This window comes from Vigna angularis, chromosome 2, assembly GCF_016808095.1.
Source record: "Vigna angularis cultivar LongXiaoDou No.4 chromosome 2, ASM1680809v1, whole genome shotgun sequence".
Lineage (NCBI taxonomy): Eukaryota > Viridiplantae > Streptophyta > Magnoliopsida > Fabales > Fabaceae > Vigna > Vigna angularis.
In genome coordinates this window covers 45,360,036-45,420,983 of record NC_068971.1, presented here as the reverse complement: position 1 = coordinate 45,420,983, position 60,948 = coordinate 45,360,036, and the positions used below count along the sequence as shown (strand labels likewise).

Here is a 60,948-nt window from a genome sequence, read left to right as displayed (position 1 = left end):
GCAATAAAAACTTTTTAATAATAAAAAAATATATAACTATTTATTTTAATAATTTTTTTAATAAAAAATATTTATAGTTTAATAAATTTTTGTTAGAATAAAAAAAATATAAGTAGCACGTGTGTTTTCTTATCATCTAATAAAATCAATTTCATTCTCTTGTGTTGGGTCTGAAAATTACTTTATATTGAAAAAGAACAGTAATACAGCAAGTTAATTAATAAAAAGAGTGAAGCCTTTTCAAAATGAGCACCAATAGAAGGAGGAGTGACCTAGTATAATAACCATCATCTTTATTTAAATTATTATTAAAATAATTATGTTGTCATTCTTATATATATCACGTATTGAATTTCAATTCTTAAAATATATATTTTTCTCACTTAGAAAATATTAATTTTGTTAAAATATAATAAAAACTATAAATAAAATTAATTTCCCTTTTATCAAATATCCATATAGAATATTATATTTATAATAAAAAAACATGAAATAAATTCAAAATACAAATACAAAATAATAACAATTTAACTAAATATAAAAAATAAAAATAAGATAAAGGTAGTATATTTAATAGGTTATATATTTATATATACTATATATATTATAAAAAAATTTAAATTTTTATTTGTAATTCTCTTAAATTTAATTCTATAGACTGTGAAATTCACAAATATTTGAGATAATACTTGACCTAGTTTTTAAGAATTTATGATGTACCTAAAACTGTGAACGTGTTGGTAAAAATTGAGAATATGATTTGTAATTTTAAGATTCTGGAATCTGGAATGAGAAGTAACAAATAATAGTAGTAATTGAAAAGAGACGAGTGGGAGCAGCATGATTAACACCATGATTCAGTTTTTCCTTGGGAAAAGGGAAAACCTGCTTCTTTACAGCTTTTTCATTTCTCATTTGACTGCAAATTCATATCTTTCAAATTACGGCTCTTCAAGCAGTGTGAAATCAAATCACGAACCAGTTCATGCTAATTAACAATTACCAATTAATAAAGTTAAAATTAAAGACGCATTGCTTAAACCCAACGAGAAGGCAATGAGAGAAAGTTGACATCTTTTTGCTCAACTAAACAATTGGTAATGGGGCATGAAACACTTTCACGATACCAATAATTAACATCAAAATTAAGCGTCGTACTTTTTTATAAAGTTGTTATTGATTAAACAGACCACATCGGATACTATGAATTATGTTTTATTTTAATTTTGAAGTGATAGAATTATTGTATGATGCAAGGTGTGTCTGAGATGGAAATGAAAATGTAGGAGAAGACAAATCTGAGAACTGAGATATTATTTAAATGAAGAGTGAGGGGAAAGCTTGTTAGGTTATTAAATTCCCACCATACCCTTCATACATTGAACAGTACATTCTCGCATGTGTCTTTTCAACAATTTCGGTTTCATAAATGAAGAATTTATGTAGCAGTATTTATTCACACTTTCGAATTTTGATTTTATTGTAGCATGGGGTGGGTCCTCTCTGCACAAAGCAATCAGTGCCATTGCTGAAAACGGAACAGAAGCATATTACTACGTTCTGTTCTGCATCTCTCTATAACCTTTCCACCACAACCATTTCATCCGCGCTTAGGGTTTTTCCTTTTCTTCTTCTTCTTCGTCTTCTTCTTTTTCTCACTTTCTTTCTACCGCTTAAAGCTGCTGCTGCCTTAATGTGTCATTCCATCTTCGCCTTTGCTTCTTCTCGCTGCTACTGCTTCTTTCCGATCGCATTTGCTTCATTTTAAATTCTGACTCGTCCAACCAATATGTATGTGTATCTCTCTCTATCTGAGATGAATATTGTCTGCCTACACCGTACATCTGCAGATTTCGACCTTTTTCTTTTTGCGGTTCGAGTTGTTTTACTTTTCAGCTGCTTTGGATTTTAATATGTGGAAAAGGATTTCTAGTTTTAATTCATGTACTTGTGTGTGTGTGTGAGTTTGTTTTGGTATTTTTTTTATATTTTTTTGGTGAGTTTTGGTGTTGGGACCATCTTTTTGGGGGATGGAGATAGATCCTAAGTTCATAGGACCACCCCTTCCTTTCGTATTAGGGTAATGTGATTGTGAAAAGCACCAAAAAACTGGCTCACGGCTTCGGCTGGCTCTGCATTTCTCCTGATCTGGTGATTGTTTAGTTTTATGAACACTTTTAGAAAGATAAGAGAATAAGACAATGCTTCTCTGTTGTGGTTCTTTTGGAGGGGGGTTGTCTTGATGGTTTAAATAATAACGAAGGGCTTCGATTTGAGTGTTTTTACTCGAGTCTGGGGTCCAATGAGAAGCAGTAAGAGATGTTAGGAGTAATAGCCTGGGCATTTTATGAATAGCAACGAAAAGTGTTTTGTTTATCTTTACTTGAGTATATAGTTATTTGGTTCTGATTGTTTGCTTCTTAGGGCTTGTTTGGTGGTGGGGGACGGGTGGGAGTCGGAGGAAGGGGAAGGGAGAATAATGGGATTATGCAAAGTTAAATAATATTTTTCCATACACATCTTGCATTGTCTTTCAATTCCGTTTCCTTCCCTTTTCTTATTAAATTATTTTTTTCGTACTATTTTCTTTTTTTTTTGCTGATGCCTTCAAATGTTGGCCCTTACAGCAGGGTTTCAAATGTCAAGTAGCTGGTAAACAGAGTGAATGTACCATTCAGACTTCAATTTTTCTGTCTAAAGAATGGTTTGGATGCTGGGTTCTCTTTCCTTGGATTGTGAGCTTATGGTGTGTGATATACTGACGTGAACTAGTTAGTAGTGAGACTGAGCATTGCGAATCAACGTTTATGTGATGCCTTATTAGGAAAGGGTACGCTAGCTGAGCAATTAGTCTAGTAATGGGTTCATTCTCTGGCACTTCTGAAATAGTTGAGGCAAGGGAGGAGCTGAATACAAGGAAAGCTCCTGGGATTTATCAGTACAATTCTGAGTGTAGCACGTCTGAGAAAAGTCACAAACTTTCGGTGCTGAAACTGGGATGCAAGGATGATCTAGACGATGATATTAATAAGCTGTTTGAATCAATTGCTCTTAAGTCTTCGTCAAGGGATTTGGGTCTTTTACAAGACGGTGCAAGTCCTAGACTGAAAAATGCGTTAAAAAAGCCAATTACAATGGGTGTTCCTCGGTCCCCAAGAGTTGGGGCTTCTGAGCCTGTTAATTTAAAGCAAGCATTAAGAGACCTTTGCATATCTAAGGCATCGGAAATGGCCGCTATGAAGCGATTATCAAAGTCAACAGCTTCTCCAAGACTATCTGAAGTTGGGAAGATACATACATTGTACAATTCAGTTGTAGCTGAAACCAATCGGCCTGGTCCTTCCTCTGTTGAAAACAAGGAGCGTCAAATTGAAGTAGCTCTTGTACCAGAAAAAAGTAAGTCCCTTTCATTGGTGAAAACCTCTCAATCTTATCAAGCTGCCCAAATCGCATCGTCGAGTCGAAACATTCATTCGTCTCGGCAAATTGCTGTTGCCACCACTCAGTATGATTCTGGGACTTCATTGATACAAAGTGATTTGGCATGCCCATCAAGTAAAGTAGGAATTCAGTCACAAAGAGTGGTACCTGTCGAAACAGAAGAACAAGCATCTGCCTCTTTATCTTCTCTTCCTAATACAATTGGAAGCAAGCTAGAGGTGCCCAAAAATGCTTCTTCCCCTAAAAAGTTGGGTAATAAAGCATTTGTGTCAAATAACGGGAAGAAAGGTAGGCTGCAAACTGAATCTTCATCTACTTCTGCAAATGGCAACAGAGTTAACAAACTGCCACGCCATGCCCCCCGCACTGTTAAATCGGTCATCAAGAACAAGAATCTGACTAAGAAGAAACCAAAGGAGGATTCGGGTTCTGCTTTATGTGGTCCTATGCCCAATGCAGTTAAGAAGCCAGTTCCTGGTACGCCTCGGCTAATTTGTGAGAGATGTAGATGTGCTTTAGAAAATACAAGTGAAGAAAAAAACCAAGATGCTGTGCCATTGGACTCTATCGGTCCTGGAAATGGAGTAAACACGAGTAATGTACACTCCGGCTTAAATAAACCTGGTTTGGTGTTAACTGGCGTTAATAAAAGCAAAACAGTTGCAAAAGTCAAGAACTCTAAGTTGAAAGAGCAACTTGAATTTTCACAAAGCTCTAAAAGTAGTCAAGGTGAGTACAGTAGTAGTACAAGTACCAGTGATGAGAGCAATGTAAGTGGCTCAAGTCGTAGCACTAGGCCTCACATGTCAAAAGATGTCAGATGGGAAGCCATACGACATGCTCAAATGCAGCATGGAGTTTTGAGCTTGAGAAACTTCAATCTCTTGAAGAAGCTTGGTTGTGGAGACATTGGGACTGTATATCTTGCGGAACTAATTGGCACAAGCTGCTTGTTTGCTATTAAGGTCATGGACAATGAATTTTTGGAAAGGAGAAAGAAAATGCCTAGGGCTCAAACTGAAAGAGAAATACTAAGGATCCTGGATCATCCTTTTCTTCCCACAATGTATGCACAATTTACATTAGATAATCTATCGTGTCTCATCATGGAGTATTGTCCAGGAGGAGATCTTCATGTTCTACGGCAGAAGCAGCTTGGTAGATGTTTTTCAGAGCCAGCAGCAAGGTAAGATAATAAGAACAAGTGTCCAGTAATATATTAGGATTTTATTTTCTGTTTGGTCAGAAGTTATATGCAACGACTCACACACTAAATTTTAGGCGTTCAATAAATGATATGATGTCTGAACTGCTCAAGTATTTCCTGGCATAAACGAATATATCTAATTTGCTCATTATTCTTGCAGCGCTTGTGATTATTCTCGTGTTATGTAATGCATATATGTCCTTGTCTGATGTATTAATAAGTTTTGGACACGTTTCTTCTGTATGGTATATCACTTTACTACGGCACTATACTGAATATGATTCTATGCGTTTTATGTTACTGCTTTAATTAAGAATGCTTGTGCACTGTTGCAGCTTGTTTAAGTAGTATAATCTATTTCCCTCCGGAACCATAACAGTTATGAAAATGAACTCAGTAGTTTCATTGATTGTGCTTGATGATTACTTGGGAATTATTCATTCTTTGTCGATCGAAACTCTGTTCCTCATAAATTTGGTAGATTTGGAACTCTTAGATAATAAAAGCATTTGGATCCTTACCTGTCCATAATAAATAGGAGAGGTTCTGTTAAATAGATTTTAATAATTTATTGTGTTTTTTATTTGACCTGAATGGTTAAAATAAAAACCAACCAACGTTGTCCCACTATTAAAATCGTATCCATGAGTTGGGGTTTACTGACCAGCAAGGCTTTTATTATTATGTTCTCTATTTGCTATCGTGCAACTTGGTTGTGCATTGTGTCACGTATTTCCTTTGCCTATGCTTCAGTCAATTATGTGGTCGCCCTGTTATACCCACTTACTGAATCTCCATCCTCCAATAGTCTGACCTCCATTTTTTATTGCACTTTCTTTAGCGTTGACAAAGGCGATATTGTTTGAATTACTGATTATTATGGTAATAGTTTCTTTCCACAGCATAAAGTGGTAACATCAATTGAATATTTCTGAAACTTGCGTACATGTATCGTGCAGGTTCTATGTTGCCGAAGTCCTTCTTGCTTTGGAGTACTTACACATGCTTGGAGTTGTTTACCGTGATTTGAAACCGGAAAACATTCTTGTTCGGGAAGATGGCCACATTATGCTCACAGATTTTGATCTGTCCCTGAGGTGTGCTGTTAACCCAACACTTCTGAAATCGTCTTCTGATGTCGACCCTGCAAAAATTTCTGGTCTAAGTGTGCAATCAAGTTGTATTGAACCATTCTGCATCGAACCATCTTGTCAAGTTCCATGCTTCAGCCCAAGATTCCTACCTGCGGCTGCAAAAACAAGGAAATTAAAAGCTGATCCTTCTGCCCAGGTCAGATCATTGCCACAGCTGGTGGCCGAGCCCACTGATGCAAGATCAAACTCCTTTGTTGGTACACATGAATACTTGGCTCCCGAGATCATCAAAGAAGAGGGACATGGAGCTGCCGTTGACTGGTGGACATTTGGTGTTTTTCTCTATGAACTTTTGTATGGTAGAACACCCTTTAAAGGTTCTAACAATGAAGAAACATTGGCCAACGTAGTGATGCAGAGTCTTAGATTCCCTGACCACCCATTTGTTAGTTTCCAAGCAAAGGATCTGATTAGAGGGTTGTTGGTTAAGGAGCCTGAAAGCCGTTTGGGTTCAGAGAAAGGGGCTGCTGAGATTAAACAACATCCTTTCTTTGAAGGCCTTAACTGGGCCTTAATTCGTTGCGCTGTCCCTCCAGAACTTCCAGACTATTATGATTATGGAGTTTCAGACATGATTAACTCACAGGTTAAGGGTGCTAAGTACTTAGAGTGTAAAGTAGGAGAGCGTGTAGAATTCGAGTTGTTTTAAAGACATTGCTTTCTATCGAAAACGCATTCGATGTCATGTATTCTCATTTATGGCTCCCTGTCGGTGTCGATATGTAATTTATTTGTAAGCCTTAAGCTTAATAGTGTCGTTGCGAATAAGTTTTGTATCGTGATTTCTTGCATTAGGAAGATAGGGATTAGAAACTAGGAAGAGGTTCATGTCATATGGCAATTTAACAATCACATTCTCAACGATCAAATATTCCAACAAATAAAAAGTCTTATTCCTATGTTGACTTGTTAATAAAAGATCCTGCCACTTTAACATTAGACTCCAATATTGAGACCAAATACCAATTTTAATTCAAAATTGAGATATTAAGTTTATGATTTTTTTTATATAGTATTTAAAATTTTGTCATTTCTATGTAGTACTTAAATTCATATATGGCACTGTAGGATGAGGATGTTGTGCTCTCCAGAGAAAGTACATATAACATCCCAGATTATATAAAAACATATAATATAATAAGTTCATATTTAAATAAAAGAAAAAACAGTTAGAGTAGATTGTAAATACAATTTGTTAAGCTTATAGTAATCCCAAATTGAGTCATAATTTAAAACTTAAACATATAGAGTATTTCAAAATAATAAAGACAACCAAGTGTCTTAACTAAACTAAGCAGCAGCACCGTCGTCTTCCAAAGCCTGCTCTAGAGGCACTTCATCCGCCTCTGCTCACATCCAAGTGGATGATCATTGCAAAAGGAAAAGTATACCCAAGCAAAACACAACACAAAAGCAAGGGTGAACTAGATATAAAAATCATGTTATAGTAGCACATGCAACATGCAAGTAAAGACAGATACACTACACAAACATGACTTATTACACTTAAACTTGACTCGTCCGGACTTAGAATGATTGCCGAGCTATGACGGGTCGTGCGCTCGTGGTGGCCTCTACTGCTTTGCAAAGCCACACTCACGAGGTTAGTCCGTTATCACTTACCTTGGGCCATACTGAAAGCACCCAAGACTAGGACCTCCTGCTACTACTCACAACATGGTTCAATCCTCTCTACTTGAGAATGATCGACCATTGTAGTTCCAGGATACCCCAAGACTGAGCTACCATGCAAATCATTCTAAACACTAAGGGCACCACCATGAATCTTCTCCTTGAAGACCATGGAATTACGTCCAATACTATAGAGCACCACCATGTAGCCTCTTTAGAGATCCATGGAATTACGTCCATCAACCATACTTGTTACATTCAACCACCAAACATGTTTCATACCATCACATATATCAGTTCAATAACATTACTACCATCATGCTATGCATTTCAATCATTCCGCACACTTGGTTCACCCAAAGCAAGAGCAAAAGAGAAGACTGGACTCAAAGGGTTCGCACAGCGCACCCTATTCGCAAGGCGAGACAAGATAGTCTCGCACAATGCACCCCTTAATTCGCCATGCGAATTATCTCGCAGCATGCATCAGACTTTCAACCTCTCGCATAGCGCACCCAAGTCGCTATGTGAGAGCCCAGGCAGAGACCAACCCCCCTAAAACTCTCGCTATGCGCCCCACTCGCCTTTTGAATTAAATGGGCAGTGGTTCCAGACCACCACCAGTCGCACAACGACAGGATTCGCCAGGTGAATCCACAAACAGAGAGCAACACCCTCTGGTCATTCGCACAGCGCACTAGCTCGCAACACGAATGACTCAGACAGTGAGCACCCTCTACAGGGTCTCGCTATGCGAGACAGCCCGCATAGCGACTCTGCATCATCTGCAAAATGCAAATTCTGCAGAATCACACACTCACACCAGCCCTTACCATTTCTAAGCCTCTTGGCCAACTTCTAAAGCCTCCAATGGTTGATATAAACCTGATTAAACTTATCTAATTGATTTTTACTCATTCCTACAGTGATTATTAAGTGATTAAGACCCAAATTCCTTCTTAAAACACTAGTTTCCTCAACTTAGGGGCTCAATTCTAATTCTACCATTTTTAGCCTGTTCTAAATCAATTTTATGATCCTAACAAGTCACAATTGACTTGCCTAAGCTGTCCCAACAGTCCAAATATGCCCAGAACCCCTACTTCCCAAAAGCACTACCTCACTTCCTCTCAAGTGACCCAAAACCCTTACAGAACACCCAAATTTCCTACTCATTCACTGATACAACATGTCCCTCACCACAAGCACTTCAACATAGTTATTTCAGCAATTAAATACATCCAAACAGTACACAAACATCACACTCTAGTTTCCACTGTCCCAAGGTTCAACACATGCAACTGAATTTTTTCAAGTCCAAACACAACATCAACAACACAACAGTACAAAACGTAACATACAATTTATGCAACCAAATAAAAGAACAAATCCTAGCTCCCCTTACCTTGGAGTTGAACAGTACAGCTCACTGGAATGCTCTAACAGTGCTTCACACAGCAAGGACCCGACCAAACCCTACAAACCACCACATTGATGGTAGAAACAACTCTTAGAGCTAGAATGAACAGAGGAAATGGAAGGGAATATTTCTAGCTACATGCAACCAGCAGAGATGCATGCCCTAGGTTCCAAAATCACGGAGGAGAAAGGAAAACAACTTACCCGCTGAAGAACGAGAATCTAATCGGATGGTTGCAAAGCTCTCTGCGTCGCGGTCACTTGAGTACCACCTAATCCAACATGCAATGACTGAATGTGAGGGAATGATAAGAGAAGAAGACTGAGTTTTTAGAAAAAAAATAAAATTAGGTTAAATGCACCATAATGTATCTGAAAATAGCTTTTAAAGGAACAAAGTTCTGGTTTCATTTACTTAATACCCTCGTTAAGTTTTCTAATTAATTTCTAGGCTATTACAGTACACACACGTATACAAATCAGTTATAAAGAATAAAAAATATTTGAGTTTGATCTGACAATAAATATATATATATATATATATATATATATATATATATATATATATTAGTTTTTATTCACTAAAGCATTTTTATAATTATTTGAGTTCTCTCCTTCAAGTTATCTGAAAACGTGACGTGTATCTTCTATTTTCTTCACTTCACTTCACTTGCCGTTTCTTTCTTCTTACAATGGAGGTCTCAGACGACGAAGACGAGCTCGTTTTCCTTGTTTGTACTAACACCGATTCAATTCAAACAGCCGAAACCCTAAACGATGAGATTCTTCTGTCCACCGCCGATATCCTCTCTTGGGATCTCCCAACGATTCTCACTTTTCCGACGATTAAAGTTCAGGCACATTCCAATAGGTTTGTCACTTCCCTCCCTATATTCTTTTTCTCATTGAACTCAATTTCTCTTAACTTATGCCTCCAGTGTCCATTAATTTCCAATTGTTTTCATTCTACGTGCCGATTAACAGGCTCATTGAACAATCTATGTATTTCAGCGGCCTCCTCAGCGGGAACTTCAGGTGCAAAATATGTTAACCTTAAACTTTGTTTCCTATCTTCCTCTTCATTGTTTTTACTTTAAATTGATCTCGAGAATCTGCATGCACACACCGTGCTTATTGTTACTTCTGCAGTGAATCATGCTTGGGTTCTATCTCTATCAATTGGAATGTGAGCGATTTTTTGCAAATTCTTAAGCATATGTGTGACTGCGTTTTGGATATTACATTGGATAATTTCTTCCCTCTTTATGAGGTATGCTGTTGGTCAGGCAATATGTGACTGTAGTGTTTGGACTCCTTATTTTATTTGAGATCTTTGCCTATTTGACAGTCTATTGGCTGACGCAGTTTTTGTATTTGTTGTATGTCTTAGGGTGCACTTTATTTTGGAGTGGAATCACTTCTCTTGAAGTGTGACATGTGGCTTTCTGAGGTGCTCTCATCCGAAGGATTTCAATATACTCAAATAAAAATGGAGGACTTGATCCAAATTTGGAAATTTGGCTCAGATCGTGGTAAAATGTTTTTTTTTTTTTATTGGCAAGCACGTCTGTATTCTTTTTTCTTTCACTTCTGCTATATCGTCACATGGTTCATTCTCAGTTTTTTTTCTTTTTTTATGGATTTGCTTTTGCAGCCAGCGACTATATCCTGCACTTATGTATGGGCTACCTAGCAAGGAATTTTGTATGTACTAAACTCTTTAGCTAGAACTTGTGTGTGCAATAAACATTGGTCTCAAGCTTTGGAATGGTTGTTGAATTTTATAATGCGTTGTTGTGTCTTTGCCTGCCCATAAAATAAATGTTGTCAGGTGTATTTACATATTTATTGGTTGAACTCTTGATACTGCTGAAATGCTTGTCCAATTCTTCATACATTTTACATCGGTATTCCTTTGGTGAGAATTTCTTTAGAGTTGATTTTTCAGGGAATGTGGATTCCAAAAACAAGATAGCACTGCACTGTGAATTGAACTGACATCTAACCCTTTTTATAATGCTTTGTTTTTTGTCCTGTGTGTTTTATTTACTCTGGCTCCTCATGATATGGTGTCATCAAGTTTCATTTGTTTATGTTCCACTGTTCAGACTTAAGAGCAATATCTTGTATTTGTGTGTGAATATTACAAACGAACTTCGATTGCTAAAGTTCTGATAATTGATACTGTTGTTATTAGGATAAGATAAACGGGGATATGAAAGGCAATAACCCACTTACCTTTATATATTTCAAGTGACCTGGTTGATATAAATTTCTTTTGCTAGTTTGTTGGGCAGATACAATTTGAAGTTCATGTAGTCCGTTGTTAATTTTCCTCCTTATCATTATTTATTATCTTTAATTTGGGTAATTACGGATACAAAGTTTCCAACTCTCCTAGTTCACATTTCTATGCATGTTCTTTTATTTTGGGCTTTTTCTAAACTTTAATGTTTTGTTCATATTTTTAATTGTAGATTTTTTTTAATATATATATATATATATATATATATATATATATATATATATATTATTTTCATTTTCTTGTCTTACAGATGTGGGCAAAGCGTAGCAAATTTTTTGTAAAACTTCCATATGACCTGCTGTTATCTTCTGTAAAGCACCCTCATCTGACTGTTGACAGGTTTGACTGATTTATATATGAAATGACTTCATTCAATACTACATAAATTTTAGATTCTAATGCTATAGTATCTTGACAGTGAACTGCATCTTTCTGATGCACTTCTTCTCTGGCTTGAAAGTAACTTGGAAAATTTGGAGAGGCCAAGTAAAACTGAAGACAATTGCATCGAAATTTTGAAACAAGTGAGGTTATATGGCTCATTATAGATGTAAAGGCCTTGAATAATTTAAATGAAAACAGTTTTGGGAGAAATTGCCAAGTGTAGATGGTCATACCGAATCCTATTTTTTTGCATTTTGTAAATCGAAGGATGTTGCTTCACTATGCTGCTGAAACCAGAATATTGTCAACAATGTGCCATTTATTGACATGGTTACTTCTTATATTATGGGGTGTAGATGGAAAAAGTACTATTATGAATAATTGTGAATTTGTGAGATGTTATGATGGTCTTATAAGAAAAATACAAGTCTCACTCCCCTCATTTCACTAATTAATCTAGTCAAATACTGGTAAAGTACAATTACTACAAGCTTAACCACCTACACAATTAACATAATAATAAGAATTGTAAAACATTAAGAATCCTAATAGAGCAACGTAGTTGATGGAGAAGTCCCTAAGGCTTTAGGAAAAAGAGAAAACTACTCCGATCATTATTCCTTTAGCAACACTTACATCCATCTCTCTTTTAGCTTTCGAACCTACAACCCCGAAAGGCAAGCAATGAGTGATGATAACAATGAACACAGACTAGGAGAAAAGATAAAAGAATTTTGTGTATTATTGCTCACTCTACCTAAACAAAGCACATGAGAAGAAACACTCACAATACAAGATACCCTGACCTCCGTCACAAGTCCCCCAAATTCCCCTTCCCCCAACATGTGCTCCCCTCCCCAAACACGTGTTCCCCTCTCCTCTATATTCTCCCTTTCTCTCTCTTCAAAATAGAAAAATAATTCTTTCTGTTATGATCCCAATTATTAGGTGTTTGTAGGTGGACCCTAAGAAATAGGTTTCCACTTTTTCCTTTCATACACATTATTGAACTTCTCACTTTACCCTTTTTCCTTTAGACTTATATTCGTATCAACTCCATCCCCCAAAATTTTCACCTTGTCCTCAAGGTGAAGTTCAGGGAAGTAATTCCCCATCTTTTGTAGAGATTCACAGGAATTCTCGCATGATAGCACCCTTCCATTTCAATAACACCTCTAGGGCCTCTCCTTCTCCTTCCCTAAGAGCTAGAATCTCTTCTGGTTGCATTTCCAGCCCCCAATTCTCAGTTATACACAGAGGAAGTGGCTGCACCGTTACTTCTGTTGACACAATTGGCTTTAATAAGGAAACATGAAAAACTGGATGGACCTTGCTACCTTCTGGCAACTAAGCTACCTCTCCCACTCTTTCACTGATTTCATAGGGGCCATAATATATCAAACTCAGTTTTTGATAAATTCTTTTGGCTAATTTTTTAAGCTTATATGGTTGGATCTTCAAGTAATCCCAATCTCCAATCTTGAATTCCACATTTCTTCTATGCTTGCTGCTTCATGCGGTTTTGAGCTTACAATAAGTGGTCTCTGAGCTCAGTCAACATCTCATTCCTTTCATGCATCATGGAGGACACTTCTTCCATGAGAGTAGCTGACACATCTTGCACCACAGGAGGGGGATCTCGACCATAAAAGGCCCTGAAAGGAGTCATTTTTGTAGCTTCATGGTAATTGGTGTTTTACCAAAACTCAGCCCAGCTCAATCATCTATGCCACTGTCGAGGTTTTGTCCCTATCATGCATCTAAGATAGGTCTCCAAGCACCTATTCACCACCTTTGACCATTCGCTTTAGAATGGTAAGTTGAGGTAAATTTCAATTTAGTCCCGACCAATTTGAACAACTCTATCCAGAAAGAATTCATGAAGACCATGTCCTTGTCTGAAACAATTGACTCTAGAAATCCATGAAGTTTTACCATTTTCTTCAAGAACAATTCAGCCACTTCTGTAGCACTATAAGGGTATTGGGTGTGTGCAGGTGGACCCCACGAAATAGGTTTCCACTTCTTCCATTCATACACATTATTGAACTTCCCACTTTGCCCTTTTTCCATTAGACTTATATTCATATCAAGTGATAACAGCCATATTTTACTATGAAGGAATACTCATAAAATATGATTGGTACACAATTGTTCAATTCAACTTTCAAAGATATATAGGCTTTGAGTAAATTACACTAGCACTCCCTGTAGTTTCTTGAGATTGCACACAGCTCCCTACTACACTGTGCATTCCTTATACAATATAGTATTTAAAATAATTAAGGGTTATCATTATAATGTTTTTCAAACAATTAAAGGGAATTGGTTTAGGGATCCAAAACTGAGGGGTTTCAAATGGTGCAATTGACTCCTTTAACCGCCTCTCACCTTGAATATCAAGCTTTGGCAGAAACTGGGGTTTCAAATGCTGCAACAGACTCCTTCCTCTGCTTCTCACCTCCAGTGCTTACTCTAAAATTATGCTCTAATGTCTCCATACTCCACTTCTAATACCACTTTCATATACATAGTCATCCCACAATATATATAAATTTATGCTGATTTTTTTATAACATGCTGATTAATTTTTACATTGATCCACATGTAATTATATTCTCATTAGTATGCTTCAAATTTAAGTACTTTATCATCTAATTTATTTTGAGAAATAATTATGAATCAATCAAGGTCTATTTTGTTTGACGTTTTTGCCCCTGAAATCTGGCTTTTCCATTGGTGACAATTTTGGCACATGCTTCCATGTCATCTATGCTTAAATGTCATATAACTTTTTGATCTTGGTTCCTACAGATTCGTGTGGGCCTTTTGCCTTTGTGGTTTGCTCTAGGTATTCCATTTTCTTGAGCTTTTTCATGAAGCACTGAACAATCTTTACTCTTCATGCAGAAATTCCTAGATGTTGTAAGGTAATTTTTGATTTGTTTAACAGGAAAAAGAAACTCTTTTTATTTTAGACAGCTGGCTGAGGAAACCCTTGATTCAATTTTCAGAATACTAAATATTGTTCCTATGGGTTCACTAGATACTTTCAAGTATAGTGACTCGTATCAACTCAGGATTAGGTTGACAGAATATTCAAAGGTACTCCAAATACTTAAAAGCCCTCAATTATTTTGGCTTTGTTAATTATGTTTCTTAGCTTAAGATTATGAGCCTTTAATGCTATGCATTTATGGGGCCAGAAAAAAAGAAAAAAGTAAAGAGAACGCCCTACCATCTTCTTGTATGAATTTTGTTTTATTGATTATTGGCTAATAATTAAGATTGCCTCTATATGATCATGTTTAAGTAGAATTAGAAAAAGAAAAGGTAATTTCCCTCCATAGCCTATACCAAAAGGATATATGCCTAAGATGTTCAATCCAAGATCATCAACATGCAAATTGAGGGGCATGTTGCATGTCGTACACCTCACTCACTAATACGGCACACACCATTGACATGTGTTGGGCAGATACACCTTCACAATGTCTAAATAAAAAAAAAAAACTAGTTATTTTTTTAGCTTATTTGTCACTTGAACCATGTCACCAACTCTAGACTAACTCTAGACTACATCTTTTACTTTAAAACAACTTAAAGATGCCTCCTATCATAGCATTTTTCTTAGGCTCATTATTGTAGGACCTAACTAGTTGTTTTAAGAAATATGTTTCATCTTCTTATCTGGAGATTTTTTTAAATATTACATGGAAAAATGACTTCTCACTCCCTCCTATCTTAGTATTCTTTTTGTGAAGGTTATTTTCATAAGAAAATTATGAATCTTAATTTTATTTTTATAAGGTGAATTATAATTTTTAATTCAATTCTCAACATGTGTATATATGTGTGTGTGGTGTCGCAATGTCCTATATTTTTAAAATTTGTTGTGTCTATGTGTTAGTGACATGTTTGGTGTCAGTGTTAAAATAGAAACTATCATTTATTTCTCTTGATGATATGCAAAAAAGTACAAATTGAACATGTTGAGGTCATTACTTGACAAGATAGGCATTTCATTGACTTAAGTTACCTTTTCCTTTTATCTAGTGTTAAGAGATTCATAAAACATTGTACTGACCAGATAGGCATTTAAGCATTATTGTTGTGTAATTTTTATGTATTTCATGATAGGGATGACGGTATTTGAACCTGCACAATTTGTACCCAAAACAAATGCGCCACCAAGCTATGCTGCAGCCCTTTTCCATTTGTTTCCAGCGTTATTGTGAAAAATATTTGTATTGTTTTCCACATTTTTCTCTTTTGACTTTGCAAATCCATGTTTTGTTAATTATGATTGGTTCCTTGTGATTTATGGTTTTAGTATTTGCAAGTGCTATCCAAATGCATCGTGTTGTCTTGTGCCTGTCTGGATGACTTCTCCATAAGAATTTTAGGAGAGAAAAATATGAAGAAAAAAGAGTTGACATCTTCATAAGTTAAAATTAACTTGTGTATAAGCTAATTTACAGAGGCTCTCTCGTGTAACTTCTCTTGATTTGTATTTTAACTTTTGCATAAGCTAATTTTAGCTTATGGACAAGTCAATTTCATTTTTTTCTTAATATTTTTCTGTTCCAGATGTTCTTATATAAAAGCTTGTCCAAACAGACCTTTAATATCTTAGCCATTTTGTCTTATAGTTGTTTCCTTGGAGTCTGTGATGTTATATTAGGAATGCTATCATACTTTTGTAACATAAGTTTTCATTGCATGCAGAAAGTGAACCTTTCTGGTTGCCCGCAAATAACATCTACAATACTTCGTCTGTCACTCATCCCTCAATCATATTTAACAGATCCCATACAAAAGAAGATTATAGAAAAGTTATTTATTAGTTGTAAACATCCTGTAAGAGATAGATGGGTGTTTCCGCAAAATCTGTCAGAAGAAACCTTGACCTTTGAAGCAGTTCAGGAGGTGGATATCTCTAAGTGTCAAAATTTGCATGTTGAACTTGCTGTTGATTGCTTCCGCAAGTCCTTTCCTTCTTTAAGAACATTGAAAGCAGGTTATCTTTTGAACATTGGGACAACCAGCTTCCTTCAGTTATTGGAGAAATGTCCGCTGGTTTGTGAAATTGACTTGACTGTTGATATTACCCCACTGATTCCAGCATCAGTTACAGTTTTATCCTCTAGTCCCGCTGAGATACAGCCAGTGCCAGAGAAGACCTCTAATGTTAAATATCAAGCAGTGCAAATCATGTCATTTAATGAATTTGGACCTCCTCTTTCTAATGTTACAAAACTCACATTGGAAGGAAGAACTGATGTCAGTGGTAGGAGGTTTTTCTGGTGAAAAGATTCATTTTGAATCTATTTTTTTTTTCTAGTTTATGTTTGTATCCATGTTAACATATAATAATTCTTTTTCCTGCCAGATTTGGGTCTCCATTACATCTCCAAATTATGTGTTTCTTTGTGTCACCTGAATATTAAAGGATGCATTTCTGTTACTGATATTGGCATATCAGATCTCATATCAACGAGTAAAAAACTTAATTCAATTGTGGTTTGTGATACTTCGTTTGGGATAAATGGTGTTCAAGCTCTTTGCTCAGCTATTTCTGATAGTGGCAACACCTCCTCTCTACATTCTACAGATAAACGTTTGAATTCTGTGGTGTCTAATTTTGAAACATTGCATATGGGTGGCTGCCAGGGTAAGTTGTATTCCTTTTTCTTAGTTTATTTGAGTAAACGTCCAGAATGAATCTTTGAATGCTTGGCTTGTATAAAATTTCAAGAAGTACCATTTGCTTAATTCTGGCAGCAGATGTTTTTTACATTCGAAAGAAGCTAGGGCATTGTGTGACTTCAATAAAGTTTTATGCGAACAGAACGATGGAGTGATAAATGATAATGGTTTAACATACCTATATTTGCATGAAAACTTTTGATACTGGCATACATTAGTTAGGTTACAAATATGTTACTATTGCTTTGGTTTGGGTCACCCTTATGACCTCTTCACATACTAGGCGTTCTGTTCATCAAATTTTTGCTTTATTTTCAAGCTTTTGTCTATTTTTTGTGGTAAAAGAAGCCCCTTTAGTGATAACCTCATGAATCGTTTATTGTTTAAATCAAATGTAACAAGGGACCAAATCATGCTTTATAATTGAAAACAGCTTGTACAGCACTTAGTGCTGTTGTTTTGAGAGGAGTGTTTTATTTTTTTATAAATTTCAGTTTTACATTAAATTTTTTTGATAAATCATCATTTTGTAGGTGTTTCTAAGTCATCTCTAATGGAGCTTATGTCTCAAACACAAGTTTTGAAGAGTTTATGCCTGAGAGGAACTGACCTGATTGATCAGGGGCTGTATAATTTTGTAGGTTCTTCCTTGGAGATGCTTGATATTTCAAATACCAAGGTTTGTTGTCAATTTTATGGACTTGCGTGTTTTTTCTTTATCTTTGCAGAGTTGGCAATAGAAGTTGTTGATGTTATTTTACTGAAACTTTAATGCTAGTTGAAGTTTAAGGTTGCGTGGTTTGAATGCTTGCTCCGTTATAAGTACAACAGCAAGTTTATTTTGGCTGTAGATGGTAGTTAAGACTTACAGGGCCAGTTTCTACCTAAAATAACTAAGCATGATTTATATGTATACGCCTCCTTTAATTGTATAAGCATTGGCTAATAAACAAGTTATATCCTTCTCATGTTGAATTCTAACTGTTGTTTTGGATGCTTTTATTACTCTCAAATTTAGAAGGAATATTATTTCTTTCTTATTCTCATTATGAGGTTATTAACCTCTATAAATATACATGGGTTAGCTGCATATTTTAGGAAATGCAGACTGTTAATTCTAAGAAACAGATCCCTATGATTACGGGATCAATCATACATAAATAAACCTAATAAATGCAGCACATAACTGTTGCATAAATACAGCCCATCAAATATAAAAACATCCTAAAATATATCACGACAATTACTACCACGTCAATCATGGTTTTTGACACTCCCCCTCAAGCTGGTGAATAGGTGTTTTCCATTCCCAGCTTGGATATAATCCCTTCAAATTTACTGCAGTTCAGGCCCTTGGTGAGGATGTCCGCAAGTTGGTTCTGAGTGGACACATATGGTGTGCAAATCATGCCACTGTCAAGTTTTTCCTTGATAAAGTGTCTATCGACTTCAATATGTTTTGTCCTATCATGTTGAACCGGATTGTGAGCTATGCTAATTGCAGATTTATTGTCATAATATAACCTCATAGGTTCGTCCCACTTTATCTTCAAGTCTTCCAATATAATCTTCAGCCATAGAAGTTCACATATTCCGTGGGCCATTGCACGAAATTCTACTTCAGCACTTGATCTAGCCACTACACTCTGTTTTTTACTCTTCCAAGTGACTAAGTTTCCACCGAGGAAGGTGCAGTATCCCGTGGTTGACCTTCTATCTACAACTGACCCTGCATAGTCCGCATCTGTATATGCTTCAAGACTTACACTCTTGTTCCGCGTGAACAAAATTCCTCTTCCGGAGGTTCCTTTTAAGTACTGAACAATCCTAAGGGCAGCTTGTAGATGAGCTTCCTTTGGTTGGTGCATAAATTGGCTGACTAAACTTACAGCAAAAGCAATGTCTGGTCTAGTATGAGATAAGTAAATAAGTCTGCCCACAAGTCTTTGATACATTTCCTTGTCCACTGCAATATCCTCCTCCATACTTCCCAATTTTATATTTGGATCAACTGGAGTACTTGCTGGTCTGCAGCCTGTCTTCCCTGTTTCTTTGAGCAGATCAGTAATATACTTTTGTTGAGATATGAAGATCCCTTTCTTGGAATGAGCCACTTCAATTCCCAAAAAATATTTAAGCTTCCCTAGCGTCTTGATCTCAAATTCAGTGGCAAGACACTCACTTAACACTTGTTGTTCCTGCTTGTCGTCCCCACTTACTATAATATCATCTACATACACTAATAAAAGTGTTACTCCCCCTGAAACTGAATGTTTGATAAATAATGTGTGATCTCCTTGGCTCTGTTTGTAGCCCAGACCTGTCATAACCTTGGTAAATCTTCCAAACCATGCTCTTGGAGATTGTTTTAGCCCATATAGAGCCTTTCTTAGTTTGCAAACAGTTCCAGCAGCAACCCGATCATTGTAACCAGGGGGCAATTCCATGTATATTTTTTCTTCAAGATCTCCATGCAAAAAAGCATTCTTCACATCAAATTGCTGCAGATCCTAATCATTATTAGCTGCCAATGACAATATTACTCTGACCATGTTCATCTTAGCAACCGGGGCAAATGTCTCCAAGTAATCAACTCCATAGGTTTGAGTGAAGCCTTTAGCTACCAACCTTGCCTTGTGACGTTCAATGGTCCCATCGGCCCTATACTTTATTGTATATACCCACTTACATCCAACTGGTTTTTTTCCAGGAGGTAGAGTGACAAGTTCCCAGGTTCTATTTTTGTTTAACGCATCCATTTCCACATCCATGGCATGTTTCCATTTCCTGTCAGACAATGCTTCAGATACAGAGGAAGGTGTGTGTGTGGAGTTGAGGTTAGTGAGAAAAGTTTTATGGGTAGGAGAGAATTTTTCAAAGGATAAAAAATTTGACAGTGGGTAAAGTGGTTGTTGGGTGCATGTTCTAGTTCCCTTTCTAAGGGCAATGGGCAGGTCCAGAGTTTGGTCCACCTGTGCTTCTAGATTTTCAGACAAAAGCTCATTAGAATCACTTAAATTTATAGGATTTGAAGGTGTTACCTCATGCAGTGACGATGGGTTGGATTCTTGGACATTGCTGGATCCTGGAATGGCCTTTTCTTTCCTTGAATATACCAGATTTTTCCCAAACTTTCCGCCTCCATCAGGTGCAGGTGCAGGCTGTTTTGCTGGTGCTGGTTCAGGTGCAGGAGTTGCAGGTGCTGGTTCAGGTGCAGGTGCAGGCTGTTTTGCTGGTTCAGGTGCAGGTGCAGGCTGTTTTGCTGGTTCAGGTGCAGGAATAGTTTCAGGGTCAATTTCTGGGCCAATTTCAGGTCCAAACGTCATATTTGGGGACATGAGAGTCTCATCTTCCTGTCTTACATTCTCCCCTGAAGATGAGGCTGTTTAAAGTAGCTTTCTTGTTCGTTGAAGGTGACATCTCTTGACACATAGAATCTTTTTGAGAGGGGTTGAAAACATTTGTACCCTTTTTGTGTGGTAGAGTACCCTAAGAAGACACACTTGACAGCCCTAGGATCCAACTTTCCCCTTTCATTACTATGAATATGCACAAAGGATACACACCCAAATATTCTAGGTTGAAGATTATTTGTAGGATCTAAGTGTGGGTAGAACGAGGATAGAACTTCCATGGGACTTTTAGAGTTTAAAACCTTAGTGGGTAACCTATTAATTAGATAGGTGGCAGTAAGAAGGGCTTCCCCCCAAAATCTCTTAGGAACATGGTTTTGAAAAAGTAGAGCTCTAGTTTGATCTAATAGGTGCCCATTTTTCCTTTCTGCAATCCCATTCTGTTGAGGTGTGTTTACACATGAGGACTCATGGATTATCCCTTCCCTTTGGCAAAAAGAGTTTAGTACAAGGTTAAAGTAGTCCTTGGCATTGTCAGACCTAATTCTTTTGATACTGACCGCAAATTGATTTTTAATCATTGAGACAAATTGGATAAACATAGAGCTAACTTCAGATTTTTGTTTCAATAAAAACACCCAAGTAACCCGGGTACGATCATCAATGAATGTTAAAAACCATTTAGCACCTGAGATATTAGGAACATGGGCAGGACCCCATACATCAGTGTGAACAAGAGAAAACGGGAGAGAACTCATCTTATTGCTAATGGGAAAAGGTACACGCTTGTGTTTTGCAAACTCACACACCTCACAATGGAGACTCTCCACATTTAAATTTTTAAACAGGGAAGGGAACAACACTTTTATAACACGAAATGATGGATGTCCTAGCCGGTAATGATGAAGTTGAGCTTTCTCTTTATTGGTCATGATGGATGTAGATATAAGACTCTTGGTAGGCAAATTAGGGTTCTCCATGTAGTATAGGCCATTCCATTCTCTAGCATGTCCAATCGTCCTCCCCGAGTTCTTGTCCTGCAAGATACAAGCGTTGCTGTAAAAGACAACATTACATGAAAGATCTTTGGTAAGTTTTTGTATGGAAATCAAGTTGGTGGATAGTTTAGGGACATGAAGGACATTTTTTAAGGTCATGGATGGGCTTAGTTGGACCTCTCCTTGTCCGGCTGCAGTTATAAGGGTTCCATCTGCGGTAGAAATTTTCTTGTTGCTAGGACATGGGAAATACGTGGAAAAGTATTTGGGTAAGGGGGTCATATGGTCAGTGGCTCCAGAGTCTAATATCTAGTAATGTGTAAATGGTGTATCTGAAACATTAAGCCCAAACAGAAATGGAAACTTACCAGAGTATGTCAATGTACACGTACCTGTACTGGTGGGCTTCTCCAATTTACTAAGAAAGGCTCTTACCCGTTCTATCTCTTCATGATTCAACTGCACAGATTCTTCACTTTGACCATTAGCAATGTATGCTTGCCCTTGCCCTCCTTTTTTGTATATGCCTCCTTTTTGCCCCCACTCTCGGCTTGGGTTTTTTGGCCCCCATTCTCGGCTTGAGATCTTTCCATCTTTCAGCCCCCATTCTCGGCTTGGGGGTTTTCCGTGTAATTTCCAACACTTTTCCCTTGTGTGGCGTGGCTTATTACAATGAGTACACCAAACCTCCTCATGTTTTTTCTCCATATTGGGAACCCAATTTTTTTTTCTGGTTGGCAATCATGATTGTTCCTCCTTCAGCTATCATTGCAGAATTTTCGGTGGTTGAGGTTTCCAGCATCAGCCCTCTCCTGCTTTCTTCACTCCGGATAATGGCCACCACTTCATTAAGCCTTGGAACCTTTTCTTTTCCCAGGATTTGGATTCGAACTTGGTCATATTCAGGGTTTAGGCCTACCAAAAAATCATAGACCCTATCTTGTTCAATATACTCCTTTAGAATTGCTGAGTCTTCTGAGCATTTTGCTTTTATAACTCGATAGTGATCCAGTTCCATCCATAGAGACTTGAGTTGATTGGCATATTCTGTGACTGATTTATTTCCCTGTTTGGCAGCCACAGTCTTAACTTTTACATCATAAATTTGAGCAGCATCCTTGGCCTTAGAGTAAGTTTGTTCAGCTGCCTCCCAAATTTCTTTTGCTGATTTCAGAAACATACATGTATCACTGATTTCTGGGACCATTGAATTCCATAGCCATGCCATGATCATGGAGTCTTCTTCATCCCATGATTTGAATTTGGGATCAATCTCATCTAGTGCATTACCAGTCAGGTGACTGATCTTCCCTTTACCTTTCAAGATGGTCTTAATGATTTGAGACCATTTGAGATAGTTCTTCCCATTTAACCTATAAGTGGAATGAATATTCTGCATTTCTCCAGTGGTTTGGGGATTGTCCCCAGTTTCCAGATTCACTACTTCAGCCATAACAAGGAGGAATGAAGGTGGAAGGAGTTACGCTGCAATGAAGGCTAGCTCCAGATCGCGCAACAATAAAGGCTGCGATTTTAGGTTACAGATCGCGCAACAATGAAGGCTGCGGCTGCAGTTTGGTGGCACGGTCAGAGACTCCCAGGGATCGGGAGCTCTGATACCATCTCAAATTTAGAAGGAATATTATTTCTTTCTTATTCTCATTATGAGGTTATTAACCTCTATAAATATACATGGGTTAGCTGCATATTTTAGGAAATGCAGACTGTTAATTCTAAGAAACAGATCCCTATGATTACGGGATCAATCATACATAAATAAACCTAATAAATGCAGCACATAACTGTTGCATAAATACAGCCCATCAAATATAAAAACATCCTAAAATATATCACGACAATTACTACCACGTCAATCATGGTTTTTGACAATTACATACACATTATAAACCTTTATGCTTGCTTCAAGTGTATAAGTTATTCAAAGTTTCTTGTCTCTTGTTCAGTTTCATCGCCTCTAGTTTAATTATCCTTGTGTTGAAATATTGTGTTCTTATTCTTAACTAATATTTTATGCATGTCATTGTAGAATAAGCTACCATATGTCATACAACATCCCCAAGAAAATTTAATTGATAGATGCTGGGACATTTTGGGTTGCTGTGACAATTTCTTATTTTGCAAAATTGCAGATCTCTATTGCTGCATTAACTTATGTTATTCAAGGAAACCCAAGTTTAAAGTGTCTGAAAGCAAGAGACTGTCGAAATTTGTTTCCTGTAGACAATTGTACTGAAATAAGAGAATCTGATTTTCCCTCCTTGCATGAAAAACTACATGCTGAGTTAGGAAAAATGAATAGATTGGAAGAGATCGAGTTTGGATGGGGTTTTTCTTCCTTCTCTTTTAATTCTCTGGAACCTGCACTATTGTCATTAAAGGCCATCAATATTGGTTTAGGTGGAATGGTCGGTGAAGATGCTTTGAAACGGTTACCTGCAATATGTCCCTTGCTAGAAACAATAATCCTTCATTTTCAGGTGATGATCATCTTCCTTGTGATTTGAGGTTCTTTATTTCTCCTTAAAGAATATAGAAAAATTATTTTAATTGATCAAAGTTCTGGAAAACAATGAAGAAACTTTTTCCTTTGGCTAATTTAGTGGTTAAAATTTTCCACTTGGCATTTACACTCCATGAAGTTCCATCATTATTGCCTCCTTCAAGCATTCCACCATACGAGTCCAGGTTTTCACCTTGAATTAGTTTAATCAGTTATAGCTAAAATGTTGTCTTTGTGATTCTTCTTGTATCAATGTGTAGGAGATGCATGTTTCTTACATTAACTACTATATTTTACTCTATTTATAGTCGTGCTTTCAGTTCTTAGATGCTGTATCACATTTCTAAAACTGTTTCCCTTTTTTCTGGTTTTTTCACAGGTAATATCTGATATAATTGTGATGAACTTTGCTGCATCCTTGAAAAACTTGCAAGTATTAGCTATGTGCTATTGTTTTGGTGATATATCCATGTCAAGCTTCAAATTCCCGATGCAAAGTCTTAGAAAGTTGAGGCTTGAAAGAGTAACCCCATGGATGACAAATGATGATTTGATTGTTCTAACTCAAAACTGCAGAAATTTGGCTGAGCTTTCATTGCTAGGGTGTTCTCTTCTTGACTCAGGTTAGGAATAATTAGCCTTTTTATTATTAGGGGGCATGTGACTTAATTCATAGCACATGATTTTGTATCATTATCATATGCCTCTAATTTGATGAAGTCGAACCCTCTAGATAATCTTGCAAACAGGAACAGCCTCTGTTTTCCATTTTGCTGATTGTTTTGTTGTCTATTGCTACTTAGAATTCTCTGATGGTCGGTAACAAGAAGAAAAAAAGAATAAGAAAGATTAAAGAAGGGAGGGGACAATAACAATTTGGTGAATTTTGTCTTGGACAACTTAAGTTATAACAGAGTGTTTGGCTACTGCTAATTTAGTCAGCCGGTACTCACTTGTCTGTTTGTCAATGACTCAATGCTATTTCTCATTGCAGACTCTCTACCAATAATTTCATGTGGATGGTCAGGTTTGGTCTCTATCCATTTAGAGGTTTGTTAATTTCCCCACTTTAGAAACACTTATAATTATCTCTGACATAACTATAACATGTTTATACACAACTTTTTTACGTAATGTGAATATTTTGGCTTAATTAGTGTCTTAGAAACCAAGCAGCTGTCATCTCCTGAGCTAGAGAAATTTTGTAAGAGTGAATAGGTTTTTTTTTCTGCTGGGAAGTGAAAGAATAAATCAGTCTCCCTTTATTGGGAACTCATGTTCTGCTGAATTTGATATAGAGACTAAGTACCAATCCTGTGATTATGGCAATTGTTACTTTTTAATTTGTTTTTATACATCAAATACTTATTGATTAGAGGATGGATATGATCATAGTTCCCACATTGTTCATGAGCACGAAGAAGAGAGAATTGGCATGGAGAGAGAGTCCTTACCTTTGTATTGCATTTAACATGGATGTAGGAAAGAATAACAATAATAGTACAACTGTAGTACAGCTAATCTCTCAACAATGAGATTCTTTGGTTCTAAAACTTTATCACACTACCCTCTAGGTTTGTGTAAGTAAATTTTAATTGCAAGTATGCATGCTTTTTAGGAGTGCGGAGAAGTAACAGCTAATGGAGCGTCCGCTCTTCTTGACTGCAAAGCTCTTGAAGATATCCTGCTGCGTCATAATGTGAGCTTTCTATACATTCAATTTTTGTTTTTTACTAAAACGAAATGGGGCATTTTATACTCCAAGACAAGGGTATTTGAGCCGTCTTGTCAATTTTTTGATTGGTGTGCACATTATTCTTCCAGCAGTATTCTTTATTTATTTCTATTTTGAAGGCCTAAACATTCCGATTGGTGATTATGTTAATCTTGAATCTTTCTGACGATCAAATAAGGACTGCACATATGAGATTATCAGTAAAATTGGAAATAGACGTGCCATTCTTTCTGCTCTTTGAGAAACCTTTTGTTACGCTTCTTAAGTATGAAACAATATACCTATGCGTCTTTCACTGTTAAGATAATACTAAATTATGTTAAAAATTAATTCTCAGCATTTCATCCAGCTTTCTGAAAAGAAGAAGCTAACATTTGCTTTATGAATCCCTATGGAGATCATTGAAATTGTAATCTACTTTGTAGGGCCCTGGGCTATGCAGAAACTTCATTTTTTATGCTGCTTCAGAGGTTGCACTTTGCTTATACTTGTTTATTTATTATTTTGTAGTTTGTAAATGTGGGGAAATTAATATTTAGATGTTATATATTCTTTCATAACTAACAGATGCCAATGCTTCGAAAATTGTCACTGGATATATGCGATGCCAGGGAAGGTGATTTTGACATTCCAAATGTAAGTCATTGCAGCACCGTTCGTATTGTATAATTAGTTGTTTTACCAGTTCTTGAGTTGTCATCACAATCTATGGAGAATTATTATAGATGGGCAAGTCTAGCGGCTGTAATTCATCTTCTCATTTCTCATCCATTCATACTTCCATTGAGATACAATTTATATTGAGTGGTAAATTTGAGGCAGTCATTTTAAGAGTCAGTACATCTTTCAGGGCACCATGGACTAAAGAATATGTTTTAACCAAGGGATATTCCAATTTTTTTACGTGCTGCAGTATGAAGGCAGATACTCTTTGAGTACCTTAAACATAGCTAGATGTAAATCTCAAAGATGTGCATTTAATGTCCCGGCCTCTACCTCAGGGGCTCGCAGTAGATCCGTGCATATGGAAACGCTGGTACTCGTGTGGAACAGCAGAGATCTCATCAGAACAGTGGTGAAGGAAAGACTTTAGTGAATACATGTCTGAGCATTAATTGCGTAATTTGGTGAGGGTATCATCATCCTTCTCTCGAAGATTATTGGTTAGTTTTTAAACAAGTTGTTTGGTGGCAGGAAGTAACATGCTTAGTGATTAATATCGTCATCTGTTTGTTAAGTAGTAAAACAAGAGGCAAAACGATAGTTATGTTGTGTGAGAGATAACTGTCTTTGTTTATGTTGCTCTCGTTTGTTTTAATTTTTTTTTTTACCAAAGCGTCTTTAAAATGATTTATTTGCCTGTTTGTTTTTAATTGACCTGAGGAGTGTTTTTTTTTTTTGAAGAAATACATTTTCAGTGATTTTTGGTAATCTGTTTTACTGTTTTGAACATAAAACAAGCTAATTCAAACATATACAGCTTATTTGAATCTTTATAGGATTGCGCTTGATAATTATAATATAATGTGGCAATTTCCACATTGAATCGAACCTCTATTTTCATGTTCAACACTTTTGATCGGACTTTAGTTGTTTCTTCATGTTCCTGATTGGAATTGGAATGCGCAGCAAAAGTACTTTAATATTAATATGAAACGTTTACAGGATTCGATGTTAACATTGAGTAAAGCTTTAAGTTTATCACTCAAAGTTGTACTTATGTTGGTTTTCTAGAATTGTTATTAAATTATCATTTTTATAAATATTCGTTCAAATATCTAATACAAGTATGATATTACTTTTTTACGGTTTCGTTATTAAATTAGTTCTTAAACATGTCATTGTTTTAGTCTTTTGTAAGGGTGATGTGGTGATACTTTAGGAATTTGAGGAATTAACGTTCATCACTACATTAACTCAAATTCTTATACTAAGTACAATATAAGCATTTTCTAAGTTTAGTGTTTTATTCCATAATCTTAGAATTGTGCTCATATTTATGCATTTATTATTTATTGTATCAAAAAGAGGTAGGTTTATGGATAAGGCTGTCCACAAAATGAAAAACCCAAGAAATTCGTTTTCAATCGGTTATTTTTAGTTAGTTTCTATCTCCTTCGCATAAACTATGGGTTTGATAAAAGACAAAAGGAAAATTAAAAGTATTACTTTAAAATGTAAATTTTCACTTACTTTAAGTGCTTAATGAAAAATATTTATGTAAAATGGTAAAATAAAGTATCTTAAAACACTAATTTATTGTTAGATAAAAACTCTACAGTTCAAACATATTACAAATTTGAAGGTCCATATAATGTGAGCAGTGGAAATTTTGTGGGGGTGTTCCAGGGCCCAAAAGTACCCATCTCAGATACCAAGAGACTCTACAGAGGCTTGTTCTTCCTACGTCCATAACTTCATCTGCATCCCATACACTTTAAAATTTCAATTTTACTCTTCAGTTTAGGATTTTTATTGAGTTTCGGAATGTATAATCCAAAGATGATCTAGGGTATAAAATCTAAAATATAAAATTTATATTTCAGTTATATATTTCGGAGTATGTAACATCCCAAAATACAGTATAAATCATATCATAGAATATTCACATATTTACAATATTTCAGTTCAGTTCTGAAAGCAAACGGGTGCGTTCATGGCCGAACGGCCTTACAAAAATACTACAAAAACTTTAAGATTTATAAAACACAGTCTAGACCGAACGGTTTACCAAACTACGATCATACCGATCGGTTATACAAAATAAAATCCAACCTAATGACCGAATGGTTCTATGGTTCTGCTTTCACTTCCACTTCTTCTAGATCCTCTTCCAGCAACTCTTCTCCTTCTGCTCACATCCACAGGATGATCATTGCAACAGGAAAAGACGACCAAACATAATACAGACAAGACAAGAAATAGGGTAAGCTTATGTAATTTAATTAATTCAGTAGAACTTATACTTCACATAAATCTAACATAATTCAATATACAATCATGTAACATCCAATCATGCACTTCCAATAAAGATTACATGTCAAAGCATGCAATGACCGACCACTTTACTCTGACTGTCCGGACTGTATGAATTCTGTGTAGCTACAACGTTTTTGCACTCGAGTGATGTAATAGCTAGGATGCCCTCAACAGCTGCCACCTGAGGTTAGTCTGTTCCGTTCAAGTTCACCTTATGGACTAGGACCTCCTGCCATTATCACACATGACTTACTCCTCTCTACTTGAGAATGAGTAATCACAAAATATCAGGATAACCGTCAACTAAGCATAACTACATTCATACTCTACCATTCAAGAACCACTCATGAGATATTCCTCCCTGGAATACTCTTTCATTTCCATACCATTCCATTTATATTCCATAATACAATCAAACCGAACCAACACACACATATCCCATTTGAAATCAAAACTGAACAATAACATTCCCTAGAGACAAGAACGAACATTTTTAATACTTTCTAGACTAACACAGCTGAACACTTAGTGCAAGACCGAGCGGTCTTCCACTTATACACAGAACAGGACCGAACGGCCCATTCTTGATAAGACTCCTCATAAGCCGAACACTATCATAAAAAAATCGAACGCGCGTGGTAATATTTGAACATTCACTGGTTACTCATCAGTTACTACAAGACGTGATTTTACTAGACAAAACTTCTAAGAATGTATTGAATACTAAAAAATAAGTGTATTTTAGACTTAACTGAAAATTCTGATAAATATTTGTGAAACCTAAGAACTTAACCCAACCCTACAGGCTTAAACCGAGTACTATTGAATTGGACCGAACACTCTTAGTTCAAAGATAGTAAACAATGGAGTATAATAGAAATACCGAGCGCTTGGTTAAAGGTCAACCACTATAAAGACCGAGCGCTTGGTTCAAGACCGAGCACTACTGAACTTAAATAAAAATGAAGGAATATATATATACAATTACACAACACTTATTTTCAATGAATGATAAAGGTAACATCTACGACTTTAAGTATTATAAAATACATTAACTAAACTGTTTAGGAAGCATAAAGAGGAAACTATACTTAGACCGAACGCTTACTTACCAGTATACTAAGAGAAAACCGATCGGTCCTTAACTGAAATTCTCCACAGAAGAAGAATCCAGTACAAACTGAATACTCAAAGTAAAACCGAACGGTCAATAATGACTTTTGGTGACAACCATAAGATTATACAGAATTCTAGATACAGAAGAGCAAACCCTATATCAGCCAGTTCACATCATTTGTAACTCATACACTTATATATACAAAACATGAACTGAAAATAACACTTCATATTCATCCATGGATCAACCCAATATACAACCATTCAGAACAATAAATCATAATCAAATTATATAAGCTTCCCTTACCTCTAAACGTAGTCGAACGCTCACAGATGCAGGATATGGTTCACCACTACCAGTCTTATACACTTAGAGCTCACTGATTTAAAAACTAAACCAAATAAAAGACCAGAATTGCTATTAGAATGAGATGATAAACTCATGCAAACAAAATTTAGGTTTGCATGTGACAGAAAACGAACGGTCTAAGAAGAGAAGTACTCACCAGCTTAAACCACAACTTGATCGGTGCAAAGTGTTTCTCTTGGCACCAGGAATACTCAGGCGTTGCCTGAATGATGATCGGAAGAAGAAAATGATGAGAAATCGTAGAGAGAAGATGGAGATTGTAGAGAGAAGGAAGAGAAAATGAAGGTTCAGGAGGTTGAAGATGAAGGGTGCATGCAGAAAAGTGGCACGGAGTTTGAAATTTCGCCCTAAATACTATCGTCACTAAAACCGATCGGCCACTCAGCGCTGCACACCCATCTTCCACTATCTGAAAATCTAAACCATTTCATTGACACCTAGCTTCCACTAACTTGGAGTTTTTAAGGATTATGACAAAGTACAAAAATTATATTTCAAAATATATATTTTGTAATTTTAAATATAAAATAAAAATATATATTTTGAATTATATAATCTGAAATATAAATTTTATATCGTGGATTGTATAATCTAAAATACATTTTTTTTTATTGTGTTCCCAAAAGACAAAGGAAAATAAAACCTTGCAAAGGGATTTGTTTGTGTTCCCAAAACACACTTTCATGTGTATCAGTTCCCAACTTCTGGAGTCCAACATAAAAGACATCTTTGACGGAGAGATTCTCTTAGACAAGACAATTAATTAAGAACTTAACTCAGATTAATAAATGCATTATATGGAGTTGATGGAAAACGTTGTGTATTGTAAATATTGACGATAATGATTGATAAGTTGCAATCCACTTGCTCATATGCACTTTGACTTTTTTGCGTTTTAAATATTTGGTTCAAACTGAAGGAAGGAAATGAAAAATATCGGCATGTGCTTCACAATTGCATCGGGAACAAATAAAGTATGAAAATTGTTGCATTTCCATAATTGCTTAGCAAATCTAGACACAGTGCATAATTTCAGGTTTCAAGATTTGACGACTGAATACTAGGATATCAGCAGAGGTGGAACAACAATGTTTTCGATACCAGTCACATGATTCTTATTTTTCTACTATTCTCTTCATGCTACTCCTGATTTTCATTTCAAAATTCTCATATTTTGTTGTTTGACTTTGGATACCTGTATGCCTTACTTTAAACTTTAATGTAAAAAGACTTGTGGTTTTTAATAAACATAAAAATAAAAACGAGTACTCATTTCGTACAAATTATTCACTATGGTTAACCAATGTGTTTTCTTATTATTACATGGATGTTTAAAGCATGGGAGAAGGAGTTTTGGGTGTGAGGAATCAATTTCCAAATAAAAGAATCATGTATGTTTTAAGAGAATCGATTATACCACACGCAAAATCAATTCTGCTTTGAAGCCTTCTTGGTTTGCGTGATGTGATCTTCCTACTTTGTTTCTTTATACAATAGGTAAGTGAATATTTCTTTATACAATAAGAATAATAATAATGATGATTTACATTTCATTAATTACATATACTACATATTTTTTCCTCAAATCCACTTTCCCAAATCCATTTTGTAATCCAAACACAGACTGAAGTTTTGATACAAAAGATTATATGTTGGATAATGAATTGATACCTTAGAAAAGAAACCATTTTTTAATTAAATCATTACGAGTCCATTGGTGAGCAATGAAATACTTAATTCAAATAAAGTGGAATTTGGTGCCATAACCCATTAAAAGAAATCCTTAACAAGCGGTTTTACATATTATTATGATTTGAAAGAAACTTGATTGCGTGTATTGTAATTTGTCGTTTTGGTACATTGCGTGCATTCCAGTTACAGCGTTTGGATAATGTAAAATAGAGCAATGTTCATATATAGAACAAAAGCTAGCTGGTTTTGCAGTGTTGGAGCATCTGGGAGATATTGGTTTGGGGGCATCTCTATAAATCTTAAATATATTATACAATGCAACGTAAGGGAATATCTTCTGAAGATACCATGCTTATTACTGTCATAATACATTTAAATTAATGCATATTTATTAGTGTCATAATACATTTAAATTAATGCTGCTAACGTAACTCTAACTAATAATCAATAAACAATGTTAGTACAGCCTGGGAGAGGGAGCAGGTGAAATCACATCAAATTCTTCAATCTGAGTTCAAAACAATAAAATATTTCATGTATTTAAAAAAAAAACATGCAATTTTAATGATTTTAGTCGAATTAATTTAGCTTTAAGCAGTTTTTATAATTCACCCAATTAATCCATCACTCGTTATTTTAATGACACAAAACAATGGTTTGAAGATTGATAATATATATTTTTACTCATGAATGAATGACAAAAGAAACAAAGTGTAAAAAACAAAAGAAAACGCGTGAAAACTGAACGTTTTTTCTACTTTTTAATTCTAAAAAAGAATATATCTATCTATATCTATATATATATATATATAAATAGATCTTTAATATATCTATCTTTTTCTATTTTGATGTCTACGTTTATTTTCTCATTTTATCATATAAATAACTTTTTGAATTAAAATAAATAGTTTTTAAATTATCGTTTTTTCAAAGTTAACTATTTTTAATTAAAAATTACTTATAAAATGAATAAAAAATTATAAAAATTATTTATATTTAATTTTATAGTTATAATAATAAAAATAATAATACCTTTATTATCATAATAAATAATTCATATGTTATAAAAAATATAATCGATTCATTCCTTTCTATTATTTTCCTCTGACTTCTTTTATCTTTTAATAACATTAACTTATTCTTATAATTTAACGAGTTAGGATTTTAAGTTGGAAAAATTTTCTTTAACAACTATTTTTTAACATCTATTTTTACCTCATATACGTGCTAATTTGTGATTAATCCATTTTAAATACATCTTTAAAAATAAATTCAATTAGATTAATAAAGTGGTGACACATGTAGTATGTCAAAAAATTGTTAAAAAAAGTTATTAACATACTATAATTTTTTTAGTCAAAATTGTTTAGAGTTTTTATGGTGAATTTATGAAATGTGACAGAATAATTTTTAATAAATATTTAAAAGATGTAAAATTAATTTTTAAATTTTAATATATATTTAAAAATATAATTTGTAGAATTGTTTTTAAACATATATTAATTATAACTGATTGATTATTTTAATATGAAATACATACCAACAAAAATATTACATCTATTTTATTAGTTCTTTAAATTATTCATTTTATAGTAATAAAACATATTTATAAATATTTAATTATTATATGTTACACCTTAATTTATTTGAAGTAATAATAAGAGTAGTTGATTAAATAATAGTAAAGAATTAATTATGTTTGTTTTTATTACACTTTTCTCTGCGCTTTCCTCGCTTCTGATTTGAGAAAGTTTACGGAAAAATGCAATCTTGGTTTTCGTGCCTTTCGATATTCGTTCTTTCCTTATAAAGATCTCTGGATTTCCTGTTGCAGTGTTCTACCTTTTGATAATACTGTCTTCTTCTAGAAAGCTGTGATAATTTTAAAGAGTGATGAGACTTTGACATTCTTATGTTTCCCTTTATAACTTCATAAATTATTTTTATTATAATATTTATTTGCATTTATTTTTATTATATTAATATAATATTTTATATAAAAAAACGGTAAATTTAATGCAGAATTAAATGGGAGGGTCAAACAATCTTTTTCAGTGAAAAAGAACAAGAAAACTAGACAACTAATTAATTGAAAGAGACATTTGTTAACATACAAACTTTTTACTCGTGACCAGATGCTTCCATGGTTGGTCAAGGAAATTTCTCACCACCCACCTTATAAATACAGAAACTTTCTCTCATAACTCAAACTTTTCACCTTTTTCTAGTGTCTGCAAACTCCGGGCATCTCAACAACTCCTCAAAGAACCAACTTGCATGTCATTAAGGTCCATGCGATACACACATATTTTTCATAACAACAACCACTGAGATATATAGATACCGTTTAAACGAATGGCATCGGCACTTGCGGGGGATGATTTGGTGGCATCGGTGAGCAGTCGCCGGAGCTGGACGACGGGAAGCTTCCGGGAGGCGTGGATGGCGGCGCCCGACGTGTTTAATGTGAGTGGTCGCCACACGCACGAGGACGACGAGCAAGAGCTCAAATGGGCCGCCATAGAACGCTTGCCAACTTTTGAACGCATGAGAAAAGGCGTGCTCAAGCACGTGCTCGACGATGGAAATGTGGTGCTCGATGAAGTCGATATTTCCAACCTTTGCTTACCCGACAAGAAGCTCTTGGTCGACAGCATACTCAAGATTGTCGAGGAAGATAATGAGAAATTCCTACGCAGACTTCGAGACAGAGTCGATAGGTGCATGGCTAACGTTACTGTTTATTTAGTTATATATCGTTGTTTCTCTCTGTCATTATCATCTGACCTGGTTTGTGTTTGTTTTATTGTAGAGTGGGGATCGAAATTCCGAAGATTGAAGTTCGGTGCGAGAATTTATCGGTGGAGGGTGATGTGCATGATGGGAATAGAGCACTCCCTTCCCTGCTTAATGTTTCTCTCAATGCTTTTGAGGTACTTGTTTGTTTGTTTCTAATTGAAGACTTTTGTTCTGGGATTCAAAAATAAGCCGATTTCTGCATTGGATTTCAGTGCTATGGCTACTGCTACTATACTAATGCTTTGTCTGATTATCTTGTTTACACACGGCAGAGTGTTCTGGGATTATTTCACCTTGCACCGTCCAAGAAGAGGGAAATTCAGATTCTTAAAGATGTTAGTGGGATCATTAAATCGTCAAGGTAATTTTATCAAAAGTTTCACCAGAATAACATCGAAAATGTTTTTCAGAAGTTCTTAGAATTCTAATGATTCTTTTTAATATGCCTGTTATCGAGTCTTTATCGATCAGACGCCTACAGAAGTCGAGTTTTACAAACCTCACTCTAAAACTATTCAATAAGAGACAAACCTCACCCTTGAACTAGTTTTGGGGTAGATTTAGACTAAAAAAAATCCAAATTTGGTTTCAAAGATGGATTGATCTTGATTGTGCTGTATTTAGCATTATTTCCTCTGGAAAACCAAGTTCTACAAAGGAGAAAATTACTTTTATGAACTCTTTCATTAATTGAGGGAGGATCTTGACTCCCAGTAGCATCAGACAATTTTTATGATTTTTTTATTACCATATTTGACTTATTTTATTTGGTGCTTATCTAAGGATGACTCTCCTTTTGGGACCTCCAAGTTCTGGGAAAACAACATTGCTTTTGGCACTTGCAGGGAAACTTAATCGTGATTTAAGGGTTTGTTCTCATTCTTCTGTTTACAAATCAGTTTACATCAATCATACATCATATCATGTGTATGTGTTTTTAACATGAAGTGAGCTTTATGTTGAGATGTGATCAGGTGTCTGGGAAAGTCACTTACTGTGGGCACGAGCTAAATGAATTTGTTCCACAAAAAACCTGTGCTTATATTAGTCAACACGACATTCACTATGGAGAAATGACTGTGAGGGAGACATTAGATTTTTCAGGACGTTGTCTAGGTATTGGCACAAGGTATGAAGCACTGGTGGAACTGTCGAGAAGGGAGAGAGAAGCAGGAATAAAGCCAGACCCTGAGATTGATGGATTCATGAAGGCTATAGCATTATCAGGTCAAAAAACCAATTTGGTAACAGATTATGTTCTCAAGGTTGGTGTCTCCGCTTTAAATTATAAACATTCTCCATATGAATTTATTTTCCCGCTTGTATATAAGCTGTCGTCTATTATATTCTGACAGGTACTTGGGTTGGATATTTGTGCTGACATTATGATTGGAGATGAAATGAGAAGAGGCATATCTGGTGGACAGAGGAAGCGAGTAACAACAGGTTAACTTTTTGTTAGTAGTTGCACAACCAATAAAACAAAGTTTTAATATCACACGTCATATAATTAAACATTTAAACTAATTCATGTTGTATGTTAGAGGTTCATTCCTTAAAAATATATATGTGATTATCTATTAGTTTTATAATATCTATTTTAATTGCAAATGGATGCAGGGGAGATGCTGGTAGGACCAGCAAAGGCACTATTTATGGATGAAATATCAACAGGGTTAGACAGTTCCACCACCTTCCAGATATGCAAGTTCTTGAGGCAAATGGTTCACATAATGGATGTAACCATGGTGGTTTCTCTTCTACAACCAGCACCAGAGACCTTTGAACTCTTTGATGACATTATCCTACTTTCAGAAGGTCAAATAGTGTACCAAGGTCCACGTGATAATGTGCTAGATTTCTTTGAATACACTGGTTTCAAGTGTCCTGAGCGAAAAGGAGTTGCTGATTTTTTACAAGAAGTGACATCCAAGAAAGACCAGCAACAATATTGGTCAAGAACAGATGAACCTTACAGATATGTTTCAGTTCCTGAATTTGTGCAAGCTTTTAATTCCTTTGTCATAGGAGAGGAACTTGCTACTGAGCTTGGGGTTCCCTACGATAAGAGCCGAACCCACCCTGCTGCCTTAGTGAAAGACAAGTACGGTATAACAAACTGGGAGCTATTGAAGGCATGTTTTTCAAGAGAATGGCTACTTATGAAGCGCAGTGCTTTCGTTTACATATTCAAGACATCACAGATAACAATCATGTCTATTATTACATTTACTGTGTTCCTTAAAACAGAAATGGCAGTAGGAACAGTTAATGATGGACAAAAATTCTATGGAGCATTGTTCTTTAGTCTAGTAAACGTGATGTTTAATGGGATGGCAGAACTATCTATGACTGTTTTTAAGCTTCCTGTCTTTTACAAACAAAGGGATTTCAACTTCTACCCTGCATGGGCATTTGGTTTGCCGATTTGGCTTCTCAAGATCCCTCTGTCCTTTTTGGAATCAGGGATTTGGGTTATCCTTACGTATTACACAATTGGATATGCTCCTTCTGCTAGCAGGTAATAAACACGATTTTACAGTTTGGCATTGGAAAACAACTTCAACCAAATTTTCAAACTTTCCTAAACTAGAATGATAAAAATTTCTTAATCCACACTTTTCCCTTTGTTTCATCAGATTTTTCCGACAATTCTTGGCATTTTTTGGCGTTCATCAGATGGCTCTCTCTCTATTTCGGTTTATTGCCGCAGCTGGTAGAACACTAGTTGTTTCTAATACACTGGGTACCTTGGCCCTACAATTGATATTTGTGCTTGGAGGTTTTATTATTTCCAAAGGTAAGTCGTTGACACTTCTTAATTTTGGATAGATCTCTTAGTTTAGTGAAGCTTTAGTAGGATCAAAATATGTTAAGCTTTTCTTAATTCTTCTTTTTTAGTTAGAACTATTGCAACATGTTTTCTTTTGGTGTTTGTAGATGACATTGAGCCATGGATGATATGGGGCTATTATTTATCTCCTATGATGTATGGTCAGAATGCCATAGTAATGAATGAATTCCTAGACGAAAGATGGAGTAAAGTAAGAATTCATTTTTCTCATAGCTTGGTTACATACTTGCAGACATCAAGATGAATTTGTTTCAGGCGGTGGTTGATTATATTCTATGAACTTTAAGCATTGTTAAACATCGTTTTTCTTTATCTTTTACAGCCGAATACAGACTCTAGAATTGATGCACCTACAGTTGGAAAGGCGCTTCTCAAATCTAGAGGCTTCTTTACAGAAGAATATTGGTTTTGGATCTGCATTGGAGCCTTGCTTGGGTTTTCTATTATCTTCAACCTCTTATTCATTTTGTCTTTGACTTATTTGAATAGTAAGTTACACCCTTTTGATTTCCAGTCTTTAATTTAGTAAACTTTGCACCTCTGATAAATACCTTTAATACCAACCATTCAGGTTTTGGAGATTCAAAAACAGTCATCGCGGATGAAGGTGACGAAAAGAATAAGAAGTCATCCTCTAAACGGCAAATCCTTGAAGGTTCTCAAACCTTTCAACCAAGTGCATCTTATTGTTATTTAGGAAAATGTGTAGTTGCAAGTTGTTCTCGTGCAATTCAGTGACAGACACCTTTCCTTTCGCGTTGCTGATTGTTTTGAAAATAGCAGGTACAGACATGGCAGTGAGAAGTTCTTCAGAAATTGCTACTTCTTCGAACCAAGAACCAAGAAGAGGAATGGTTCTACCTTTCCAACCTCTTTCACTTGCCTTCAACCATATAAGCTACTACGTAGATATGCCTGCAGTAAGTCACTGAATTCCAGAAAGTGCTTTCACTTCCATACATGCTATGATAACAAAAAATTTCCATATCTTTTTGCTCATGTAACATCACTCAATCACGTTACAAACACTTTGAATTAATTAATAGCTTAGCTTTCTTGAATACAAAACAGATTAAATATAAAACCTCTTTTTCAAATCTTATGTCATGTTAATTGTTCTTGTAAAATAAATGCTTTTATATGTTGGTCAAAATTGTCATAAATAGTTGAATTTAATTCAAGCCTGTTCATTTTTCTTCATAGTAAATGTTCTGTTTTTGTTTTTATGCTTTCTATATTATATCAGGAAATGAGGAGTCGAGGAATCAAAGGTGATCGACTTCAACTACTACAAGATGTTAGTGGTGTTTTTAGACCTGGCATATTGACAGCACTTGTGGGTGTTAGTGGTGCTGGGAAAACAACCCTTATGGATGTATTAGCTGGAAGAAAAACAGGTGGATACATCGAAGGAAGTATTAGCATCTCAGGATACCCAAAGAACCAAGCAACATTTGCTCGTGTCAGTGGTTATTGTGAACAGAACGATATTCATTCTCCACATGTTACTGTATATGAATCACTAATATTTTCAGCATGGCTTCGCCTCCCTTCAGATGTAAATGCACAAACACGAAAGGTACGTGGGGGATAAACTAAAAGATTATATTTTATCGGCCATTATGAATAAATTAAATTTTTAATGATAATATTTTTAATTATATTTTATTTTGTTCGGATACACAGATGTTTGTTGAAGAAGTTATGGAATTGGTTGAGCTTAATCCCATAAGAGATGCAATTGTGGGTCTTCCAGGAATAGATGGTCTATCAACAGAACAAAGGAAAAGGCTTACCATTGCTGTAGAATTGGTTTCCAACCCTTCAATCATCTTCATGGATGAACCAACATCTGGCCTTGACGCTAGAGCTGCTGCTATTGTTATGCGAACTGTGAGAAACACTGTGGACACTGGCAGAACCGTTGTGTGCACGATTCATCAACCAAGTATAGACATTTTTGAAGCTTTTGATGAGGTAAGTGTGGACTGTATAGGCTATAGAGTGTGTGTGCTATTTCTTTGGAAGAATATTGCATATAACTTTGTTTTTTTTATTGCAGCTTTTCTTGATGAAAAGAGGAGGACGGGTTATCTATGCCGGACCTCTTGGTCGCCACTCACATAAGCTAATAGAATATTTTGAAGTGAGTATTGAAGCATTTCTATGTGTATATTTTCTTTGAGATCAACCTTACCTTGCTTCACACTTTTGCAGCACTGGGTTCTTTTATTTAAATCAGAAAAGGTTTCATATAATTATATCTATTGTGCATATATTTCAGGCTGTCCCAGGTGTTCCAAAAATCAAGGATGGTACTAATCCTGCCACATGGATGCTTGATATCAGCTCTACTTTAGTTGAGGCTAATATTGAGGTAGATTTTGCAGAGATTTATGCTAAGTCTACCCTTTACAGGTATGATTTTTCATGCTTTATTTATGTTACTTTTTTAGTATTTGAGTTCATGTTACAATAATTCTGTCTTAGTAACTATCTGTTTTCTCTGTACTTTTCTTCAGGAGGAACCAAGAGCTAATTGAGGAGCTTAGTACTCCAACACCAGATTCCAAAGATTTGTACTTCCCAACCAAGTATTCCCAATCGTTTTTTGTTCAGTGCAAAGCTAACTTCTGGAAACAATATTGGTCTTACTGGAGATATCCTCAGTATAACGGTGTCCGATTCTTCATGACAATAGTCGAGGGATTCATGTTTGGCGCGATTTTCTGGCATAAAGCCCATAAAACGTATGTTACCAAACTTGTCTATTAAGTCAGTCTTTCACAACAAAATTTGCATTTGAAGTTACTATTCCATTTTGATGGCAGCCATAAACAACAAGATTTAGGAAATCTTTTGGGAGCCATGTACGCGGCTGTGTTGTTTCTGGGAGCCATGAATGCTTCATCAGTACAACCAGTTGTTGCCATTGAAAGAACTATCTTCTACCGTGAAAGAGCAGCAGGGATGTACTCTGCATTGCCCTATGCATTTGGCCAGGTACAAAAGCAAAGAAAGAGTGGCATAGAGACACCCTTTTGATAAATTCAACAAAAAACTAATAAATCCATTTTCTTTTAGTTATTGAAACTAGCTTATGCTGTTCTGGAAATGAAAAATCTTCACATGACACTTCATTGATTATGTAGGTGGCAATAGAGGCAATTTATAATGCAATTCAAACAGCCATTTATGCTCTTCTGCTTTTCTCAATGATTGGGTTTGATTGGAAGGCAACAAACTTCTGTTGGTTCTACTACTACATGTTCATGAGCTTTATGTACTTCACATTGTATGGGATGATGATTGTAGCACTGACACCGGGTCACCAAGTGGCTGCCATTTGCATGTCCTTCTTCATGAGTTTCTGGAACTTGTTCTCTGGCTTTGTCATTCCCAGGATGGTAAGCGATTTGTCATTTTGACATGGAATTCATAATTTAATTAGTTCTGGAAATGACTCTCCTTTTTGTATACAAATCTAATTTTGTTTCTGCTAAATGTTACACAGCAAATTCCTGTGTGGTGGAGATGGTATTATTGGGCTTCACCTATTTCTTGGACACTGTATGGCCTAATTACCTCACAACTAGGTGACAGAATTGCAGAATTGGAGATACCAGGTAATGGAAACATGGAACTGAAGGAATTCCTCAAACAAAACTTTGGTTTTGAGTATGACTTCCTTCCGGTTGTTGCTGCTGTTCATGTCGGCTGGGTTCTCCTCTTCCTGTTCGTTTTTTCCTATGGCATCAAATTTCTTAATTTCCAAAAAAGATAGACGCAGCAAAGTCATATCATATCAGTTTTATTACATTAGTTTGGAATCTGCACTTTGACTAATATTAGTAGAGTATGTAAATAGGTGAGTGCATGAGAAAGTAGTTTCAAATGAGAGTAGTTTTACCTGTGAGAGTACTCAATAGGAGTCACATCACAGCCTTTAAAATAACATTCCAAAAGCCTACAAGGCATGCATGATGTGGATGGACTATTTTGTTTCGTTTTTATTAATAATTGCTTAACGTTGTCATGGCTCTAGCAACCTGTGCTTCCTTCAATTAATATAAAAATTCCTCCTTGCATAATAATCTGTACATTTGGTCCTCACTCTATTAATTAATCATTCAGTTATTGAGATCACATAATTATATTATTTTAATTAAGAAAAAATAAATAAACAGCTTAATATTTTAAGATATTTTTATCTCTATTTGTTTACCTATTTTTATGCTACTAAATATGTAAAAATTTAATTTATTTATTAATATTTCATTTCTATTTTCATCCTTTATTTTTTTCTATAATAAAATACCCTCAATGTTCATTTTCAATCAATAACTTAACATTGATATATATATATATATATATAGTATTCATGTGATCGTGATCTGACTAATATACATTTTTCGATTGACATGATTGAGTTTCCTTTTTGCCCAAGTCACTTGGAGTTTTCTTTAGCTAACATAGATTGAGTTAATTTCTCGATCGGTATTGGTTATAATTTTTTACCAATATTGTCCTTATTTTTTTTTAGTCAATGGTAATCAATTTTTTTTAATAAGAATGATTCTTGGTTGATATTGTTGAGATCATGTTTCTCTTATTATAATTTCATTTTTTATAGACGTTAGCGAAGGTTTTTCTAATTAACATCCACACATATTTTTTAATTAACATTTCGTCGTGATTACTTTTTGATTGATATTTGCGTGAATTATTTTTAAATGAACAAGAACAACGTTATTTTTCATCAAAAGTTGGTCAATATTTTTTTTAATTGGATAGAGAAAAATTTGGTCAAACTAGACGAGGATTACTCTAATTATTGTAAAGTTTGTTTACATGTATAATTCTCTAACGTACAAAATGTTAAGTTTACATGTGTTGTATGTGAAAAAATAGTCTTTAAATGTAGATGAATATATGCCATTGACAATAAAAGTTTGATATTCTAAAAGTTACTGTGAAGGTATTGATGAATTTAATAAACAATTGCATTTATTAATTGAAGTGAAAGTGTTGATCAAGTATGCAATGTTATTAATTGAGGGATTCATAAGTTTTTTTTTTTCATTACATGCAAATACATAAGAAAATGTGAAGACATAAAAATATATGTATGGAATTTTAGAGAGAGAATTGGCTGAAAAACAGCTTTAATTTACTTATTTTATGTACATATAATATAGTAATATATTATGTAATTTGAACTAATTAAACTTCTGGTTGGAAACGATAAATTGTACGTTTTTGATATCTAAAACTTACCAACCTTGTTAAATTATTCTAATGTTGTCTTTGTTGTGATTTATACGGAATTTATGTAAATTTTTAAAATTATAGGAATTGAACAGATTAAATCCACTGAAATCTTGTTAATTAATATTGTGCCGATAACTTTTTTTAATTATTTAGTGGTATTTCATATCAATTCCTTCTCTGAATATAACTTTATTTAATCTAAAATGAATTTAATAAAGGTTAACTATATTATTATATATGGATTTTTAAAATCGTCATAAAACATTGATTTCGAAAATTAAAAATATTAGCATTTAATCTAATCTCTATTAAAACCTATTATTATTTTCATGATAGAATTATAAGGTGTCTCTATCATGTTCAAGCGAGATATATTTAAAGAGTCATCATTTTTGTCATTGTAATTATTATCTACTTTTGATCAAGGAGATTCTCGCTGTCAGTATTGAAGTTCAAAGAACGGTCAACATTTCTCGTAAGTTAATAGCTGTACCTATTTGACACGTGCACACTGTTTGGTCTCTTTTATTCACTTTTATAAAACCATCAAGGTTATAAAACATGCAGTGTGATTTTTTAATCTCTTCTATAAATGTAACAGGCTTATCATTCTTGAAAATTAATGGCATCAACATCTGCGAGAAATGATTTGGTGATGGGAGAAAAGCATCGCCATAGCTTGCCTTCGTTGGGTTACGAACAGAGTTGGACGTCATCTCCATTGTTAAGGAGTGGACGCAGCAAGGAAGAAGACAATGAGGAGGATCTCAAATGGGCTGCGATCGAGCGTTTATCTACGCTAGACCGCATAAGAACAGGGTTGTTGAGGGTAGTGCTTGACAATGGAAAGGTTCTACATTGTCAAGTTGATGTCGCTCATCTTAGGTTGCAAGACAAAAAGCATCTGTTGGACAGTGTACTCAAATTTGTCGATGATGATAATGAGAAATTTCTTCGTAAACTTCGAGATAGAATTGATAGGTTATTTTTATCTGTCATTACCATCATCATCATCATATTATTATCAGTGTTATTGTTAATATTCTTTGATGTTTCAGCTTCCAATGTTATTAATGCTGTGTTACTAGGGTTTCTTGCTGATATTATTGATGTTGTCGTTATTAAGTGGTCAATATTGTTTATAGCCACTTTTTTTTTCCTGACTTTGTTGAGAATTATTATCATGCAGAGTGGGGATTAGAATTCCAGAAATTGAAATCAGATACGAGAATCTATCAGTGGAGGGAAATGTTCATGTTGGAAATAGATCACTTCCTACCCTGCTTAATGTTGCTCTCGACACTTTTGAGGTACTTTAGTTTCATTTGTTTTTCTAAAATCTAGAACCGAAATATATTGGAAGAAACAGTTTTTTTTCTCTCCAAATCATAGTTATGATACTTACCTTCTATATACATTGTATTACTTTTTTTTTCTTTTTATCTTTAAGGACCTGTTCTCTTGAGTGGATTTGTTGAGGGAGTGGATTTGGAGGGATTTGAGAGGATTTGAAGATAATTTTTTTTGTCGTTTTTTCAAGCGAATTTGGAGGTAAATGAAAGTGAATTTGAAAATAAAATTTGTGAGAATTAGTATAGAATTGTATTGACGTGACAAATTAAAAAAAATTATTTTCAAATTCAATCTCATTTACCTCTAAATTCGCTCAAAAAAAATTATTTTCAAATCCTCTCAAATCCCCTCAAATCCACTCCCTCAAATCCACTCAAGAGAACAGACCCTAAGGAAATCTTTTATATTAGATTAGCTTTAATACCATACATTTTAAAGTTGTTAACGTGCCTAAGCTTTAGTTAAATTCGATTTTGTGATATTTTTTATAATATTTATTTTGGATTTCCTTTGTGGTGCTTGATATAGACGATTCTGGGATTGGTTGGCCTTTCACCTTCCAAGAAGAGAAAAATTCGTATTCTAAAAGATGTTAGTGGAATTGTGAAACCATCAAGGTACATTCATAATTTTGTGAGAATATATTAAACTAAAAATATATATTAATTGCCAGTTTCTAAAGATGGATGAATATTTTTTATTCCGAAGAAAATTATATTTACAAAGTAGATTTTCTATTTTTTATTTACTATTTATTTAATGGAATTTAAGACTTATTCTTGTTTTATATAATAACATGGTAATTTATATATCAGGATGACCCTACTTCTAGGTCCTCCAGGTGCAGGGAAAACAACATTACTTCTAGCCCTTGCAGGGAAGCTTGACCCAGATTTAAAGGTTCACTGTCTGGTTTCATATCTTTGTTTGGTTCTAATGAATTTACTTAAATAATTTCTTCTTCGTTCTAATCATCTCAGGTGTAATTTGTTTTTGTTTTTTTTACTGTAAATTTATATTACGATGATCAGGTTTGTGGGAGAGTAAGTTACTGTGGGCATGAGCTTAATGAATTTGTTTGTAGAAAAACTTGTGCCTACATTGGGCAACATGATATTCACTATGGAGAAATGACAGTGAGAGAAACATTAGATTTTACAGCACGTTGTCTAGGTGTTGGGACGAGGTATGAAATGTTAGAAGAACTTCTACGACGGGAGAAAGAAAAAGGAATCAAACCTGATCCTGACATTGATGCATTTATGAAGGCTACTGTCATATCTGGTCAAAAAACCAATTTGCAAACAGATTATGTTCTGAAGGTTTGTAATTTTGTTGCCTAACTTCATATTTTCTCCACTTATCTTTCGCATAAAAAAATTACTTCAACTAGTGTATTGAATGAGAGAGGTTTTATAAGTTACTTATTGATAAAAGTAATATTTTAATATGGATGCTTCAAAATAAAATAAAAAAACTATTTATGTGATAATTCTCTTTATAATTTGAATACAGATATATTTATGTTAAATTTATTGGTGACAAATTTATGTAAGCAATTCCGTATTCTAACATCATCGTTAAAATCAATAAAATAATTGTTAAATTAAAAAAATCATTCTGACGAACCAAATTAATTGTCATTTATTAATGATTTAAAGGGCTGTACTCACTATTCATTAAAAAAACATAAATACGTGTAATATTTAATATTTAATAGAATACATAAGCAAAATAAATCTAAATTGCATAAAAGTTATAACTTTTTTATTATGAAAATCAACAATTTATTCTAAAACGTGTTTTATTTATAATAAAGAAAGCAAAAAGTAATAAGTAAACTTAAATACATTTTTAATTTATTAAATTTGAGTTAATTTTTCAACTATTTAATACAAAATAGATTTTTTTTTTAATTTTCTGTAATTCGAAAAAAAAAAGTTAGTTTTAGTTCAGATAGCTCATAAATAAACATGATTAAAATGGATGGTAAAAAAAAACAAACACACAGATTTGGGTATTTGATAATAAGAATTGAAATCCAAATTAGATACTCATATTATTGGTCAGAAATCCTTAATTGTATTTAATCTTAGAAAAAAATTATTCTTTATTTTCTATTGATTAAAAAATGAATAAATTTACGTAAGGAACAAAAGTTATATATATATATATATTTTTGTTTTTACACGTACTTCTCTGGTGCTCTAACAGATACTTGGATTGGATATATGTGCTGAGACCATGGTTGGTAATAACATGAGAAGGGGCATCTCAGGTGGACAAAGGAAGCGTGTCACAACAGGTCAATTACATCACATACTTATTCTTCACAAAATGATAGAATCAAAAGTAAAATACATAAAAATTATTAAATTAAAAATGATTTAGTTCAATTAGTGTAAAAAATAGTGCTGTTATATATTTACTATTACCTACTGCTTCAATTGTAACTGGGTGCAGGGGAGATGCTAGTAGGACCGGCAAAAGCACTTTTAATGGATGAAATATCAACAGGACTGGACAGTTCCACCACCTTTCAGATATGCAAGTTCATGAGCCAAATGGTTCATATAATGGATGAAACCATGGTCATATCTCTTCTTCAACCACCACCAGAGACATACGAACTATTTGATGACATCATCCTACTTTCAGAAGGTTACATTGTGTACCAAGGTCCACGTCAACATGTGCTACAGTTCTTTCAAAACATGGGTTTCAAATGTCCTCCTAGAAAGGGAGATGCTGACTTTCTACAAGAAGTAACGTCTAAGAAAGATCAGCAACAGTATTGGTTTAGAAAGGATGAACCATATAGGTATGTTTCAGTTCCAGAATTTGCCGAGTCTTTCCATTTGTTTCACGTCGGAGAACAGCTTGATACTGAGTTTAAGGTTCCTTATGATAAGAGGCAAACCCACCGAGCAGCCTTAGTTAAAGACAAGTATGGTATATCAAGTTGGGAACTATTGAAGGCTTGTTTCTCAAGAGAATGGTTGCTTATGAAACGTGACATGTTTGTGTACGTATTCAGGATAATACAGTTAGTTGTGTTGTCTATTCTAGGCTTTACTCTGTTCCTTAGAGTTGAAATGCCAGTGGGCACAGTTGAAGATGGGGGAAAGTTCTTTGGAGCACTGTTCTTTTCTCTAGTGAACATCATGTTCAATGGGTTCTCAGAACAAGCCATGATTGTTTCAAGGCTTCCTGTCTTTTTCAAACAAAGGGATTTCATGTTTTACCCTGCATGGGCTTTTGCCTTACCTATATGGGTTCTCAGGATCCCCATTTCCTTCGTGGAATCAACAATATGGATTGTTCTCACATACTACACAATTGGATTTGCTCCTTCAGCTAGCAGGTTCTGTGGGTTTGCTTCCTTCCTTTTCCTGCTTTGGCTATTATTTTTCAAAATGAAAAATTCTAAAACTCACACCAATCATTCTGTTTCATCAGATTTTTCAAACAACTATTGGCATTGTTTGGCGTCCATCAGATGGCTATCTCTCTATTCCGGCTGGTTGGTGTAATCGGAAGAACATACGTTACTTCTAACATACTGAGTGGTTTGATATATCAACTAGTCTTTGTGCTTGGAGGATTTGTTGTCTCAAAAAGTGAGACATCGTCATTCATTTCTTAATCTTTTAGATATATGTATGTCAGTAAAATAAAAACATTGAGATTGAATTGTTTTGTTTCCTACTCATCTTTCATGCCTGCAGATAATATCAAACCATGGTTGAAATGGGGTTACTATGTTTCTCCCATGAGTTATGGTCAGAATGCTTTAGTACTAAATGAATTTTTAGATGAAAGATGGAGTAAAGTAAGAAATGTTTTCTTTTTTCTCATTGCCCATGTTACATACTTTCAAATACAAAAACAAATTCGGAGTCTAAATTAATTCCATTAACTCCAAGAGTTGTCAAATATGTTTTATTTTCAGCCAAATACAGACTCTAGATTTGATGCACCTACAGTTGGAAAAGTGCTTCTCAAGTCTCGAGGCTTTTACACTGAAGATTACTGGTTTTGGATATGCATCGGAGCGTTGTTTGGTTTTATTCTTCTTTTCAACCTTCTCTGCATTGTTGCATTGACCTATTTGAATGGTAACATATATCTGTAGATTTTAATACACTATAAATGAATGGAATTTTCAACACTGCCGAACCATTTTAATCAAACAAAATTTTCAGCTAGTGGTGATTCAAAAGCATTCATCACGGATGAAGATGACAAGAAGAATGAAGGTATTTCTTGCTCATTCAAGTGTATTTCATTGCTACTTAAAAATTGTCTGGGTTTCGTTCTTACATATTGTATTTCATTGACATTCATGTTTTTGGTCGCACTATTCTGTTAAATAGTTTGAGTTTTTAAACTGAGTATAACTTTTTTCATGACCTTGCATCAATTTTTGAAAAGAATAATGGATTGTTATTCTCAAGCAATTCAAATTATTGATTGATTCAATTATTCAATACTCTGTCCTTTTGATAAACAGGAGGTCAGGGAATAGACATGGCAGTAAGAAATGCTTCTCATCGAGAAAAAAGAAAAGGAATGGTCATGCCGTTTCAACCTCTTTCACTTGCGTTCAATCATGTTAACTACTATGTAGACATGCCAGCCGTAAGTGAATGAATATCTTCAAATAATATTGTAATATCACTTTCATGTGATTAATTCTTCCCTCATACTTTTGGTTTTGCTTTATGTTTATCAGGAAATGAAAAGTGAAGGAATCGATGAAGATAGACTTCAACTACTGCATGATGCAAGTGGTGCTTTTAGACCAGGGGTATTGACAGCACTTATAGGTGTTAGTGGTGCTGGAAAGACAACCCTTATGGATGTACTAGCTGGAAGAAAAACAGGTGGATACATCGAAGGAAGTATTAGCATATCAGGTTACCCAAAGAACCAAACAACATTTGCTCGTGTCAGTGGTTATTGCGAGCAGAATGACATTCATTCTCCGAATGTTACTGTCTATGAATCACTATTATTTTCTGCATGGCTTCGCCTTCCTTCAGATGTCAATACACAGACGCGAAAGGTGTGTGAAGACAACCTTAAATTGTTATATTTTTCTTGGCCATTATGAATTTAGTAAATAGTAAGCTAATACTTGTAATTATTTCAATTTTTTCTGATGATACAGATGTTTGTTGAAGAAATTATGGAGTTGGTTGAGCTTAAATCAATAAAAGATGCTCTTGTGGGGCTTCCAGGCATAAACGGTCTATCAATTGAACAGAGGAAGAGACTTACAATTGCGGTAGAATTGGTTGCCAACCCTTCAATTATCTTCATGGATGAGCCAACATCTGGTCTTGATGCTAGAGCCGCAGCTATTGTTATGCGAACTGTGAGAAACACAGTGGACACTGGCAGAACCGTTGTGTGCACAATTCATCAACCAAGCATAGACATTTTTGAAGCTTTTGATGAGGTAAATTGGTAATATGAAATTATTAGAGTTCATATGTAAATTTGATCGCTTTAGGTGATTGTTTTTCTGACATAATTAACATGTTCAAATTTTATTTATTCTTTATTGCAGTTATTTTTAATGAAAAGGGGAGGACAAGTTATCTATGCTGGACCTCTTGGTTATCATTCACAGCAGCTCATAGAATATTTTGAAGTATTGAAATTTTTTGTCTGTCATTTTAATGGAGCTATGATATCAATATACCTTTGCTTTATTCTCTGAATGGGCAGCTTATAATTTCAGTGGCAATATTTTCTTACTTAAATATATGAATGAATGTTTTCTGTAGGCTATTCCAGGGGTTCCAAGAATCAACGATGGCTGTAATCCTGCAACGTGGATGCTTGAAATTAGCACTCCTTCATATGAAGCTCAACTTGGCATAGATTTTTCGGAGATTTACGCTAACTCTACTCTTTACCTGTAAGTCTTTTCCTATGATTTATTACTATAGTTACGAAAACTCTAGCTTTACAAATAGTAACTTTATTTTCTTTATACTTTCTACAGAAATAATCAAGAGCTTATCAAAGAACTCAGTACTCCACCACCAGGTTCCAATGACTTGCACTTCCCAACCAAATATTCCCAGTCATTCTTTGTGCAGTGCAAGGCTTGTTTTTGGAAACAGTATTGGTCTTATTGGAGAAATCCTTCCTACAATAGCACTCGATTCTTCTTCACAATATCCATTGCGTTACTCTTTGGTCTAATTTTCCTGAATAAAGCCAAAAATATGTAAGTTAATTAATAGTTCATTACAAGTGTATTTGCTATTCTTATGGCCTTGGAAAGATAAACTGAAGTTCAAGTTCATATTAACTATTTATGTTGCAAAACTTTAAATTGATGGCCAGAAAAAAGCAACAAGATGTATGGGATCTTCTAGGAGCCATGTATACAGCTGTGATGTTCCTTGGAACCCAGAACACTATGGGAGTGCAGCCAATTGTTGACATAGAAAGAACCGTATTGTATCGTGAAAGAGCAGCAGGGATGTATTCAACATTGACCTATGCAATTAGTCAGGTAGAAATTCACAAGACAAGGCATAACTCTGTTGATTTTAAAGAGAAAGTTACAAATCCAAATTGTGTTTTGTTAGTAAGTTTATGAATCTTTGTGAGACACAGATTCCCTTCATAGATTTCTTATGTAAGCTATTGCACTAACTGATTTCGTAGGTGGCAGTGGAGACAATTTACAACGCTATTCAAACTACACTCTTCAGTGTCATAATCTACTCCCTGATTGGGTTTGAATGGAGAGCGGCCAAAGTTTTTTCATTTTACTACTTCATGCTCGTTTGTTTGATCTACTACACACTATATGGGATGATGATTGTTGCCCTAACACCGAGTTTCCAAGTTGCAGCCATTTGCAATACCTTCTTCTTATCCATCTGGAACACGTTCTCTGGCTTTGTCATTCCTAGGACGGTACGATAGCTACTATTTTCATATATTAATTCATAATATATAATGTTGGAAACTAGGTTTGTTTATATCGAAACTATGTTTCTCCTAAATGTTACAGCAAATTCCTATATGGTGGAGATGGTACTATTGGCTTACTCCTAATGCTTGGACACTGTATGGCATTGCTACCTCTCAACTTGGTGATGAAAATGCAGAAGTGGAAATCCCAGGAGCTGAAAACATGGCGCTGAAGGAACTGCTTAAGAAAACCTTTGGTTATGACCATCACTTCCTCCCAGTGGTTGTTATTGTTCACGTAGCCTGGGTTCTCCTTTTCTTGTTTGTTTTTTCCTATGGCATCAAATTCTTGAACTTCCAAAAAAGATGAGATGGATTGTCTTGTTCCCTCCAACCTTTCGGCTTCAAATTTATGGATTAGTCATTAATATATTTGATGACTATTTCAGTAAGTAGGCTTCAAATTTATGGATTAGTCATTAATATATTTGATGACTATTTCAGTAAGTAGGGTCGAGAACCACACTTTCACAACGGTTCAAATCTGAAGGGTCGATACCTGTTAAAGTATTCTGACGTTCAAATCCATCGGTTAGTTAAGTCTTAAATGCCCAATAAATGCAATCACCTACCTTCTTACTTTGTCTCTGTATTTATAGGTTCTGTAGTGGGTCTTTAAATAGAATTGACCCAATTACGACCCAATATCATTTAAACATGTTTTTACTTTGTTAATATGTGAATAATACCTTTAGACCGGTGATGGAAGTGAGTATTTCGACCATTCGATCTATTGAGTTGTGAATTTTGTTGGGATTAATTTCCTATATGGTTGACCGATCGGTAGACATGTACTAGTCTCATACAGTACAATGACTAATTTAAGGATCAACTACAATTAATTCCAATAATCTTGGTTACTGCTATTAAATGACTAATGCAATGATTGAAATGAGGGATTGAAATTGTAATCAATATACAAATTAGCATCCGATTTTCAAAATAAAACCTGAAATATCCTTTTACATTCTAAATTTGATTTTCAAAAAAGTTACAACCTGCAACATATACATTGATATATCACATTTTAAAAAATTCATCAAAATAATAACATTTTAAAATCAAGACTATTTTGAAAATAAGATTATTGTACATGGATAAGAGTAGTTTAAATTAGTTGATAAAGAGCAGGAATGCTTAATGTTGGAAGATTAATTTGGAGTTTCATTTTATTTCTAAACTTATGATGAAAATGTGAAGAAAAACTGTACAAGTCAACTTATAGACCTATACTAAAAAGTGTTTATAGATCTATAATAAAAAGTAGTATTAGGTGTACTGAGTATTTTAGCCTGCTTAGGCCTGTCCCGCATAACTTATACGAGTCAATAAAGAGCTTATCTATATCTGGTTTGTATTAAATTACTAAAATCTAGTAACACCAAGAGCCCATCGTGTATGTTTCTTCTAAGCAACGTGCTTATTCACGTTGCTTTTCTAATCCATCCAAAAATAGTCTTTCGTTGCATTTATTTCCTTATTTTTAGTTTAGTTCAAAGTCATTTATGTCATTAATCCGTTTGTGGTAAACGAAAAGCTAAAAAAAGATGATGGAGCACAAGAGGCAGATGCATCATGCTACAGGAGTTTAATTGGAAGTCTCTTATATCTCATAGCCACACAACCAGACAATGTGTATGCTACAAGTCTTCTATCAAGATTCATGCACAAGCCAAGTCAGATTCATTATGGAGTAGGAAATTTTTTTTTAAGATATCTACAAGGCACAAATGAATTTAGTATATGGTACAAAACCATGACTAACTCAAGAATGATTGGTTACACAGATAGGTGATTGGGCATGATCAATGGACAACATGAAGAGTATGTCAGGATACATTTTCTCACTAAGATCAACTATTTTATCTTGGACATTAAAGAAGCAAGCAATTGTGGCACAATCAACAGCAGAAGGAGAGTATCTAGATGTTGTTGAAACGACGAGTCAAGCATATGACTACGAAGACTACTTGAAGAAATGGGTGAAGCACAAGATGGACTGACTATTATCTTTTACGACAACAAATCGACAATAGCAATAGCACAAAATCTAGTCCATCATCAAAGAACAAAACACATAACCATTAAATATCACTTCATTCGAGATGAAGAAACAACTAAACAAATTTGATTCGAGTACTATCCAACAAAAGACTAAATTGCAGATATTTATATGGAGGCACTACCACGATCAAGATTTGAACTACTACGCACTATGCTTGGAGTTACCAAATTTTTATTAAGGAAAAGTATTAAAGTCTAATGCAAATTCTAGAAGAATATAGAAAATCCTAAGATAAAAGTACTAAAATGTAATAAAAGTTCTAGAATATTCTAGAAAAGCCTAAGATAGGAAAAATAAAATCAAGAACATTCTACATGAGTAAAAATCTAAAACATTTCACATAAGTTATAGCTAGCATGTTCTAGAATAATTTATGGGTCTATAAATACCCATGAATTCTACCATTTTAAGAAGCCAACATCTACCACAACAAAGACAACTACAACACTTCTTCCAACTACTATTTCCACATTCTATTATCTTTACATTTTTCTACATTCCACTATCTTTACATTTTCTCCACCACATCAACTATTCCTTTAACAACTTCAAAATACTAACACATATCTTAACCATCAATCAAATTATCAACATTTTTATGTATTATAAAAGTTACTATGTTAATTTTAATTTATAAAAATGGAATTTCAAATAGTTTTAAGGTAATATAGTTCTTTTATAAACATGGTTTAATTTAAAGATATTTTCTGTAAATTTTGATAAAACAATTTTTCAATTAAAAGTTACTGAATATGTAATAGTTAATATAATTTATATCATTATAGTTTCACATATGTATTAGATAGTATAGATAGATATATGTATATATGAAATTTATTAAGGAATAACTTTCAATTATTGTGGATAACAATTTAACAACAGTTATTAAATTGAAATTTTGAATAATGTATTTAATTAAAATATTTCTTATACTTTTAATTAAAAATTATGTAACATCTTCAGAAAAGGGTTAGATTTTAAATTAAATACATAATCTGAACTATTAAATAATTATAATTATTTTCATTTTACTTATAATAATAACCAAAAATCTCATTTTACTTTTAATAATCCTTCTTCTTATTCAACTGCTGTAATGGTATTTTTATTATAATTTTTTACAGTATCTCTCATAATTGACAGTATTTAAGCTGCCAATAAAATAAACAATAAGATAAAGTGTCAAATATCATAGCAGAATGAGCAGGCTATTGCATATTTTAGCCTTGCTGCATCTCAGACAGGAAGGGACTACCGAACAAGATAACCATTATTATATTTTCGAAGAAGAAACTGTGATCATCACGAGATACTTTCCAATTCCTAATAATTCAGGTTTTTGTCTCTTATCCTTTGTTGTTGTAGTATATCTATTAGTTGATTCAGAAGTCACCTGTCGTATTATAATACATACATAAATAACAGATGATCTCCAGAATCTAACTTAAAATTTATTTTAATTACGGGGCTCACTCCACGAGAACCCTTAAAATAATTTGAGGAATTTACAGACTGCCATTTCTTAGTAATAATATTTTATTTCCTAATAATTTTGGTATAAGTATTTATGATATATTATCTAAGATGCACTTTTGGAACATTTGTTTTGTTAGGAGTAGTGAAAAGTATTTAATTTTATGATTTGAAAAAGGGGACGCAAGGCAAGGCATATACTTGCCACAAAGCAAAAGATCCTTTAACATTTCATTCATGAAACTTTTCCCTTTTCCTAAACTATAGAAAGGAGGACAACATACAAGAGAAAAGAGAAAAGCAAAAAGGAAAATATCTGTGAAGCGCGTCCATAGCCAAGCATTTCATATCCAAGTGCTATTCGTTTGGCGAAGACGATGGACGATCAGAATTCAAGAGCAGTGGGCCCCATAAGTTTCATTACCATGCTGTTTGGACTGTAAACAAGCACACGTAGCACATCACTCGCAGTCTTGTTGTCACCTCCACGCAGATAGCGCCACCCTTCACCGTACAATTTCATTTTCTTTATTATTTGTTTAAATAAATTTCAGAATTTAACTCCACATTATTACTATATATAATATCACTCCTTCTCAGAGTGTCACGCTTCTCTCGACACCTCGAACTCAGCACACTCTCACTTTTGGATCTGTTCTTCTGCTTCTGAGAGAACATTCACTTCTTCTCTCCTAAATATCAAAGACTAAACCCTAAGTGCAGGCAAAGATGGTTTACACCATCTCCGGAATTCGATTTCCGGTTGTTCCTTCGCTGCATGTCTCCAGCCTCCGTGACGATCGCAGGGCAGCGTCTCTTCCTGTTTTTCTCAGAAAGAACAACTTCTCTCGTAATAAACCTTCCTCATTTTAGCCTTATGCTTTTACGATTCCGTTACATTCCTCTCTTGTGGAGTTATGTGAGTAGTACTTGCTAATTCTGGATTTCACTGCTTCTTATTATTTCTTTTTGTTGTTATCTTTTTCATCATTATGGTTGTTCTTATAACTAATGATAATAATAGTAATAATATATTTATTATTGTTGTTTGCTTTCTTGAATGTTAAAGCACATGCAAGGGCGGAAACTTGTTTGTTTGGTTTTGATTTCGTGTTAGAAGCGAGTGTTAACCTGGTGAAGCTGAAACGAGAGATTCTGCTGATACTCTTTACTTCGTGGTTGGACTTAGATAAAGTGTTCAATCTCGGGGCATTTTTAGATTAAAGATGTTAGTGTGTAGCTTTGTTTTCTGACCTCTGTTCTCTGATCGTGGATGCATGTGTTAGTAACTGAGATAATCGAGTTTTTCACGACTTTTATGACTATTACTCTATTGGGAGAATTTTAAGGTATATCTGCGTTTTCACGATTCGTTGGTCATATGTTGATAAAGGAAAGAATATAAACTTTGGTTGTCTTAAATTGTAAATCAAAATCATAATTTGTGTGCTTGCGTGTGAAATCTCAACTGTTATTGTAATAATTGTGTCGATTAGACTCTGCATTCTTTGAATTCTATAATATGAGAAGCCACTGTGGGTTGGTATAACTGATAAACCGAACATTTGAAAGTATGCATGGCATTTTAGTAACTACAGAAAGAAATATTAGCTATTGTAATACAGAAAGAAATATTAGCTATTGTAATAAGGTCGGGCTTTTAGATTCACTCTAGACAAAATATGTTTCCTTGGGTTGCAATTTGGGTGAAAGTATTTCAACATTTGCAAAATTTAGAGTTGAATCCCGTTACTAAACTCTTTGTTTTCAGAATATGAATTGAATGATTGAAGCAACTGTATAAGGTTTGATGGTGAAAGAGAAATGATCTGTAATTTGAATGGCTATGATTGGGCAAACCGTATGCAGCGCAAAATTGGCTTCATTTAATTTGTGAAACTGATTTAATGTTGATATGTGATTTTTTAAATTACTTATATATCATAGTGATACCAATAAAAATAGGAAAGGGAAATAATGTTGTACATCTATTTTACTTTGGATGAACACAAAGTTCAATCTAGTTTGTGCATGGCACTGATAAATCTACAATATTGGATTTAAAACATCTCAGTGATATAATTTGTGGGTACTTTCAGGGAAAATCCTTGCCGTAAAATCTTCTCATGATTCTGATTCCCCATCTTCTGCAATTGCTGAATCTGATAAGGTTCTTATTTCTCAAGATCAAGATAACTCTGCATCCTTGACAGAGCAACTTGAAACTCCTGTTATAACCTCAGAGGATGCACATGTACTTTTCTCTTACTCCATATCAAATATGTTTATATAATTATTTTTGTGTTTTGTTGTCACATGCCATTCTTTGTATTTGGATTGTGGTTTTCTTTCCAAATGCATCTGGAGAATGTATGAAAACTTTGTGCATTTTTGGTTGCAAAACCAGTGCTTTTTTAGGTAAGTTTCTGCCATATGGTTCATAGCTGATTGTAATTATGAGCAAGAAAGAATATGAGGGATGGAGGGAAAAAAGATATAAAAACTCTACTAATGTGAATGAAAAAGAAAGGAAAATGCTATTGTACAAATGTTGTTTTTCGGGTCATCATTGCTGATTAGTATGTGCAGTGTGCTTATGATCTTTAGACTGTAGCTAAAACTGCTCTTAGAAGATTTCTGAGATGTGAAGTCTATTTTAGGAGTCTTATTGTCTCAGATTAGACAAATACATGTTCGACCTCATTTGAAACTCTAACCATAGTGCATTAGGAAATTCTATCAGCGTGACTTCAAATCTTCTAATGAACATATTTTATCATGCTTTTGTCCCAAATCATGCAAAACACCACTTATATTGTGGTGTGGATTTTATCTTATTCAATGTGACTTAACACCTATTTGATGATTTTTTTAGATGTAGTCCTCTAGATTGTCCATTTATTTTAACTCAACCAAGTTTTCATATGGATCTTCAGCCTTCAACCAAGTCTTTGCTGAATATATGTTTTAATTTTTTCAGAATTTAGAGGATTTAACAATGGAAGATGAGGATAAATACAGCATTAGTGAAGCAGATACCAGTTACAGACAGATTGAAGGTGGGCTAGGTTCGGTGGTATCTGTTGGCAAGAAAGTAAAGATACCAAGTGATGAAGCTAAACCTAAGACCATTCCCCGACCTGGTGCTGGACAGAAAATATATGAGATTGATCCATCTTTGCTAGCCCACCGTGAGCATCTTGATTTCCGGTAAGTTAACCCCAATGAGCATCTTTTGCATCAAACAATGTGAGTACAAAAGGGGGAGTCTCTAAGTAGACTGTTACAAAGTTCTCTCTACTATAACTGCCTATCAAATCTTAATGGGTTGTCAGCTTTCAGCTGTACAATTGTCAGTTGACAACAATTGTTCAAAACTGAAACCAACAAATTACAATACTAGGCATCAATGTTCAATTTCATGCTTGTATAGGTTGTTTATCAACAAAGTTCCGTAGATTACCCTCTGGTTTTCAAAACTCTAACATCTCTTCTTTAACACTTTTTTACCTACTGTGCTGTAACTAAATTGACGTGGTTGTTTTAAATGTTGTTTCATAATTCACAGTTTCGGACAATACAAAAGATTGCACGATGAAATTAACAAGTATGAAGGTGGTCTGGATACATTTTCTCGTGGCTATGAAAAATTTGGCTTCATACGCAGGTACATACACATAACATTGTTTGATAAATTATTGATGTCATTATTGAGATGATAAATAGATACATCAATCCAATATATCTATTGCTGATCAATAAACAATATAGACTAGATTGAATACCCTAAGAGGACTTGTATAATTGATTAATGCTACAAATCGAAGAACCTTGAATTGAAGTCATCTGGCAAGTGGCAGCTAGAGTTGTTAAAACCTTAATAGGCAATCTAACTAATAATAAATATTAGTAACTGGAAATTGTAAGAGGCCAACATCTGGGAAGGGGCTAGATTGAAATGGCAAACAAGAATTGCATGGTGAGGATCATACTTAAGATCTTCAAAAGAGAGATTGTGGCGGTGAGAGGAGAGAGAAAGTAATAGACTCAGTGAATCACACCTTTAGTGTGAAATTTCTTACACTAAGTAATGGTGGTTTTTTTTGCTAAGCAAAAAAGGACACTTATATACTTAAATAAGTCATACAAGGTAAACCAAGACCTGATACAGTATTAAGTCAATGATATTACAATAAACCGATTCACAATGTCCTTACCATACAGACCTCCCACCACAGCCAAAAAATCATAGAAATACACTACTGAATTACACCCAGACTAAGTAATGATTGTCGTAGTACAGATCTTAATGGTGCAACAATAAATGTACATAAAAAGGGAAATTATGCCCATATTTCTACACCCTAACTAGTTGATCAATGTGGTCCTTAATGACTATAAGCTTTTGTTTGCAGTGCAACAGGTGTTACTTACAGAGAGTGGGCACCTGGAGCTAAGGTATATTTCTAGTCAATTATTGGTATTAGCAGTGCTTCTTGTTTTTTTGGTTGAAATTATTTTGCAGTGTCATTCATTGTTTATATGATTATTTCTGTAATTATGTAATGACTGTGGTATTCGTATCTGTATTAGTATGAAAGTTAAAAAAATAAAAGAAAGATATAAATACTCCTAGAGGCATCTAAAGTGTTTGATCTGATGTGTACGATTACTATTTTGGAGCACGTTTGCCTCTTTGGTAGAGTCTCTTTGAAGTTAAATTTTAATATATCTCTGCTTAATTATGCTTTTGGTAAGAGTGTTATAGTAGTTCTTCATTGCACTCGATCACACGTATTGCATTGACTGTTAGCCTACTTGAATATGTAAGAATTAAAAAAAAAAACATGTTCATATATGTTAGAGTTAATTTAGGACTTGTTGGACTTCTCTATATTGCTTGATTGAATTATGCTCTGAGACTTTCTCGTTCATAATGTGGTTAAATTTGAACAGAATCTACTTGTGGTAACTGATTGTCAGTGTAATGATAAGCACTAGCTACCTGAAGGTGAAAATGCAGTTATTTGGTTAAATTGGAAAGACCTAATTAATAATCTACCATGAATTTATGATTTAAGCAGCTTCTGACTCTTTCCATTCTAAATGATTCTGTATTTTCTTATTAAGTTTGGAGAAAATCCATTTTGGATCAATGTTATCAAATGGTGGTGCCAGCATGGTTGTTTTGTCAGTCATTGCCATCTGACATCTGCTAACAATTGGATGTTGTATGTGTAGTGTGTCTCTACTTGAAGACACAATATATAGCTGTCTTTTAATTTCCTCTCCAAAACATTATGGATGGTATTGATTGCTTTTCAGTCAGCAGCATTAATTGGAGACTTCAACAATTGGAATTCAAATGCTGATGTAATGGCTCGGGTATGTTATCTTTCATTGGTCTTCAAAGTTCATACATGTGAACTTTAATGTACTTTTTTTTTTATTTCATTAATAAGCCCTTATGTGTAAATAAGAAGTTGAACGTCTTGCGGTCTCAACTTTGTATTCTTTCCTCTGTTTGACCTAGAATCTAACCTTCTTTCCCCCTGGTTGTAGATAGTGTTATTTGAACTTAATTGACAATTGTATTTGCTATTAGCAACCTTTAAATGTTGTAATTTTTACTTTACAGAATGAGTTTGGTGTTTGGGAGATTTTTTTGCCAAACAATGTGGATGGTTCACCACCAATTCCTCATGGTTCTCGGGTCAAGGTAAATTTTTTCCTAAACAATTTGATGGATCTAGATAGTCTTCATTTGATTGTCTTTATTTTTATTTCTTTATCTAATAAATAACTTATATTTTAGTTGTTTGAGTATTCATATAGGCAGGGAATTTTATATCATAACTAATGAGTATTTTTTCAAATGTTTGTTCTGGTTCCTCATATTTGGTGCTTAAACAATTTTTCAATTAGTGCTTTTCTTTTTAAGAAGAATTACACTCTGAAAGGAGATAAAATTTGTCAGAAGTATGAAGAAGAATGCTCTTGGTTTTATCACAACTCACTAACAAGTGACATGGGATGTCTAAAAAGTTCTCCTCTATAATTTTCAAACTTGCAGATTCTTTTTTTGCTAGAGAACCTTTTTACTTGGATAATCATAC

The 60,948-nt window shown here is 34.5% G+C and overlaps 5 protein-coding genes across 17 annotated transcripts in view; all 5 read left to right on the top strand.

Moving 5' to 3' along the window:
* Positions 1–1,260: 1,260 nt before the first annotated feature.
* LOC108329305 (serine/threonine-protein kinase KIPK2) lies at positions 1,261–6,567 on the top strand. Of its 3 annotated transcripts, none has more exons than XM_017563465.2 (3): positions 1,261–1,791; positions 2,631–4,627; positions 5,608–6,567. In XM_017563465.2, the coding sequence occupies exons 2-3, from the start codon at positions 2,859–2,861 to the stop codon at positions 6,449–6,451; spliced, it is 2,613 nt and encodes an 870-aa protein (XP_017418954.1). In that variant the 5' UTR covers positions 1,261–1,791; positions 2,631–2,858; the 3' UTR covers positions 6,452–6,567. The 3 variants fall into 3 exon arrangements, with proteins under 3 accessions (XP_017418954.1, XP_017418953.1, XP_052729035.1); XM_017563464.2 differs by having other exon boundaries at positions 2,628–4,627; XM_052873075.1 differs by lacking the exon at positions 1,261–1,791 and adding an exon at positions 1,808–2,151 and having other exon boundaries at positions 2,628–4,627.
* Positions 6,568–9,455: 2,888 nt separating this feature from the next.
* LOC108329062 (BTB/POZ domain-containing protein FBL11) lies at positions 9,456–27,289 on the top strand. 8 transcript variants are annotated; one of them, XM_017563054.2, is made up of 20 exons: positions 9,456–9,724; positions 9,838–9,888; positions 10,003–10,123; positions 10,244–10,385; positions 10,508–10,557; positions 11,409–11,497; positions 11,577–11,682; positions 14,357–14,393; positions 14,496–14,647; positions 16,271–16,832; positions 16,935–17,042; positions 17,157–17,216; positions 17,785–17,930; positions 23,753–24,100; positions 24,503–24,746; positions 25,118–25,173; positions 25,742–25,822; positions 26,284–26,328; positions 26,426–26,494; positions 26,772–27,289. In XM_017563054.2, the coding sequence occupies exons 1-20, from the start codon at positions 9,546–9,548 to the stop codon at positions 26,949–26,951; spliced, it is 2,826 nt and encodes a 941-aa protein (XP_017418543.1). In that variant the 5' UTR covers positions 9,456–9,545; the 3' UTR covers positions 26,952–27,289. The 8 variants fall into 8 exon arrangements, 5 of the variants coding, with proteins under 5 accessions (XP_017418543.1, XP_017418541.1, XP_052728815.1 ...); XM_017563052.2 differs by having other exon boundaries at positions 16,935–17,216; XM_052872855.1 differs by having other exon boundaries at positions 16,935–17,216; positions 26,709–26,847.
* A 6,916-nt stretch (positions 27,290–34,205) lies between these two features.
* LOC108329172 (ABC transporter G family member 39) lies at positions 34,206–41,712 on the top strand. 2 transcript variants are annotated; one of them, XM_017563253.2, is made up of 20 exons: positions 34,206–34,735; positions 34,828–34,948; positions 35,087–35,175; positions 35,598–35,682; positions 35,789–36,079; positions 36,170–36,260; positions 36,435–37,335; positions 37,454–37,614; positions 37,755–37,858; positions 37,991–38,156; positions 38,240–38,323; positions 38,449–38,588; positions 38,915–39,247; positions 39,355–39,645; positions 39,731–39,814; positions 39,953–40,086; positions 40,191–40,418; positions 40,500–40,671; positions 40,821–41,075; positions 41,183–41,712. In XM_017563253.2, the coding sequence occupies exons 1-20, from the start codon at positions 34,371–34,373 to the stop codon at positions 41,450–41,452; spliced, it is 4,365 nt and encodes a 1,454-aa protein (XP_017418742.1). In that variant the 5' UTR covers positions 34,206–34,370; the 3' UTR covers positions 41,453–41,712. The 2 variants fall into 2 exon arrangements, with proteins under 2 accessions (XP_017418742.1, XP_017418744.1); XM_017563255.2 differs by having other exon boundaries at positions 34,208–34,735; positions 38,452–38,588.
* A 3,395-nt stretch (positions 41,713–45,107) lies between these two features.
* Positions 45,108–52,010, top strand: LOC108327576 (ABC transporter G family member 39). The gene is made up of 17 exons (XM_052873121.1): positions 45,108–45,192; positions 45,324–45,614; positions 46,507–46,597; positions 46,756–47,656; positions 47,752–47,912; positions 48,021–48,124; positions 48,245–48,410; positions 48,498–48,551; positions 48,806–48,933; positions 49,028–49,360; positions 49,466–49,756; positions 49,868–49,951; positions 50,088–50,221; positions 50,309–50,536; positions 50,656–50,827; positions 50,983–51,237; positions 51,335–52,010. Exons 1-17 carry the CDS (start codon positions 45,109–45,111, stop codon positions 51,602–51,604), a joined length of 3,747 nt encoding a protein of 1,248 aa, XP_052729081.1. The 5' UTR covers position 45,108; the 3' UTR covers positions 51,605–52,010.
* Positions 52,011–55,148: 3,138 nt separating this feature from the next.
* Positions 55,149–60,948, top strand: part of LOC108329112 (1,4-alpha-glucan-branching enzyme 1, chloroplastic/amyloplastic-like) — a 13,477-nt gene continuing 7,677 nt past the window's right edge. The window contains exons 1-8 of one of the 3 annotated variants that reach the window (XM_017563145.2): positions 55,149–55,343; positions 55,433–55,682; positions 56,932–57,086; positions 57,813–58,042; positions 58,401–58,499; positions 59,248–59,290; positions 60,158–60,217; positions 60,471–60,551. In XM_017563145.2, coding sequence (XP_017418634.2) covers positions 55,562–55,682; positions 56,932–57,086; positions 57,813–58,042; positions 58,401–58,499; positions 59,248–59,290; positions 60,158–60,217; positions 60,471–60,551 — 789 coding nt within the window. In that variant the 5' untranslated portion in view covers positions 55,149–55,343; positions 55,433–55,561. Of the gene's footprint in view, positions 55,344–55,421; positions 55,752–56,931; positions 57,087–57,812; positions 58,043–58,400; positions 58,500–59,247; positions 59,291–60,157; positions 60,218–60,470; positions 60,552–60,948 lie in introns of those variants that run through there. The other 2 variants (XM_052872787.1, XM_052872788.1) reach the window with 2 other exon arrangements.

What these genes read in the sequence shown, in the direction of transcription:
- LOC108329062 (XM_017563052.2), top strand. Translation starts at nt 9,546, where the DNA reads ATGGAGGTCTCAGACGACGAAGACGAGCTCGTTTTCCTTGTTTGTACT. An exon ending in CCTCATCTGACTGTTGACAG is followed by an intron (nt 11,498 to 11,576) that starts GTTTGACTGATT and finishes GTATCTTGACAG; the next exon opens with TGAACTGCATCTTTCTGATG. An exon ending in TGGTCTCTATCCATTTAGAG is followed by an intron (nt 25,174 to 25,741) that starts GTTTGTTAATTT and finishes CATGCTTTTTAG; the next exon opens with GAGTGCGGAGAAGTAACAGC.
- LOC108329172 (XM_017563253.2), top strand. Translation starts at nt 34,371, where the DNA reads ATGGCATCGGCACTTGCGGGGGATGATTTGGTGGCATCGGTGAGCAGT. An exon ending in GAGGAAGCGAGTAACAACAG is followed by an intron (nt 36,261 to 36,434) that starts GTTAACTTTTTG and finishes AAATGGATGCAG; the next exon opens with GGGAGATGCTGGTAGGACCA. An exon ending in GCTTTGTCATTCCCAGGATG is followed by an intron (nt 41,076 to 41,182) that starts GTAAGCGATTTG and finishes AATGTTACACAG; the next exon opens with CAAATTCCTGTGTGGTGGAG.
- LOC108327576 (XM_052873121.1), top strand. Translation starts at nt 45,109, where the DNA reads ATGACCCTACTTCTAGGTCCTCCAGGTGCAGGGAAAACAACATTACTT. An exon ending in CTGAATAAAGCCAAAAATAT is followed by an intron (nt 50,537 to 50,655) that starts GTAAGTTAATTA and finishes ATTGATGGCCAG; the next exon opens with AAAAAAGCAACAAGATGTAT. An exon ending in GCTTTGTCATTCCTAGGACG is followed by an intron (nt 51,238 to 51,334) that starts GTACGATAGCTA and finishes TAAATGTTACAG; the next exon opens with CAAATTCCTATATGGTGGAG.
- LOC108329305 (XM_017563465.2), top strand. Translation starts at nt 2,859, where the DNA reads ATGGGTTCATTCTCTGGCACTTCTGAAATAGTTGAGGCAAGGGAGGAG. An exon ending in TTTTCAGAGCCAGCAGCAAG is followed by an intron (nt 4,628 to 5,607) that starts GTAAGATAATAA and finishes TGTATCGTGCAG; the next exon opens with GTTCTATGTTGCCGAAGTCC.